A 72,089-nucleotide genomic window follows, 5' to 3' on the forward strand; every position below is an offset into this window, starting at 1 on the left:
TGATCATGGTTAGTAACAAATGATATAACTTGCTATAATCTATTTGCTAACACTGCTATTAAAATCTTTGTATCAACACTAACCTATACAATTGAACGATAATTAGCACATTGTATGTGATTTTTACTTGCTTTTGGTATAACTATAAAATAAGTCTGTTTAAACACTGGTGATAATATTCCCTTATCAAATATCTCTCATTTTGGCACCAGAAGATCTATGAATGTTTTATACCACTTGATAGGGAAGCCATCTAAACCTGTTTTTATTTTTTTACAAGTTGGCATTACAAAAAAATATTTGTTTAGTCTCTAACTCAGATAGTGAAGCAAATAAAAGTTGGTTTTGTGTAATTTAAATGTGGCAAATTGATATTATTTTAAAAGACCTCATATAGCCTCATTTGATATAACATTTGGCTTATTATATAATTCTAAAAATTCACAATTTACATCCATTGAATGTAATGCCTGATTCTTGAACTTATGCAATAGCAATAGCAGTAGACTTATATACCGCTTCATAGGGCTTTCAGCCCTCTCTAAGCGGTTTACAGAGAGTCAGCATATTGCCCCCAACAATCTGGGTCCTCATTTTACCCACCTCGGAAGGATGGAAGGCTGAGTCAACCCTGAGCCGGTGAGATTTGAACCGCTGAACTGCTGATCTAGCAGTAGCCTGCAGTGCTACATTTAACCACTGCGCCACCTCGGCTCTTATTATGACTATTACAGCATCCCTAACTCATGTGATAAAAATTCGAGCTAGAATGCATGCCCCCCTCCATCCCCCAGCTAATCTTTGTCGTCTTCACCTGCCTTCCCTCCCCTAGGGTCACTATCCTAGCCATGCAGAGAAAGTATCACATCTCTAGGCTTCTTGCTTTGGGACTGCTTGCACCTCCTCTGTACCATCCTCCAGCCCTAGTGCACGTGTTGACTCTCATTGGCCATCCACCCATCCATTTACTTGCCTGCCAGCCTGCTTGTGAGCCACTTGGAAGTTGAAAGTGACTACTAGTTTTCCCACTGATTTTGGTTGTTGGAAGGCAGCAGGAAGTTGCAAGGAGGGGCTCGCTTAATGACATGCAATCCTGACTTAGTGATGGCAGCGGGAACTGCAGGGATTACTATCGCTCCATGACGTGGTCACGTGATGTTATGCTTTACTATTGCATTGCCTAGCACTGAAAATACCAGTCCCACTTACCACTGTTAACTGAGAACTACCTATAGATGTTCTTGTTTGTTGGTTGGTTGAATGGTTGGTACTATTGTTTTCTTTCTTCTCCCAAAGCAAAACATCTTAAATCAAACATCAAAAGCAAAGTCTCTGTTCTGTCTCTATGGAATGATAAATGGTGGGTCAGTTTCTACTTATTTCCTGGCAAATTGGGATTCTTTAGGGAAAAGTGGAGATATCAATATTTTTGGCCATGTTCCTAAGTATGTTAATATTATATTTCTCTGACAGGACTATGATTTATAGTTTTATGAAATATCATAAACCATTTAGAAATCATGTATGGTTGAAAACTTCAGGTTGAAAACACCATGAAGTTTTCATAAGATTAGGGAACTCCTGAGAGATGGATAGGTCATAAGAACCATGCGCTAAATAATAAAAATAAGGCTATATAAAGAAATATTACAAACTAAGGTGTGAACATCCAACTCTCCACCCCATTATATTTTTAGGAGGAGGACTGGTTTTCCTGCCGTAAGTATTGCTGAGCAGAATGGGAGAGGATGACAGCAAATCTTGCAATTGCTTTATGAATTTCTGCATTTAATTGTGTGAGTTGAGCAACCCTGTTTTACCTCATTACTGAGGCATAGTAAGAGCAGGTTATTAAAGTAGGGAGGGGTTTACATTCTTATACTTTGTCTTGACTCAAGGACAGGAGGAAATCCCATTAATATACTGTAAGATAGAGCCTGAAATTTAACCCTACCATGCCTCAGCACAGTGTGCATATTGTCTATAAATAATAGGAAGAAGCACAGTCTACCAAATAAAAGCATCAGAGCTGAATAGCTTTACTAGACCCATGCATGTGTCCAAGTTCAAAACCAACCCTGGATATTCCATATATGTTTCGCCTCATATAGCTGAATGAAAACTATGTGACTTGGAGTGAATCAGTTAAGCCAGGATCTATTTGAAACACTTCCGTTCCATGGCCACCATGTCTGGGCTGTTACTTCTTCTCACATGAATTGAATTTCACCTCTCCTGCTTGCTTCCAAAAACAGTGAGTGCTTTCAATGAATAGCTATCACAAGAAAAACACAAACACTATATATATATAGATATATATATCAGGTAAAAATAGTTGGCATGAACATCTCTTTTGCTTATTCTTATGAGCTGACCTAAACCCAATTCAAAATCTGCAAGAACAGAAATTATGCATACAAACACACATGTTGATCCATGTTCCATTAGTCTTGAGGCACCTCATCTATTTTATTCTTTCAATAAATCATCTTTCAAGCCAGTATTCAAAGCAGTTAATGCTTAGCAACTTAAATGATTCTAGAGAAGATTCCTCTTAAACTAGAGGGAGAAACCTCAGTCAATAAAAATAATAATTAAAGTATCACCATCATCTGGTTGTCATCTAGATTTTTGTAGCCCAAATCTGGCAGCAATAATAGAAATCTTTGCCCCATTAATGAGGAATTCAACAGCCCCTTTAAAGTGTTCCCAGCAGAGTTCTAATGGCAGCTCAATGCTTTCTGAATTATGTAAACATAGTATGCAACTGCTGACACCACCAAATTGAATTAATTTTAGAAAAAAAATAAAGTCTGCCCGACTTAGGTTCACAATATATTTCCTGGAACATTTACATAATCATTTCTACTGTCAAAGAACCAAAACTTCTTTTCCAAGATAATATAGTATTGTTAATTTTTTATGCTTTTTGGTATAAAAGTTGCCTTCAAATGTAATTCCCTTTGGAATTCAATGCACTCATAAGAAAGCTAGGACTTGACTTGAATATATAACATTCCTTACTGCAGCCAAACCAACCTGAATGAGATGAAAAGCAATTTCTACCAAGACAGACACCAATTGTACAGTATATAGTGATAATACAAGGTTAAATTGACAGGCTTTTTTTCCCGTTCAACTCTTTTGTCACAAAGGATTACCAGTACCTGTCCCTTTCTTAGGCTTATCTTTTATGGTTATCATCAGTCTTTTTTTCTTTTCTTATTCTCAGACTTTCCTTTTTCCTCCTAGTTAAGGTCAACCCTGCCCTCTGGTGGCAAAACCCTTTTTATGATACTGAACTTTATGACCAAAGACTATCACTGCAGATGTATAAACAAATTATGAGCCAGGTGGGAGAGATGTAAGTGCCAATAAGTTACTTAGACCTAATCGGATACGACCTATGGGATTCCTGCTGATAACATTTACAAGTGGGATATGATTAGTCAAATGCCCAAACATGGTGTGACTAAATCTACAACCCTTAGGGAATGGAAATACTTCAAATACTTTGCTACTTTTTAGATATTACAACTCTGCCCATTAAATTTGTCTATGGTAATTAGATCTTAGTAATCTTTTTAAATTTATTAAAACTTTTGGATGCTTTATAAAGATAATAACCTTGACATTCTGAAACCAAAAGAAACAATGACTCACAATGCAATTCTGTTTCCAAACTTACAGTTATTTTATTATTAATATTCATTTATTTCTATCTATGTATCTATATACAATGTCTGTCTGTCTTATCTATCTGTCTATCAAATTTATTTATTTAAACTTTAAAAGTCAATTTTCTAGGGGCAAAAGATTTGTGTTTGAAACAGATTCCTCATTTTTGTGAATGTTGTCCATTGAGTCACAATTACAAAGCACATGGCTGCCTTGATTTTTGCCAAGTCCTGAAAATTCACTAGTAATATAAGAAGGAATTTCTGTAGTTGCTTAGAAAAATAGGCAAATGTGCATACAAAAGAAACTTACCAGGTTTATCAGAAAATGTTATAGCCTACTATAACATTGTGAATCAGCTTCCTTGAATAAAGAGATCCTCCTCCTGCTGCTGCTTCTGAACAGAGTACAATTACATAAAAGTTTTTGCCCAGATATCTAAGGCAGAATTCTTTTTTCCATTAGTTCTGTCACAGCCATACATCCTTTCAGAAATGTGACTGGAAAGACTAATTAACAGAATGTTATCCAGAGATTTGGATAGATCTTTGCAATTACATTTCCTTACTACTATACAATATTTCATCAGTGTTATTCAACAATGCAATGATAATATTCCTTTAAAGGGACAAGCTGCAATTTAGGTTGCAATATCTTGGGAATATACTGTATATGAGAAACAAATTACAGTAGAAAGGGCATATATACCTTTTTTGATGAAAATTATCAGTACTTTTGATCAGTGACATCATCAAAGTAAATAAACCCACGTGTTGATTATGTCACCAGATCATGCCCCTAAGCAGAAGTGACATGCACAGCCCCCATCCTCCGGATATGACGTGCATAGTCCTCCTCCCTGGCTGGGATGTGCATAATTGACCCCATGTGGTGCAGGATTCACAAGGTTATAAACCCTAGCCGGATATGTTGTATTGGCCTAAGCCCATCATAACTATGAGTAGCCCTAACAGATAAGGTGTTGTGCAAGGTCCTAGCCCTGTTTTTTCAGATAAGACATGTTGAACCTAACCCATCAAGAAAGATGCCAAGCCTCTAGGATTAGCTTAACCCTAGACTAATTCTATGGACGTTCAAGGGGGAGGGGGGGTTGTGAAATAAAAAAATGTTTTTTATTTCTAATCATTCTCCTAGGGCCTGCATTTAACCCCACTTTCCCTCCCCCCAAAAAGGTATTTATTTCTAGGCAATGATGGTTTTAATTTTTGTGAAGACAGGGCCTGCATTTAACCCACCTTTTTTTTCTAAAAGGAATTTATTTCTAGGCGGATTTTAAAACATTTCCTTGAAGACTGGGAGAAAAAACACAGCCCTTTTAAACCCTGCAGCTGGTTTTTACCTTTGTAAAATCTAAAGACACATATTTTGCCAATTGCACCCTCAAATACTCATGTAACCGTTTGAAGACCACCTACAGGAAAGGACAAGGAATATTAACAGGAATTAAAATGTTCACAAGAGGCAAGCCGCCAGGCTGCATGCAGGGGTTAAGCCTTGTTCAGGCATGTCTGGAAATGCCCAGGCATGTCATCCCCACCCATCTCCACCCCCTGTGATTCTGCGCATGTGCAAGAGGCTTGTCCGGGATATGCCCGGGTATGCCTTACCCACCCACCCACCCACCCACCCCCTATGATTCTACGTATGCACAAGAGGCATGCCAGGGACATGCCTGGGCATGTCATATCTCCCGTGATTTGGGGCATGCACAAGGCACAAGGACTTGTCATTACAAGAGCTGGGAACTTTGTGCAGGTAGCCCCCTTAATTCCAGCAGTCTCTTGAAGATGGCAACCTCAGATGGAGATTTGTTTGATATAAATTTGACCCCCAAACCTCCCAAGCGTGGGCGTAGAATGAGAAAAAGACCTGAGCTACAGGCTTCATTGAAGAGAATGAACTTATAAAGCCTTGTTATTGCAGGTTCTGCAAAATATCAAATGGTAAGTAAATATAAAAATAAAGAAAACAGTATTTGATTAGTTGAAACAGACAATCTAATTCTACCTTATTTCCTGCTTTTAGAAACGGTGGAGCATCAAAATGTCAGCATGCCACAGGTTCTGAAAGTATCTGTTATTAAAATAATACATCATTGTTTAATGGGTTGCTTAAAATCAGAAGATAATGTCAACTAACAGTGAAACAGATCTTATTAGCAGCTTATGTATTAGACTTTCTATGCCGCATGTTCTCTGGATCATCATCAGTATTTTTGACAAAGTGAATAAATTATATTTCACCCAGGATTCCCTTGGTGAGCTCAAGACATTCACACAGTGTATTGAGAAGAGCAGTAAACCGCTGTCATTAATGTCAAAGATTGAAGCTGAATTGCCATTGGATCTGAAGAGGTTCATATGCCAGAATGTAACAGAAATTAATTACAAGCAAATGTTAAAGCTATGAAATTTATAATAAAATGTGTTTTACAGATCACATGTAATATGTATTATGTTTTTTTTCTTTTACTGACCCTCCTGTTTAACCTTGTCAGTTGTTAAACACAGAGATACAGTTTAATCAATGCTCATGTGATATTATTCATTTAGGATTTCCTGATGCTGGTGGTGGACCTGGCAAGTGTTTGCAAAAGGTGTGAAGAACTCACCAACTCTGATGTGATTAATTTGTGACATTGTCTACTATTCAAATGCATCTTTCCAGGTAGACAGGATGGACAGTTTTGCAAAAGGTGTGAAGAACTCCCCTTTTCTGATGTGATTAATTTGTGACATCACCAGCATGTATAAAAGTAGGGCCCATACTTGGCTAGTCATGTTTGCTGGTTTCAGGCATAGCCATACCTCCGGAGCCATTTGATCTGCTAAGAAGAACCCTATTCACAGTGGAAGCTACTATTGTAAGTAATTTTATACCTAATTTTGAAACACTTAGATGCAAAATGGTTTTTATAGTGTTCCTGTCTGCTTGCTTGCTTGCTTGATAATTTTCTTTCACTAGAATGAATTGAGAGACTCAGAATGTTTGGCTATTTTTTTGAAATACTGACCCCTCTTAGATGTAAAATGTGTTTATAACATTCTTGCTTGTTTGCTTGTTTGTTTGACTGTTTTTTTCACTAGAATTGACAGACTCAGAATTTTTGAGGGCATATGAAGGTATTTATCTTTCATACTTTCATACATTTAGATTCTTATAAACATTTCTGCAACAATTCTGACCATTAGGGTTTTCTTTTCCTTCAGAATGGGAGGAGAATCAGCCATTCATGGAGCTCACTATTCCTGCAGAACACCAGAGGCCCCAGCATGACATGACCCCTCAGCCTTCCACAAGCCACACAACACGAATGATGTTAGGAGGTATAATATCTAGATTTTATCCAACTACAAAACTATTAGTATTATTTTTTTAGAAATTATAGGTGTGTGTGTGTGTGTGTGTGTGTGTTGGTATTACTTTATTAGGAATGTTGGATAACTTTTTGTTTGTTTGTTTAACCAGAGCCAGCCTGCAAAAAAGCAAAAATGCATGGCCATGGACTTCCTGCATCCCCAGCAGACAGTGTTAGTTGTGTCTATGATTGCCTCTCAACCAGAAGAAGATATATGTCATTGTATGCCCCCACTACAATCCCTAGCTCTGCAAACTCTCAGAATATGAACAAAGTTTATCTGGATATGGTGCAGGCATGGGAGAAACCTATCCAAAATTTCAGAGCTGTGGAATATTATCATCGATACAGATTTGTTAATCTTGACCGAATCCAGTCTTTTGTAGTTGCTATAGAGGCTATTCATAATATCTTACAGATTCTTTTGAATAATGTAGCTATGAACATAGGCCCAAATGATTTTGTTCAACTCCGGTTGGATGCAGAGGAGTTAAACCATCCCCTCTTTTCTCTTAGGAGGTGTGTGAATGATTTAAATGCTGATGATTTTCTGACCAGTTTGAAAATCTGCTTCAAAGTAAGGCAGAGATATTGTGTGTGTGTGTGTGGGGGGGGGTAATTTACAATTAGTGGTTACCATCGTGAAGAACAAGGAGGGGGAAGGACTTAGGAAGTTAAACACTGTGCTGCTCACCAGAGTACTCGAGGAAAAAAGACAACACCTAGTAGATTTCAATGTGGAAGGTGAATTTCTTTGTTTTGCTACCTGTTTGCTCTGTCTGATTGGTGCAGATGTTAGAAATCAAGAAATTATTACCAGGGCCAGGAAACTTTATAGCAGACTGGGTATTTCCACAGAAAACAGGATTGACTTTTCTCAGATACACATCTTTGAAGAATATTTATGGGTCACTATAAATATTTTGTTTTATATGCAGTTTTTGCATATGAAACAGTTTTTTGTCACAGGTCGCCCACAGCAAGAAAAAATAGTGTCTGTTACAAAACAAGCATTACTATGGCATCAAAAATATCAAGGACTTCCTGGGTGAACACTATTTCTGTAAATTTTGCTACATGCTCTACCACCACAAATTTAGTCATGGCTGTCAATATATCTGCAGAGCCTGCCTAAAGCAAGAATGCCAGTAGGTTGAGGTGGAGAAGATGCACTGCTGTAGGTGCAAAGCGTCTTGTCGTTCTAAGGAATGTGTTGAAAGACACACACAACTTGCTATGGAGGGGAAAGAATATTGTGAAATGTGTGGGGTTTACGTTCCCCCCCCCAAAAAAAGTGCAAGGAAGTCAAGTGTGGGCAGTGCTCTGAGAAGGTTGAAAGCTTGTAAGGGCATTTATGCTTTCTAAAATCGTTGGAATGACCATGAAAATTGGTGAAAGATACATCATTTATGATTTTGAATGCTGCCAAGAGACAGGCACCCATATACCTAATTATACATGTGCCAGGGATATGTTGAAGGATGGGGACAATAAAGATGTTGTGAGGTGGGATTGTTATGGTGTTAGATGCCTGGAGCAGTTTGTAAAGAAATTTATAAATCATAAGTTTAAAGGATGTACTTTTATCGCTCACAACTCCAAAGGTTATGACGAGTACCTAGTACTGAGGCAGCTGATCAGTGAAAAGGTTAGGGTTCAACTTATAAGTCAGGGGGGGAAACTTCTGTGTATTACCCTTCCAGATTATAAGATTTGGTTTATTGATAGCTTCTCATTTTTACCACTTAAATTAAGCAAATTACCCAAAGTTATAGGGTTTCAAGGCTGCAAAGGATATTTCCCCCACTTGTTCAATACAATGGCCAATCAAGACTTCATGGGACTACTCCCTGAAACCAAGTATTACAGCCCAGAAACCATGATGCCCGGGGAGAGAGAAGACTTCCTGAAATGGCACACTGCTAATAGAGGTACTGTATGTAAACTAAAGAAGGCTCTGGCTTACTATTGCAGACAGGATATAGATATATTAAGAGAGGCTGTATTCGATTTAGGGATCAGGTGATGAAAATGACTGAGCGTGAGTGTCACAGTGGGGTCAGGGGAGATATTGAGGAGATTCGATGCATTGACCCCTTCCAATATATCAGATTGGCATCTGTCTGCATGGCGCAGTACCTGTTCATGTATTTGAAAAGCAATACCATTGCTTTAGATCCTTTGGACAATTATCATAAGACACAGAAAAGGTATTAAGCTCCAACGATTCAATGGTTGTTGCATATACAGCACACTGAGAAGCTCAATATTCAACATTGTCTGAAGGGCGGCGAAAAGCAAGTAGGCAAATATTTTTGGAGTGGTTTTGCTGTCATAAATGGAACCTCAACGGCTTTTGAATTTCACGGGTGTTTTTTTCATGGGTGCCCTGTCTGCTACTCTGAAAAAGACTTCAACAAATTACTTGATTCAACATATGGTAGCCTGCACAGCCGTACTAGGATTAAAGAAGAGTACCTAAGGGCACAGGGTTATGCTGTGCGTTGCATCTGGGAACATGAATGGCGGGCCATGGTGGAGGATGACACCTCTTTGAAGCAGTTTCTAGTTTGAAGCAGTTTCTTTGAATCCTCAATATGCTTTTTTTGGTGGTAGAACAAATGCTACATGCCTGTACTACAAACCAAAACCTGGTGAACAAATCTTATACTATGATTTCACCAGTTTGTATCCTTTTGTCAATAAGACCAAGGAGTACCCAATTAGGCACCCTAAAATTATCTATCAAAACTTTGGGGACATAAAACAATATTTTGGGTTAGCCAAAGTGAAAGTATACCCGCCAAGGAATCTCAATTTCCCAGTCCTATCTCACAAATCAGAGGGCAAATTAATGTTTAGTTTGTGCGCAACCTGCACAGAAAAATTGCAAACCTTCCCCTGTAAACACAGTGGTGAGGAAAGAGCTCTGACTGGGACATGGTGTACTGTTGAATTGAATGTAGCCTTAGAAAAAGGTTACAGAATTGTTGAAATCTACGAGAGCTGGCATTTTGAAAGAACAAATGAGCTATTTTCAGGATATATGAACAAGCATCTCAGACAGAAACAGGAGGCCAGTGGTTACCCTGAATGGTGCAAATAGATTAGGATAAAAAGCAATATATTCAGGATTACAAAAAGATGGAAGGTGTCCGCTTACAACATGACCACATTGAAGTAAATCCTGCTAAAAGACAGATTGCCAAACTCTTTTTAAATTTGTTGTGGGGCAAGTTTGGCCAGAGCACCAATCATCTGACCACATCCGTGGTGACAAACCCTGAGGATTTATTCAAATATCTTTTTGTACCCTATTAGGTTTCTTCATGTGAGTTTGTGGATACAGAGACAGCCGTTGTGATGTGGAAAACAGCCAAGAACCACCCCACCAAATCCACATGCACTAATGTATTCATTGCCAGCTTTACAATCGTTTAAGCGGTTGTAATTATACAGGCTACTGGAGGGGCTGGGTGATAGGTGCCTGTACCATGACACTGATTCAGTCATCTTTGTAAATAGAGAGGGGGCGTGGATACCCCCTTTGGGTGATTATTTAGGAAAACTGACAAGCGAAATTCCATCAAACACTACGATAACAGAGTTTGTTGCGGCTGGCCCCAAAACATATGCTTATGCTTTGTCCAACGGTGAAGCGGTGGTAAAGGTGAAGGGAATCACGCTAAATTGTGGTAATAGCAGTAAAGTTAATTTTGACAGCTTGAAAGATTTGGTAGATGATTATTATCTGTCTGATGCAGAGGGAAAAGTGAGAGCAGGATAGAACAGTTGGGGATTGTTAGGGTTAAGAAACAGTGAACTCTGGCATACATACCAATACTTTCAAAATCATTTAATCAAAAGAGTGTTATTGCAAAAATGGCTCAAAATCAAAAAAATCCACTATATGAAAATCCCGAATTCGCTATCACCGACAGAAAGGACGACTCACCCAAATTTTATAGATTTGAACAAAATGCTAAGATACGGAGACTTACGGTAATTGATAGGCAGGGAAAGTTAAAAACAATTGAAGAATTGGCAGAACAGAACATGAAAGTTGACTGGCTAACTTACCTCCAAATCAAAACTAAATACAATAATGATACTAAATTATATGACATCGAAACAGAACCACATGAATTGGATAAAATTATTCAAAGCTCAGATAGAAAGATGATAGGGAGAATATATATATTTCTCCTGAAGTATAAAATGGAAAAGGAAATTGTGAAAGAACAAATGATAAAATGGGCGCAGAACTTTGGCTATAATATTGAATTAGACAAATGGGAAAAATTTTGGGGAACAAATTTAAAAATGACACTATCAGTTGCATACAAGGAAAACCAGTACAAAATGTTTTACAGATGGCACCTGGCACCAACAAGGTTAGCTAAAATCTTAACCTCCCCAAAATGTTGGAAATGCAAATCAATACACGGAACATATTACCATTTATGGTGGGCCTGTGAGGAGGCTAAAATTTTTTGGAAAAGGATCAAAAATTGGCTGGAGGCAATAGCGGGTTAAAATAGAATGGAAACCGGAAGTTTTTTTAATTAGAAATAATGTCTGCGAAATACAAAAAAGAAATCCAGTATTTAATACTACATATAATTACGGCCGCAAGGATTGCCTTTTCCCAGAAATGGAAAAACAAATTAATTCCAAGCGAAGATGAAACAATAAGAAAGATTATGGATTGTGCTGAAATGGACGAATTAACTAAAGAAATCCAGAGAAAAGAAGAATCAGAATTCTACCAGATATGGGATAAATGGTATAGGTGGATGGAGGAAAGAAACAAGAATCAATGAAGGAATATAACAAAACTCAAAAATAATAGTTATGAATAAAATAAGAGGGTTAAGAATGGTGAAATCCAAATGAAATATAATAGAAGGGGAAATAATATAAGGTGAGCGGTATCTATTGATAATTGCTATTAGAAAGAACAGGAAGCTCCTGTTCGTATTGTATTGTATAAATGTGGTGTACATCTAAGTTTTGTGTGTGTGTGTTTTACATGTTTGTTAATTTAAAAAAATTTTTAAAAAAAGAAACAGTGGACTCTAGAAATGCGGGTCCTCCGAAAAACTCTAGTGTATAATAAAGTAGTGTATAATAAAAGGTTATTAAAGAGTGAGGATTACTGTATGCTGCCTTACGGTTATTAAGGATTATGGAAAATATTTCACAATTTATATACCCTTTCTCCTGTATTATAAGTGGACCATCCAATTCTGGGAAATATTTTTTTATCAAACAAATGTTAGAACATGGCGATGTGGCATTGTCTCAAAGGCCTCAAAATATTGTATGGTTTTATAGCTGTTGGCAACCTCTGTACAAAGAACTGCTTAATAAATTCCCTTATGTTAAGTTTATGGAAGGACTTCCATCTTCTTTTGAAGATGATTTGTTTCCGCCAAATCAAATCACTCTAGCCGTGATAGATGATCTCATGGCATGTGCTGGTGACAGCGACCAAATAGAGAAGGTTTTTAAACAGTACGTTCATCACAGAAACCTGAGCATTGTTCTCATACTACAAAACCTGTTTTTTCAAGGTAAGAAAATGAGAACAATAGCTCTGAATTCCAAATATTTGGTTTTATTCAGAAACCCCCGTGATCAGATGCGAATTGTCACACTGGCCAGGCAGATGTCTCCCACTAACACAAATTATTTTTTAGAAGTGTTCCAAGATGCCACTCACAAACCACACGGTTACCTATTGGTAGATTTGGCAGCCACCACTCTAGAATCCTATAGGTTGAGAACAAGCCTCTTCCCCCGATTGGCCTACTGTTTATACAATGAAAAAGAAGTGTAAAAAGTTGTAGCCCGGTTACCTTAGCACTAGTTCATTTAAGAATGTCAGAGAGGGTACGTAGAAATTGGGAGCTTTTAAAAATCTTAGTAAAGACCAGACCAAGACAGAGAAAAGCCATCTTATGCAATGCTAATAATGACCTGGTGGGGGCAATAGCAGAAATATCACTGAATACCCTAAAAGGAAACCTTCCTCTGAAACTTTCACAATTCCGGTCTCTAAAGAGAAAGAAAGGTATCATTAAAAAGTTGACCAGAATACCAGAATAGCCGCCACAGGACGCAGCGATGGATGAGATCCTAAGCAGTGTGAGCATCCATTATAGGAAAAATGCAGAACTTTTGCAGAACAAAATGAAACAGCACCAGGACGTCTCTACCTGGGATGATCGTGGTACCTTTTTATACAAAGGTGTCCCTATTCCTGGTACTAATATTTTAGACTTGGTGAAAAGCGCCTCGCAACACCAAGCCCCTTCTGAGAAGCGGAAACCTAAAGGATGGGATGATTTTATGAATGTTATGGCTGAGGTGAATGTTCCGACTTTTGTGTTGGGGTCTACAGCCATTAAAGAGAAAATAGAAAAGTTGAAAGATACTCTGGTTGTTAAGGATGAAACTGCTGCTAGCCCCAACTCTGTTACGACAGCACCTTTTGGGACTCAGAAGCCTCTGTTTACAGGCACTCCCTCTAGTCCTTGGACATTAAATCCTAGAAGTAGGCTAAGATTTGGTAACTGGCTCAATTTTGTAAAATGAATAAAAACACAGTGATACAAGTAAAAACATTTAAGTCTTTTTCTTTATTTTACAGTAAGGCAGGCATGCCTGCATGCACTGATGATGGTTATAGGTTCCAAGCCCCCTCCCCACCTTTGTAAGTTTTTACAAACAGCTTTGATCATTTTTAATATCGGCATTGAAGTACATCTTTTAAATATTTTCATAGGTCACTCCTTTAGTATGGTTCAGTAGAAAAAACGCAAGGTGTTGTCCACAGGTCACGGCACTGGGGTGTTGCAGTTGGCATTGGTGAAATGTGTATTTCTCAGCTTGCTGCTCTAAAAACATCACTATGGAGCCAGGAAAGTCAGGGCTATCTGGAGGCCTTCCATAAGAATCAAAAAATTCGCCATATCCGGGAGATGGGAAATAGAGGGCCAGCCAGTATTCGCCAGGAAGCGTGTGAGAATGAGTATTTACGATTAATCCAAAAGGTCTTTTGGAGATTTATCTTTGGGATAACAGGTCACAAGGGTAGACCCCTAGAAAGGCAGTATTTCCAGAGAACAAGTGGAGGAGCTGCTGTGTGTCCATACTCACATATAATCAAAAAGCACATTCCTTGTGTGACTTATTTTAATAAGGTTTTCAAAGATTGCATAGATAATCATGTTGACGGTGTTGGGGAGGGGCTGTGCAAATCTAATTTTGGCTCTCAGGTTACCATTCCTGATCAAAGAATAATGCTCAGAGCACCCCTGATTAGGACTCAAGTCAAAACAATACAAAGTATACCCTCAGTTAAACTCTTCCCGGCTGATTAACATCGGCCTGTCTTTCATGCCTTTGCCTGTTGCTAGCACCATCTGCATGTACTCTCTCATGAAAAGACCATGCTCATAAGTTGAGTTGAGTTGAGGTGAGTTGATTATATTTCTATGCCACCCTATTCCCTGGAGGGGACTCAGGGAGGCTCACAACCAAGTCGGGGGGCGGGGTACAAATAAGAAAAAAGAACATGAACAAAACAATACTACAATTTAAAACACTCAACAACCATACCATTCGAGAGGGACAAAAAACTCATTAGCCCCAGGCCTGTCAGAACAGCCAGGTTTTAAGGGCTTTGCGGAAGGCCTGGAGGGTGGCGAGGGTCCGAATCTCCACGGGGAGCTCGTTCCAGAAGGCCCTCCTCTGAGTGGTCGCCAGTCGGCATTGGCCAGTAGATGGAATTCGGAGGAGGCCTAATCTGTGGGATTTAATCGGTCTATTGGAGGTAATTGGCAGTAGGCGGTCTCTCAAGTACCCAGGTCCAATACCATGAAGGGTTTTATAAGTGACGACTAGCGCCTTGAAGCTCGCGGAGGATAGGTGTAACGTGGGTGTACCGAGGTACACCCACGATCGCTCGCGCGGCTGCATTCTGGACCAGCTGAAGTCTCCGAATGCTCTTCAAGGGCTGCCCCATGTAGAGCACGTTGCAGTAGTCCAGTCTTGAGGTCACAAGGGCATGAGTGACTGTTGTGAAAGCCTCCCGGTTCAGGTAGGGACGCAATTGGTGCACCCGGCGAACCTGGGCAAATGCCCCCCTGGTCACAGCTGACAAATGATGTTCAAAAGTCAGCTGTGGGTCCAGGAGGACTCCCAATTTGCGAACCCTGTCTGAGGGGCGTACTGTTTGACCCCCCCAGCCTGAGAGATGGAATACTTGGCCAATTAGTGGGAGGGAAACACACCAGCCACTCGGTCTTATCCGGATTGAGTGCAAGCTTGTTAACCCCCATCCAGACCCTAACAGCCTTGAGGCACTGACACATCACGTCAACCACTTCGCTGAGTTGGCACGGGGTGGACAGATACAATTGCGTATCGTCCGCATACTGATGATATTTTATCCCGTGCCCTCGAATGATCTCACCCAGCGGCTTCATGTAGATATTAAACAGGAGGGGGGGCAGGACCGAACCCTATGGCACCCCATAATTCAGGGGCCTAGGGGTCGATCTCTGCCCTCCGACCAACACCAACTGCGACCTGTCTGAGAGGTAAGAGGAGAACGACCGTAGGACGGTACCTCCCACCCCCACCTCTCGCAGTCGTCGCAGAAGGATACCATGGTCGATGGTATCGAAGGCCGCTGAGAGATCAAGGAGCACTAAGACGGAGGCATGACCCCCGTCCCTGGCTCCCCAGAGATCATCGATCAGCGCGACCAAAGCGGTTTCCGTGCTGTAGCCAGGCCTAAATCCCGACTGAAAGGGATCTAGATAATAGGTTTCCTCCAAGGACCGCCAGAGCTGAGAGGCCACCACCTTCTCAACAACCTTCTCCACAAAGGGGAGGTTGGAGACTGGACAGTAGTTACTTAAAATGGCTGGATCCAAAGATGACTTCTTCAGGAGGCGTCTCACCACCACCGCCTTTAAAGCAGGGGGAAAGAACCCCTCCCGAAGAGAGGCGATAACAACCGCCTGGATCCAGCCCCGTGTCACCTCCCTGCTGTTAGCCACCAGCCAGGAGGGGCACGGGTCCAGCACACATGTGGAGGCACTCACAGCTCCCATCGCCTTGTCCACTTCCTCAGGGGTAACAAGTTGAAAATCAATCCAGAGATGTCGCTCCAGATTCTCCCCTGGTGCCTTGGCTGGCTCTGCGCAATTGGAGTCCAGGTCCGCCCGAAGCCGAGCAACTTTATCTGCGAGAAATTGGACGTATTCCTCAGCTCTCCCTTGCAAAGGATTGCTCGTATCCCTCCTGTTCAGGAGGGAATGGGTTATCCTGAACAAGGCGGCTGGGCGCGACTCAGCGGAAGCTATCAGAGTGGCAATGTGTGTTCTTTTTGACGTCCTGATTGCCCGAAGGTAGACTTTGATGCAGGATCTTAATAGTGCTCAGTCTGACTCGGACTTACTGGATCTCCATCATTGCTCTAGGCGTCTCTTTTGGCGCTTCATCTCCCGGAGTTCCTCAGTAAACCAAGGAGCCCTCTTGGATCCACTGCCTCGGATCGGCCATAAAGGCGCAATCCGGTTAAGAGGCTCTGATGCTGCCGAATTCCAAGCAGCAACCAGAGTCTCCGCCGGACTGCGGGCGAGGGTATCAGGGACAATGCCAAGCGCCATCTGAAAGCCCAAACGGTCCATAAGGCGCCTGGGGTGGAACCACCTAATCGGTTCCTCCTCCCTACAGTGGGGGTGTAGTCTCCGAAAGTCAAGCCTCAGTAGGTAGTGGTCCGACCATGACAGAGGTAAGATCTCGCTACCCCTCAAACCAAGATCACAACTCCACTGCTCCGAGAGGAATACGAGGTCGAGCGTGTGACCCGCTGAGTGAGTCGGGCCCCGGATTACTTGGGCCAAGCCCATGGCTGTCATGGAAGCCATGAACTCCTGCGCTCCATCAGAGTGCTCACCGAGCGAAGGCAGATTGAAGTCCCCCAGAACCATAAGCCTGGGGAACCCAATTGCCAGCTTGGCTACTGACTCGAGGAGTGAGGGGAGGGCTGTTGCAACGCTGTTGGGAGGCAGGTACGTTAACAGCAAGCCCACTTGACCCTTGAGGTCCAACTTCACCAGCAAGGACTCACACCCGACAAGCTCCGGAGCAGGGATCCTACGAGGAACTAGACTCTCGAATAACAATAGCCACACCCCCACCCCTTCTCTGGGATCGCGGCTGATGTAGCACCTGAAAACCCTCTGGGCACATTTCAGTGAGGGGGACTCCTCCCTCCAGGCCCAGCCAGGTTTCAGTAATACATGCCAGGTCTGCCCCCTCGTCTAAAATTAGGTCCCCAATGAGGGGAGCCTTGTGCACCACAGACCTGGCATTTAGCAACCGCAGCCTGAGCCCAGGGCCCTGACTACTCACGCCATCTGGCCTTGGAGTGGGACTAATAGGGCCGGAAGGGGGGGATCTCTGTGACGTAGCGAACCCTCCTTCCCCGGTAATGGCCAGCCCTAAAGTCCCCGCCATATCTCTGCCCCTCCCGGTTAGGACCGTAATGCTCTGTCCCACTCCCGTGCCCATGGGCCCCTCACCCTCCTCCATAGCCGCCATGTTCCCCGACAGGCCCTTCGAATCATACATACTAAGGACGGGATCCAACCTGGGTCCCCCTAACACTTCTGCAAAGCACTCAGTGTAGGAGGTACCCAGTTACAGTCCCAGCCTTCACACCATACCCAATCAAACAACCAGGCAATCCCCACAACAATTTAAAAAACACAAAATACAACATAAAAATACATAATCAGGCTGAAGAGGCTTTGTGGGGATCTGTTCGCCATCACAATGCAGGGCGCAAAAATTGACATTGCAGTGTTGAAAATTGAATGGGTTTCTTTCATAATCCCCACTAAAAGATGCATTGTCCACAAACGCAATCACTAATTGTTTAGGCAACTGCCCCAGAAATAGATTTTCCTGATTACACAGAAGACTACCTGTGGGGATGCTGTAAACCTTCATCACCACTCAATCAATGGGGTATTTGGCATTGGAGGTGAGCAAAGCTTCTGCATGGCCAAGGCACACTCCCGGGGCTACTTTTACACCCTTTACAAAGAGAGAAGCTGCCAGGAGTTGCACTTTGTAATTATCATTGCCATCCTTCATCATGCAAAATTCATTTCTGCTTCTTGTGAGTTTGACTTTCACATCAATGCCGTTAATTAGCAATCTGTCTTGAAAAAAAAGATCGCTATGCAGAGGCCCAAGCAGGTCCCATTTACGACTATCAGCTGTATGTCTTGCTCTCGCTTTGAAACCAGAGTTCCCAGCCGCTGTCAGTAAGATATTTTCCATGAGGCCCAAGTCATCTTTGTAAAAAACCTCAGAAGTAAATTGGGTATCCAGCACATCACCACCAAAGTTGAGAATCAGTTCAATTATGGCCCGATAAGAATAGCAATGATGGCTCTGTGTAATGAGCTGATCTCCCAAGGTAACATCCAGCTAGTTAAACAGAGATGCTATGGGGTAATTGGTCAGGGCCATCCTTGCCCCATCATCAATATCTGACCTGTCAGCCTTTACAATCTTACAACTCACATACAGCAGGGTGTTGTTTAAATCCCTGTAATGTTCACCATGCCCCATGATGAAAAACTCCAGGGGGGCATTGGGCATTAGTGCTGATAAAGAAGGGATCTCGACATAGGTACTGTTTTCAATACTGGCCTGTGTAGGTGCCAGTTGAAAAAGATCCCAGTTCAGATTTAACACATTCCTTTGAAGCAGAATGAATAAATGACATATTGTCTTAGAATATGTCTTCCTTGTCACAGGGTTTCCTCTTCTGCGCAAGTCTCCCCTTTTTATGATGGGACTTTTTCACAAGTCTTCTCTTTTTAAACGGAATAGTCAGGCTCAATGTGTAATTCTTCCTGGCTATGACCAGCCCTGATCCATCCTGCCCACTCTCAACAACACAGGATACAAGACGCCCCTCAACATCTCTGGCAATGTTTTTGGCAGATTTCACATGCAGTTTAATGATTTCTAATCCTCACCTCAAAAAAGGCATTGCTTTTCGAAAAAGTCCACGGAACAACCCTCCTAAACCAGTCTCGTACATAATGGGGGCTCCTCGGAAGCCTGGAAGGCCTCCCCCAGCTTGTGCCCTGTAGTAAGCCACGTAGTCTTGAGGTCTCCCGTGCTCCTTGTTTACAACCATCCTTCACTTTTCTGAGGCCTAAAATGAAGCTTGACAATCACCTTCCCGTGATAAAAATGCATATTTTTGTCCTGGTCGGTTTTGATTTCTATAGTAAGGTATCGATGTGATGTTTGCTGACTGGCACATAATGTGGCTGGCCAGAGGTCATTGTTATGAAATCATTATCTTGCCCCTGCACAGGCACACAGTGTAGTAATGGCACATAGAAGTCACCTACTATCTGGAGCTCTACAATGTCTGTGTAAACATATAAGGTGCTGAATCCAGGGAACATACCTAACAGTTCTCCGCTAACTAGAATGGTATGAGGTTCATCTCCTTTAAGATTAATTTTTCGACCCACTGAATCATAATGTAGGGTTGTCTTAGGTCCGTCCTTGACATTTGATATAAGCTTGTTCATATTTTCTAAGAGTTGTCAGACGCTATTATAGTATCCACTTCTCAAAGAAAAATGTCATTTCTTTCTCTCGTTAGCAATTTCAAAATATCCAGAAGTTAATGTGTGCCAACTATGTGGATACTGTATCTCTGCTAGACCTACTTCCCATGACCCTGGAAGATCCAATGATCTCGCTAATTGAATAGTAAAATTAGAATTTTTGTTTTGGGGAAAAATTGCTGCTGATGCATTGCTGGGAAGGGTGATGTAAAATTCCGCCATATTAAAGAGGTTGGACTTCAGTAGCCTTAACCCAACTGTTGAACTTTTCTGACCATCCAGTCCATTTGACTAGAAATTCTCTGTGTCTCCCCTGCCTTCTTTTTTGAATAATTTTCTCTATTCTGTATATGTGCTGTTGGTCAGCAGGAAACTTTTGGAGCTCCTCAAAGTAAAAAAAAAAAAAAAAAACCCTTTACAGGGTCAACTGTGTAATCATTTAATCTATACACCATTCTTTCCCCACTTGTCCCCCAGTTCTTTGACGATGAATATCTCATCCGTATAGGTTTGGTGATAGCCCTTTTCAAACTTTGCCTTCAGTCTAGATACCCTGACATGATCTCCCACCTTAAGACATTTTTCCTTTCTTTTACTTTTTAAACCTACCCCATTAAGCCTCATCTACACATCCCTTTCATTAGACAAATTTACAGTGTAAGGAGCAGTCCCAATGCTACGATGGTAAGTGCTATTGTACCCCTGAAGAGTATCTGCCAAAATGTCCACATACCGATGGGTATTTCTAGCTGTGAAATATCTCAAGTTTGTTTTTTAGGGTTCTATTAAACCTCTCTATAACTGCTGTTTTAGTTTCACTATGAGTGACAAAATGATGAATGCCATAACGTGCTAAAAGTTTCTTCAGCTGGGTATTCCAAAACTCTTTATCTGCATCTGTCTGTATTTTTTGGGGTGCGCATCCTGTTTCAAAGATATTCTGGAAGGCTGATGTTGCTTCCCCCCCTGATTTACCAGATAAAGGGAAGGCCCAGGTATATTTAGATAACACATTGATAACTGCCGAGATGTACTTTTTTCCATGGTTCTCTTTAGAAATTTTGGAGACATCTATGAGGTCGGCCTGCCATTGATGATCTAAGCCAGACACTACTGTTTTATTTCTAGGAAAATTAATTCTTGCAGGCTTATGAAGCGTATAAGCATCTTGCCCTGACAGCCATGTCTTGACTTGCTTCATGGTCAGCTTTTTATCATGTTTTCTAGCTTCCTGAAAAGGGGTATTTACTCCTCCATAACTCCCTAAATATCCTGGTGTATAATAAACATGGTTTAGAAGTTTTTCATGCATCATTATACTGAAAGAATGCTGACAAATGGGTCAAGCGTTGACATTAACACAATCTTTTATTGGTTATACAGAGTTCAGAGGGGCATGGCACATCCATCAGAAAAATATCCCTCATCACTACTATCAGGAGCAGAATATAGAGGGGCATAACGTGCTATTTTACAATTCCTTGACTCGTCTGTATTCCACATATCATGGCCAGAGCCGCATGCAAACCAGTCTTTACACAAATTGCAGCTCTTTAGCTCACTGGATGGATAGTGTAGTCTCTGGGATAGCTCAGAATCCCAGTTATAGTCTAGATCAGAAAAATCTGCAGAAGCTTTGTGACCACAGCAATTAGCACTGGAATATAAAATCGGAGTGTCTTGAAGTGTTTGCTGACTAGGTGTTATTATTTTGGAGTCTGCAAAATGTAAAGCACATCTTGTTGGTGAGATATCCACTCCAGTGTCATTTACAATATCATAAATTAAAAATATTTACTTACCATTGCTGGGAGGTAAGGAAGCATAATTCGCTGTTTCACATACTGTCCGGTAAATACTCTGCACCTCATCATTAAAATTACAACACACTATGCTGCAATCATGCAAAACGGGTCTGAATAAAAAAATTCTTTATCATAATCCTTGCAACAGGGTTTGTTGCATTCTGGCTGCTGGGATCTTGTGTCAGAGCATGTGATGCTGGCTTTTGCTGTTGCTTTAAAAACATCTTTGGAATCAGAGGTTTCCATCTCCAAGAGACTGCTGGAATTAAGGGGGCTACCTGCACAAAGTTCCCAGCTCTTGTAATGACAAGTCCTTATGCCTTGCGCATGCCCAGAATCACGGGGGGTATGACATGCCCAGGCATTTCCCTGGCATGCCTCTTGCGCATGTGCAGAATCACAGGGGGTGGGGATGGGTGGGGATGACATGCCTGGGCATTTCCCAGACATGCCTGAACAAGGCTTAACCCCTGCATGCAGCCTGGCAGATTGCCTCTTGTGAACATTTTAATTCCTGTTAATATTCCTTGTCTTTTCCTATAGGTGGTCTTCAAACGGTTACATGAGTATTTGAGGGTGCAATTGGCAAAATATGTGTCTTTAGATTTTACAAAGATAAAAACCAGCTGCAGGGTTTAAAAGAGCTGTACCCCCCCCCCCAGTCTTCGAGGAAATGTTTTTAAATCCACCTAGAAATAAATTCCTTTTAGAAAAAAAAGGTGGGTTAAATGCAGTCCCTGTCTCCACAAAAATTAAAACCATCATTGCCTAGAAATAAATAACTTTTAGGGGAAAAAACTGGGGTAAAATGCAGGCCCTAGGAGAATGATTAGAAATAAAAAAACATTTTTTTTATTTCACAACCCCCCCTCCCTCTTGAACGTCCATAGTAGTAGTCTAGGGTTAAGGTAATCATGTACCCAGAGGCTTGGCATTTTTCTTGATGGGGCTAGGTTCAACACGTCTTATCTGAAAAAACAGGGCTAGAACCTTGCACACCTTATCTGTTAGGGCTACTCATGCTTATCATGATGGGCTTAAGCCAATACAACATATCCGGTTAGGGTTATGACCTTGTGAATCCTACACCACGGGGGTCAATTATGCACATCCCAGCCAGGGAGGAGGGCTATGCAAGTCCTATCCGGAGGGTGCGGGTTGTGCATGTCACTTCTGCTTAGGGGCATGATCTGGTGACATAATCAGCATGTGTTTGTTTATGCAGCACAGAACATCAAGGATGTAAATACTGATTATATGTATGATATTGAAAATAAAAATAAATAAGAAGGTTTATTGCAAGGAATAAACTTTGCCAGATTCAGAATCCAAGTTGACAACTTAAAAAAAAAACATTAATTCGTAATAAATTTCATCTGCAGAGGAGGTCACAAAACAAATAGAAAAGTAGCATCGCAAAGACCAAAATAGAGGAAAGAATTAGCGACAAATGAAATAGGAGTAACAGAGTTGCACAACAACAAAGCATCTACCTATAGATTGAAGCTGAAACTCAGGAAAAAAAATAATTATATCTCAGAAAGTCTGTGAAAATGAAAGGAAGGAATAGGATAAAAACAAGAGAAAAATGTTCTATAACATAACAGCAAAATCTTGATCCAGATTTCATGCTTAGAAGTTCCTTATCTTCTAAAGTAAAACATACTTTTTGTTGTTTGTGTTTTTTAACCAGCAGGTTGAAGGCCAGCAAGTGGGTAGTTTCATTAAATGTAACTTGCTTCAATGTAAGTCTTAAATATCTTTTCAATGGCACAAATATAGGCAGCTGTTCTCTGGTCCAAGCCTAGATTATACTTTGTGGCTACAGTCATGATTTGCTGGAAAATAACATATAAACATAAGCAATGTAGAGCTAGTATCTTTACATAATCCAGGACTCTAAACCATTGAAATCCTGAGTTTTTTCCTTCTACCTTTCCAAGTCAATGTGTACCTTGTAAGGAGCCTGATCTACAGTTGCAAGAAAAAGTATGTGAACCCCTTGGGATTATGTGGAGTTTTGAATGAATTGGTCATAAAATGTGCTCTGAACTTCATCTAAGTCACGACAATAGAAAAACACAGTCTGCTGAAAATAATACTACACAAACATTAGATGTTGCCATGGTTTAATTGCACATAACATGTAAACATTCACAGTGCAGGGAGGAAAAAGTATGTGAACCCTTGGACTTAATAACTGGTTGACCCTCCTTTGGCAGCAATAACCTCAACCAACTTTCTTGTAGTTGCAGATCAGACCTGCACAACGATCTGGAGTAATTGTGGACCACTCCACTTCACAAAACTGTTTCAGTGTAGCAATATTCTTGGGATGTCTGGTGTGAATTGCTCTCTTAAGGTCATGCCACAGCATTTCAATCGGGTTGAGGTCACGACTCTGACTGGCCACTCCAGATGACGTATTCTATGCTGTTGAAGCCATTTTTGTGTTGACTTACTTATATGCTTTGGGTCATTGTCCTGTTGCATCACCCATCCCCTGTGGAGCTTCAGTTGGCAGACAGATGGTCGTACGTTTTCCTGCAAAATGTCTTGATAAACTCTGGAATTCATTTTCCCATCAATGACAACAATCCGTCCAGGCCCTGAGGCAGCAAAGCAGCCCCAAACCATGATGCTCCCTCCGCCATGTTTTACAGTGGGGATGAGGTTTTGATGTTGGTGTGCTGTGCCTTTTTCCCCCCACACATAGTATTGTGTGTTTTTCCCAAACAACTCAATTTTGGTTTCATCTGTCCACAGTATATTTTGCCAGTAGTGCTGTGGAACATCCAGGTGCTCTTCTGCAAACTTCAAACGTGCTGCAATATTTTTTTTTGGACAGCAATAGCTTCCTCCGTGGTGTCCTCCCATGTACTCCATTCTTGTTTAATGTTTTCCTTATTGTAGATGTGTCAACAAAAATGTTAGCATGTGCCAGAGATTTCTATAGGTCTTTAGATGACACTCTAGGATTCTTCTTTACCTCATGAAGCATTCTGCGCTGTGCTTTTGCAGTCATTTTTACAGGACGACCACACCTAGGGAGAGTAGCAAGTGTGCCAAACTTTCTCCATTTGTAGACAGTCTGTCTTACCGTGGACACATGAACATCAAGGCTTTTGGAGATACTTTTGTAACCCTTTCCAGCTTCATGCAAGTCAACAATTCTTGATCATAGGTCTTCTGAGAGCTCTTTTCTGCGAGGCATGGTTCACATCAGACAGTGCTTCTTGAAACCAGTAAACCCACAACAGGTGTGTGTTTTTAAAGGGCAGAACAGCTGTCAGCAACACATCCAATATCATCACACTGATTGGAGTCAAGGTTGGCTCACTCCTGGCTCCAATTAGCTCTTGGAGACGTCATTAGGCTAGGGGCTCACATACTTTTTCCTCCCTGCACTGTGAATGTTTACATGTTATGTGCAATTAAACCATGGCAACATATAATGTTTGTGTAGTATTATTTTCAGCAGACTGTGTTTGTCTATTGTTGTGACTTAGATGAAGTTCAGAGCACATTTTATGACCAATTCATGCAAAACTCCATGTAATCCCAAGGGGTTCACATACTTTTTCTTGCAACTGTATGTTGATTCTCCAATTCTTGGCATTTGGAGTGGACATTCAACCCTCTATTCTTATATTGATAAGAACTAACATCCTGAATGACCCACTTCAACATGAGGTGGGTTGCTGCTAGTTTGGCCCAGATTGGACGAACTGGTTGTGGGAGGCTCCGCCCACCCACCCAGACGCATGCGGGTGCAAGAGCAAACTGATAGTAAAATAAATTGCAACCCACCACTGGTGTCTTCTCTTGATAACACGTAGTATAGAAGTGATACATAGACAAAAGAGTGGATTCAATCAAATACCATTTTCATTCAATCAAATAGTATACCATTTCACCCATCCCCAGTATCTCTTCTTCGGCCATTTCATTGTCTGAAACCAAACCCTAAAAAGTAATTATTGAATAAAAATGGTACCACTGTAATAGTGACAATTATTTCAGTAATGCAGCAATGGATATTACAGACACACAAGCATAAAGTAAAAAGTCTATAGTATGAAAAACAAAATGATTTTTTTAAAGACAGTGATAAATACAACCCGGAAATACCTACCCCAGCTGAACGTTCCATGGTGAAAGCTAGTCCAGAATGAACAATATCCTTCTCTGAGGCACCCTTGAAAAAAATACAAACTTAAGAAAAATACTGTATATCATTCTATTTTCCTATCAATATTTAGATTATTTATCACAGTGTATTGCTTCCAACCTATCTCAGGTCATTGATGTGAGAACAAAATCAGTCTATGGATGCTGACTTGCCATCCTGAGACTTAACAAAAACCTTTCTTATTGAATTGGCAGGCTGTTTCAGAGACCTTCTTCTAGATCAGTGGCCCCCAACCTTTTGGACACCAGGAACCACTTCTGTGGAGTTTTTTTCTATGGACTAGAGGGGTGTGGTTTTGTGTGCTGCCTGCATCCCGTGGATGGGGCTTCACTTGTTTGCGTGACCCTGTTGCTGGCATGTCACGGACCAGCGGTTGGGGAATCCCTGTTCTAGATAATGCTGTCTTGGGCAAGGGCCACCCAGTTGAATTACCTGTGGTAATTAGGCCTTCTTTTATGCCTGTTAAGAAAGTGGATAAAGAGCTTTCTAGGATGTCATCCACCTACAAATTGGATTCTTGCCTCTCCTGGCTTCTTTGGATATTGGAATGGGATGGGGTGAGGAGTGGGTTTATACACCAGATCCAGGAGATGGCAAATGGTTTCGTATATGAAGATTCAATGCCCTCATTACCAGAAAGAGATGTTTGTTCCTTCCATTCTTGGTTCTATAGGTTTTAGATAACCACCTAACATTTCCTTTTTGGTGAAAGTTGTGAGGAATGAAAATTCCCATGTGTCTTCATGAGAAATACAGTGCCCTAGGCATTTTTTGTTTAAGAGAATGCTCCAAAAGGGAAGGGAAGGGGAGTTAAATATATAACTTACTGCTATTCTAGCTTGAAATTCTGGTGTGGGTATAATAGGGATACTTCCACAGCTTTTTCCAAATTTTCTCTCCAGGCTTTGTTGCACTGACATCAGCAGATGATAATTAGAATCACGCTCATATTTGAAAGTAAGACGCCCATAGCTGATATGGTTGAGATTCTTCAGCCATTCAAAAAAGGAAACTGTCACACCACCTGCATTTATGTATAAATCCTGCCATGAAGAAACAAATAGTTTCGGTCACTTGATGAATTCTCTGTAAGAGAACTCTGAGAATGTTACAAATTCATATAAAGAAACAACACACAAATTTAAAAATAACAAACACATTGTTGCTTGATTTCTACTTACTGACAATGAAAATGAGCTCAGGCACCTGTATTACAACACATTGATTATCTTGTAATGCGGAAGATAAAGAATACCCAACTTTGCTGCAACACAGAAATTTACTTCCTGTGCTGTGGATGAATGATAATACAGACTTCAAAAGCCAAGATATTTGCCCATTCCCCTTTTATATTAGCAACAGTGATTCAAAATACTGAACAATTTGAGATTATCATAATATTAGGAAGTCAGCCATTCAGAGTCTCTAAATAAGTAAACAATTATCACTAGATGATTTTTAAAGGGGGAGGGGGAGAAATAATAGGAGGCAAATGAAGTAGTGTAATATCATAGTCACAGGGGAAAAAAACTAATGCCAAATGTCACTGGGTAGCCAAAAACCAGTCACAGATTTCTTGTTTTATTCATACTTGTACCAAATGGTAGGTTTCAAGTTCTGTAAACTTCTGAATATACACTGGTCCTTAGAACAGAAATTACTTCCTGGATTGACCAACTGAAAATATTTTAGGTCAAATGAATTATGGAAAGCCCCTACAACATGTTGTTTAGTAATGTCTGGTCAAATACAAATACAGACATTTTCAGCAACACATTTTAGGACAATACAATGAAAACATCTTGCCCACAACATAGCAAGGGGATTGTGCTATTCTATCTCTATCTCCACTTTAAATAGATGCATTTGATCTTTTTTTCCCTTATTAAACAACCATTGCACACTGAGGCAAAGTTTTCAATGAACTCTTTCTTAGGACCCCAATAACTCTTTCTTAGTTATCTTCACATATTACATCATTGTAAATGTACCTCTGTAGTCACCTCTGCTATTTTCTCATCTGTTCAGATTGAAGAACAATTTGTTTGACATTTCTTTACTCTAAATAATTTGTACTGTCTATGAACATGGACATTATGCTGTTCTTTTAAACACAGATTCTTTTAAACACAGAACTTGGGGCCCCAAATACAGCACTAGTGTCTTTCTTATCATTTATAAGAGTCCTACTTGAATAATTGAATTGTTTATGGGGGGGAAGGGAATTTGCTGCAAAGCAAAACACAGTTTCCATTTACTTTTCATGCCTAAGAGGAACAGACTCCATGAGCTTACTTCAAAAGTAAAAATGATGTAATGCAGACCCAAAATTGAATTTTAAAGTATACACACCTTAGTAAAAAATAAAAATAAGCAGAGATTATGTAGAAAATCATAAAAGAAAAGAATAGAGGAGTTCCCAGCAGACATTTTATAAGAATATGCTTAACATTTTCTCAAAATTTTCATATATATATTCTCAGCTAAAAAAAGTTGCTGGTTCTTGATGCATGCCTACTTCCAATTCATATCCTTGGAAGACTTTACTTTATTGCACAGTGAGGATTATACTTACTCCTGTATTTGGCCAGCTATGGTGAAACTCAATAATGAACCTGACAACCTCAATATTAGCGAATTACTGTGGAGTCCCAGTGAAAGATTTGGTAAAAAATTTTGAAGTTCATATAACATCTAACTTTTTACATAATTTTTTCACTAAAAATCTCTCTGAGAAACACCATTACTATTAATCCAGTCTGGGTTAGGACAAGTGGATAAAACTTCCATCAAAGGCTAATTCAGAAATTCATTTATTTAAAGAAAGTATTCAGAACTACAGTAATAAAAGGAGCAATACAATGTATTACCTAAGTCCTGACACTAGAGGATTTAAATGCATATATTCTTTATTTCAGTCCAATGGACTACAAATATTTATATTCTACAGGACAATATTATGACATTTTGGACACGGTTTTAATTTTACAGTTCACATTAAGGCTACAACACAAAAATAAATGTAATAAAATAAAGTCATATTCTTATATTTTAACCTCATTTTGCTACCAATTCAAAATTAGGAATTAATATACAAACAAAGGTAACATTCAAAAATCCATACAAAAAAATGCAAGTTGCCTTGTGTATTCAACTTTTGTTAGATTGCTCTGGATATTTTTAATGTACTGCAAAATTCAGTTATGTTTAACTGCATTCCAAGAGGATTGTCCAGTTTTCCAAGGTGCTACAAGGTGGACAATGCTCAACAACCGTCTATAAGCTAGAAGCTCAAATAGCAGAGCATGGGCATTAATGGAGCCATCAGGTCTGCAGACATACCGGTAGTACAAGGATTTTTCTCTGCAAAAAGATATCATGAGCATCTGGAGTTGTAGGGCCATTAGCACCTTCAGCAATAATCTGTGAGGCATGACAAAGATAAAAGAATAAACCAGAATTATCACAGCTGAAACACAAAGTTTAATTATATGTGATATGAAGTAGTGCTTTGTCTTATTTAAATCTCCTGCCAATTAGTTTGGTTGGCTGATTCTACTTTATATTTTGAGATGAGAAAAATGTCTCTCTATTTTTTCTTAGTCATGAGTGATTTTACACACTTTGATATCTTTCTTCATTTACTTTTTTTTCTAAGCAAAAATGTCTGTCTGTTACATTAAAGGAGAATATTTGTAGCTCAGGATTAAAATTAAAGACCTCCTCATTTCTGTAACATTCTAATTTTCTCTCATTATGCAAGTCATAACGAGTTACCTCATGCATTTTTACAAGAGTTAAACACAATCCTCAACATATGACAGGTCACTTAGCAACTGTTCGAGTTACAATGGAGCCTTCCAAAAGCTATCCAGTTTCAAAGTTACTGCCACTGCAGCATTCGTGCCATCATTTGCCTTTACATTTAACTACAGGGACACTGCAGCACCCCACCCCATCTATCTTCCCCTCACTCCTCCCCAATCTTAACCCCACAGGCCGACTTCCTATCCCACCTGGCACATACCCTTTTCCCCATCCCCATATTTTGGAAGACATCTGGAGTAACAGATATCTCTTATCTTAGGCAAGGATGGTAGGTCGCTGCACCACAGTGTCCCTGGCGACATGGCTCCATCCCGGAAGTGGGTGGCAACAGCTACAATGAAATAGCAACTGAACCATCCCTGCCAATGGCTTTCCTCCCACTGGTGGCTTTCCCTATTGCAGCAGTGCTTGCCCCAGCCTTTGCCCATCCCCCATTGCCAGGATTGGATTTATCCCCCCCCAGCCCCTTGCCCCACTGGAGCACCAATCTTACCAGTCTACAGTTGCCAGAATTTGGCCTACTGCCCAATGTGCTATCAATTAGAAAAAGGAAAAAAATCCACTGGAGACAACATGATGGTGGGGAAGAACTTTAAAGGAGGAGAGGAGGGAGTCACGCATGTTTCAAACGTTGCAAGAAGGAAGGAGAATTCCAAACTTCTTTCTCGCAATGTTTGAGGTACCTCTGTCTGTTTGTCTATTCTCGAAAGACGTCTCCTTCATCTCTTTAAAGTATTGGGCTTTAGGCGAGGGGCAGGAAATCAGGAGTCAGGATAGAGCTCAAAAGTACTTCGAGTTTATTCCATGCAATCTATACACACGAAGCTGATCTACTAGCTGTCAAGGCAAATTCATGCCAGGTAAGAGTCAATGGACTTCAAAGAGGGCTGAAATTAGGTCTCTTACAGGGGTGTAGTGATACCAAATTGATGTGTTTGATTCCTGCCCTAAGCCAGGTCAGTTCCTATATCGAGGTGGCAGTTGTGCATATGTACTCACACACACACATATATGTCAGAGGTGGGTTCCTACCAGTTTGCACCAGTTCGGGTTAACCGGTAGTGGAAATTGGGACTGGGTCCCCAAACTGGTAGAGGCAGCAGGCTGGCCACACACCCGAACTGGTTCCCTGGTCGCTGCTGCTGTTGCAGGCTTGTTTTTTACTAATTTTTTCATGTTCTGTACATGCGCAGAACAATTTGCAGTCAACCGCCCATACGCACGCAGTGCACATTTGGTGCACATGTGCAAAGCGAACCAGCAGCAACACTGGCAGCAACCCACCCCTGATATATGTGTCATACACTGCAAGGAGAAATCTGGACTGGTGTGGCTGGTGTGGCTGAAGCTTCCCATTCCAACCAGGCTATAGCTTCTTTTCCAGCCTCCTAGTGTTTGTGCTGCACTGCAGTACACTGTCCAACTCACACATGGCCTGCACCAGGCCTCCTCTACCATCCCCTACTCTTGAAGCAACCCTGCACTGGGACTCCATTCGCTTAATGACCCATATTATTGGTTAATGACAGGTTCAATTGGTAGCATAAGTTTTGGGGTCGTTGAGCAAGACAGTTTTGCTTAATGAATGATCACCATGACTTACAATTACAATTACAATGGAAAAGAGCCTCCACTCCTTCCAGTGCTTTAAAGGAGGAGAAAAGAGGATTGCACACACACAAATACAGAGCCAGTTTGGTCTACTTGTTAAGGCACCAGATTAGAAGGTCAGAGACTGTGAGTTTGAGACTGTCCTTAGCTATGAATGCCGGCTGGGTAACCTTGGGTGAGATACAAATAAATAAATTAAATTAAATATGAGGTGTCTCAAACACTGCTAGAAGACAGAAAGAGAACTTGAAATCATTTTCTCCCTTCTTGCAATGTTTGAAATGGTTGTGGTTGTAAGTTGAATGCAGCAACCAGAAGAATGCATGGTGCTCAATACACAGACAGCAAATATTTCCCTGAGGGCAAGTAAATGTCCTTAGTTTTATTTTAGACAGTTTATTACTAATCTGTAATAGAGAACTTACTATTTTTCATTTTTCTAGTCACTGCATATTGGAATTGTCTTTTTCACTGAGCAGTACATCAATAAAGGTAGTCCTCGATTTACAACAATTCATTTAGTGACCACTTAAAGTTACAATGGCACTGAAAAAAGTGACTTATGACTGTTTGTCGCACTTACAATCTTTGTAGCATTCCCAAGGTCACATGATTAAAATTCAGAAACTTGGCAACTGACTCATATTTATGACAGTTGCAGTGTCATAAACTTTTTTTGCGACCTTCTTACAAGCAGTCAATGGGGATATTAGATTCAATTAACAACCTTGTTGCTAATTTAATAATTGCAGTGATTTGCTTAACAACTGTGGCAAGGAAGGTTGTATAATAACAAATGTTTCACTTAGCAACAGAAATTTTGGGCTCAATTGTGATCATAAATTGAGGACTATCTGTATATATTTTTTAATCATCCAATTAATCAGGCCTCAGCTTTCTTTTTCTTACTAGAAACAAGACTGATGTTTATGAGATTTAAAAAAACTGTCTCTAAACAATACCTTTGCTTGGACACGATGAGCGTTTGCCTTTGTAAGCTGTTTCTCAATAGCAGCAGGAATAAGGATATCACAAGGTATCTCAAGGGCACTGCCCTCAAGTTTCTTAGCCTTTGGAAAACCAACAATGGTGCCATGTTCCTGGAATAAAAATATCAGTTAGCCAAGCCAAGAGAGAAAAAACAGAGAGAAAAAATGTTTTTCGCTAATATTTAGTGGTCCATCTGTGCTGGAAATAGGCTAGGGGTTATCTGCATTGGATTATTTTTAGAGAAAAAAAACTCACCAGTACCTCCATGTATAGGTAGTCCTCAATTTACGAAAATGAGATCAAAATTTATGTTGCTAAGTGAAACATTTGTTAAGTGAGTTGGCCCATTTTATGACCTTTCATTGCATTTGTTAAATTAATGACATGGTTGTTAAGTGAATCTTGATTCCCCATTGACTTTGCTTGTCAGAAGGTCAGAAAAGGACACTGCAACCATTATAAATGTGAACCAGTTGCCAAGCATCAAATTTTGATCATGTAACCTTAGGGAGGCTTCATTGGTTGTAAGTGGGGAAAATGGTCATAAGTCACTTTTTTCAATGCAATTTTAACTTTGAACAGTCACTAAATGACTGTTTTAAGTTGAGGACTACTTGTATTCAGCATACTTGTTTGTAGTGTTGTAGTTCATTGGAATCAATTCCATCGGTGTTACAGATGGCACCATCTACTTCTTCAACGCATATACAGCATGCTCCATTTCGCTGCAGGTATCGCATTGAATGAAAACCCACATTGCCAAATCCCTGTGAAAGCAAAATTGGGAAAACAGAGCAAATTTTCAGTCAGCAAAAAACAACCATTCACTATCTTGACTAAGAAGGAAGATCTGCTTCTGTTGTGAATGTTCCCTTGACAGCTAGCAGAACTCAGACATTCCCAATATATTCTGGTATCCTCTCCAACATTTGTAAACATCTCCAATCTATATCTTCATAGATAGAATGCCCTCTTCTCCCATTCTCTCATAGACTGGAAGTCAGTGGGATTTACTCTTGTCTCCTCCGCTGAGGCTTAAGTTGAAATAAAGGTAACATCTGTTCCAAAGGTGATATATTCTCTAGATAAATTATTACGGTAGCTTTTTCTTATTGTACTTAATTTAATTTCTTTTTAGGTCTCTTTATGATTTTTGCTTTTGTTGTCTGTTAACTCCATTACAGTATTTTACTATGGGAGATACTTCTAACTTTTCTCTGTAATTTCATATTTTCAGTTTTAAGTTCACTCATCACTAAATGTTTTCCAAATAAATACTTAAAATTAACAATAAATGTTTAGCTTTCCTCTTTTACATTATCATTTATTTACCTCTTGAAACACTGACCTATCTCCAAAAGAAGAGGGGCACATTTCTCTAGTCATACATTTAATGTTACAAGTTCTGGAGGTGACTCTACTGAACTTATTTCATTGTTACTCAACTTCTTGTTCTTTTACTTCCCCATAAAGACAGTGGGATCTGACACAACAGTGTTGGGAGTTGTAAAAAAGACACCAGGTAAACAGATAACTCTGGAAGATAAGTGTCAGTTGCAGTAACTACTAGGCATTAAGGCAGCACTGACTCTTGATGGCTGCCCAACTGGGGCCCATGCCCCACAGGGGGGCAATTTGATTTTTAATGGGGGCAATTTGAACCTTGTTTAAACCAAGTTAATGTTCTTTTAGGCTTCCTCTGGATGAGTACAGTTCACTTTTTGAGTAAAGTAAGAATTATATGTTGGGGGGGAGTGTCAGGATTTTAGAAATGCTTAGGTGGAGCATGGCCAAAAAAGGTTGAGAACCACTGCCCTAGACAAAGCCCTGCAGTTTTCTGGGCAGGATTTCAGGGGAAAAAACTGCTTGTCAGGCATTTAAGAATTGATTGCCCTATCAAAGGAAATGCATTAGATATTTATCCAGGCAGAATTAGTCAAGTTGAAGAATAACTACATCTTCAACAATCATGACAGGTTTTAAAATATGCTTTTTTTTTCCATTTTATTTTGCAATATGTTTTTATTATTCTATTTAGCTTTCCTAAAAATGTTCTTTGTTTTATTGACAGTGGGCATTACAAGTTCGATGGTTAACAAACAAAAAAGCCCAATGAACTGTTCCATGTGGCATCATTTCTCCCTGTCAATTTACAGAAAAGAAATTATCTACTGTAGGGCCTTAATTAACTTCAACCCAATCATGCCCTGTCAACATGAATCACAGTCCTCCATCCCCATTATATTGGCTTTATCTCGTTCCTGGTTTTTGACCACATCTGTATTGGCACAAAAGTATTTTCTCCATTTTCCAACAGCATATACCACAAGATAAACAAAATCTGTAATACTATGTCATTCATTGTTTTGGCACCAGTCAAGTTATACATGTAATTAGAGGTATGCTTTGGAAGTATTTCCTCTCTGTCACTAACCAATCTCCTTTTCCATTATTTCTCTCCATTAGGAGAGAAATTTGAGACAACCATGACCTGGATGTCTGAGAACCTCTATAGACATTTCTCCATCTGACATTTTTCCTTTCACCTCTGTTACTTCCTCAAGCCCTTCCATTTTCCATCCGAATTTCTTTCCAGGTTAAATGAAAGTAAAGCTCCCCACAATTTCACATAGGGAAGAGTAAGAGGCATTTTTCACTATTTTTAGAATACATCTTATCTTAAGGTGCAGCAATCCTGCTTTTTCTCAATTGACCCTAAAGCGAGAGAAAGTGCTTATTTGCCATTTTCCCCAACTTCTCCAGAATTCAGCAACTACCAAACCTAGTTAATTGTGCCATCATGGCAGAGGCTGTCTTCTCTTTTTTATTTTTTTCCCCTTTAAGTTTCTCTCTTTCATATTAATCTAGTTTGAGAGATGCCAAGTAAATGGGAAGAACAGAAAACCACTTCTGAAAAGATAGGTTTTTAAAATGAGATTCATCTTCTGTAGTGCCCTAATTAGTGGATGTTTTTCCTGCTTACTTGTGATAGCCAGAGGGGAAACCAATAATGCTGTCTATAAACTAGTAGCATGCTCAGAAATCAAGAAAAACTTTTCAGCCGACATAATAAAAGGACAGGAATTGGAAATAGGATTCAGTTAATTTTTTACTGCATTATTCTGTGCTGACTCAAAGATAGATGGTATTTTAATTCAGTAGTGGAGAAAAACTCTGAGAAATAAAAGCAAAGCTGACAGGCATAAGCAAAGTTTCTTCACTCTTCAGGGAACCTGGAATAGCAAACCACAAAGGTAGGATAAAAATCTATTAAATACATGTGGTCCTTGACTTATGACTACAATTGAATCCCACATTTCTGTTACTTAGTGAAACAATTTTTAAGTGAGTTTTGCCCCATTTTACGACTTTTCTTGCCACAGTTCTTGTGAATCATTGCAGTTGCTGACTTAGTAACACAATTGTTAAGTGAATCTGGCTTCCCCAATGACTTTGCTTGTAAGATGGTCACAAAAGGGAATCAACTGACTCTAGGATGCTACAACTGTCATAAATATGAATCAATTGCAAAGCGTCTGAATTTTGATCACATGATCTTGGGATGACACAATGGTCATAAGTGTGAAAAAGGTCATAAATCACTTGTTTCAGTGCTGTTGTAACTTGTGCCATTTCAGTGCCATTGTCTTGTTGAATGGTCATTAAGCGAACTGTTGTAAGTCAAGGACTACCTGTAAACTACCTGTAAACCTGTAACTAATAAATAAAATACATAAACTGTTGTTTCTTTACACTACTGCAGCATGTAGAACTTGTGTGGGAGGCTTCTACTAGTTAAAGAAAGTCTTTAATTCCTAGTGCTGAAATGATTATTTAAAAAAATCTAAATCTAAAAATGTTTTTTGTTGTTGTCACAAAACCAGGCCCTGTTGCCTTTTCCCCTATTTTATCTGTAGAGGAAGTATGTATGCTTAAATTAGTTGTAACATTTAAATGCTTAATGAACTTTGCACTCATTAAAACATTCATTGTTCAATGAACTTTTAAAAAATCCAATAGAAAACAGCAAAATACAAGGATGACACTCACTATAGAACTTTCCAACAATATATCAACAACTAAATCATATTATATGATGAATTCCAGTTTAGATTTAACCATCAAGAATGGAAAAAGTAAATTCAGGTGGGAAAGAACTCACATGTTTATGGAGATTCTCAGTCACCCAGGTCATGATTGTCCCAAAGCTGGTTTTTCAAGAGGCAACTGGTCTTTCTGGTTTTCCTTTGAAGACATTTTGCTTCTCATCCAAGAAGCTTCTTCAGTCAGAGTTGAAGAAGCTTCTTGGATGAGAAGTGAAACATCTTAAAAGAAAAACCAGAAAGTCCAGTTGCCTCTTGAAAAACCACCTTTGGGAAAGAACTCACAGTAACTCAGCTCTTCCACTTTTAGCAACTGCTTGTATACTAACTTATCTGTGCCCCTCCTTGATTTCTTTGACAAAAAGAAAATAACAATCCACAAAGACTCCCCATTTGTGGCCCTTCCTTCCAAGTTTAATTTTCTTGATAAGTTAATTATAGTAAGTGAAGTATTTATTGAGGTATTGTTCAGCAAACTTACAATAAAGGTGACTTAGAGATAGTTACTTATAGAACCTCAGCTTTGCCCTGCTTGCCAAGTTTTCCAACCTAAGGCAAAAATTGCTTTGGGAGAAAGACATTTTTCTTTTCTTTCGTAAGAAAGGTTGGCAAACTTTAGAAGAAATATATTAACAAGAGAGCCATTCTGAGAGCGAGCTGATACTCAAAAAAGGTACAACCCAAGTAAAACATTGCTTCCATTAAACATTTTGAGGATATTCTGCTCTAATATAAATTGACAATTATTTATTACCTCAGAGTCACAGTGCCTTGATTAAAAAGCTGGACTACTATTGAGAAAAATTCAAGTTAAAAGCAAAAGATGTTATGAAACTTATGGAATTTCATATTTTGATCAGCTACTCCCCTTTCAGCCTGCCTAACCTACTTCATAAGACCACACTGAGCATGAAGCAGAATTGAGGGCAAGGAAACATTTAAGCTCTTTGGAGAACAGGTAGGAGGGTTATAGGTGGGTATCTTATTATACCATATATTTTCATAGATCATGGCCTTTTTTTGTCAGGGACATAGCATAATCACCAAATCAAACAGATATTCTGAATACTCAGAATCTTCCTTTTCTTAAACAAGTGAGGCCCAAAATTCAAGTAATATAAAAGGCAGCAATAGACATATGATGGCACTGTTCATAATGCTAACACATCCTAAATCCAAACTAATTAATCCAATCAGTGCAGGCTGTGATTGCTCTCTAGCCATCAATGATAAAAAAGTATAACTAAAGTAATGTAAAAGTATATATGAGAAGAATTTTTCTTATTCTGTACAATGTAAGTACCCTGATAGAATATCACATAGGCTTTGTTTAGGGTTTATGATCTCTTTATGAGATCCCTAGTTGCTGGTCAGTAGCTGCATCATATTAGAAGTGAGATACCTACAAGCAGTACAGTAGAAAAGAAAATTATCTTTTCAGGATGAATTCTACTCTCTGATACTTTAGCTGAGAACTGTACGTGATGATAAATATCACTGCTGGTCCCCCCCCCCCCTTTCATAGTGAGCAATTCTGGATACCATTTAGAGTTAAACTTTTGATTTGGTCATACATTTCTAGATTAGCACTATAGTTTAAAAATTTCCTAATTTGATGATCTATAACAAAAAGATTGGAGTTAATATATTGAAGTTACCAACAAATTCAGCAAGTTTATAAATATGATGTTATATAATTGTACTATAAGAAAGGTAAAAAAAGAATGCAAATCACGGTTTTTGGAAGTCCTTTAACATCTTTATTAGTAATTACCTTTTGAGATGTCCATGTTTTTCTTTTAATGCAGTAAAGTTGGGGAAGGGGGGAGGCGAAGCACACCAACCCTACCCCCAGGTTAAACAGAAGTATATGTGCGCACATGCTGCCTATGCAATATGTTTTTCTGCTTTCCCTTCATAGTGTGAGCTAAATGTGCACCAATTTATATGGAGTAACGTAGTCTACATAAGCTCCACTCTGAGTTACAAAACTGAACTGGAAAAGAAAAAGGGATTTAAAATTGAGGCATCAGAGGGATTCCAAACACTGTCTGACTGTTTCCCATTGAAAAATGTTGGAAGATTTTTTCCTTTTTCCCCCTTTTTTATTTTTTGCAGTTCCTATACATATTTTGACTATTTAATCTTTCTTTTGCTAATTTCTCCCATCATATCAAATTTGATTTCATTCTGTTGAAGTCTTTTTACATTTCAGTGGATTGAAAAGAACAAAAAATACCTGTCCCATGGTAGAGCTTCTAGCTTAGATGAATTGTGCTGTGAAATCTTTAGTTGATTACATTTTAAGAGCCAAATCTTGTTAGCTTACAGAATGATTTTACTAATCTATCTCTATCTAAAGACGGAGATGCACTATGATAGGAGTTGAGCAAATTGCCAGAAATAAGTCCTAAACAATTATATGGCCATATGGAAGCTTATAGCAGCTTAAAGCAGATGGTAACAATTTACTTCAACAGAAATTCAATAGAGGTGTGAATACTTTCTATTCTGAATGGCTCCATGAACAGGTATTTTTATAGGCTATGCTCAAACTGCAATGTGTTTCAGATGTTGTGGTCCATATATAGAAAAAATGAGACTACTTTATGTAGACGTTGTTCTGCTGGAAAGTAGATGACAAATAGGCAAAATATTAAAGGCATCAGCACTGCTGGCTGAGAAAAAAGAAAAGGCCAAAGCTGACATGCACTACGTCTCTCTCTTTCCAAAGAACAGCCAGGGCAGCATATCTCACTAATCTGACTATCCATAATCTGTCCAGTGCTCTTGAAAATTTTCATAAATGACCTAGATGAGGGGATAGAATAGAGGTTCAGCAAATTTACAGATGATGCAAAGCTAGAAAAAGCTGCTAACATCTCAGATGACAACTTCAAGGTTCAAAATGCTAATATTAAACTTGAACTCTGGCCTCTATTTTTCAAAAATGTCATTCAAGCACAAGAAATAAAGGGTTGTGCACTTAGATAAAAAGAACCAGATGCATAGGTGCAAAACAGCAGGAATCTAGTAGCACTTTGCATTCTTAGAATTGCTATTTGTAATATAAATACAATAGCATAGTTGGAAGGGACCTTGGAGATCTTCTAGTCCAACCCCCTGCCTAGGCAGGAAACCCTATACCATTTCAGACAGATGGCTATCCAATATCTTCTTAAAGACTTCCAGTGTTGGGGCATTCACAACTTCTGGAGGCACTTTTTCCACCTTTCCTCTTTCAAAGTACAAGATAAATGGTACATGGCTCAATAGTCATAATTGTGAGGCAGAGCATAGATTTAGTATGAGCCAACAGTGTGCTGCAGTTGCCAAAAGAGCCAATGCAAACTTGGAATGCATCAATAAAGTTATAAAATACTGAGATCAGAAAATAATTGAGTATTTCTAATTTATCCTTGAGAGGTCAGACTGAACCAGACAATACTTTACAAGAAAGAAGTTGAAGAAAGAATTCACAGAACAGTGGCTAAGATGATGAAGGGATTGGTTTATGATGGCAGTCTGGGCAGTCACAGTTGCTATCATTATGTGGCAGCATCCCACAATTTATGATTAATATTGGAGATTCCAATTGCCAACTTACCAAATTGTGATCACATGACTGTAGGGAGGCTGTGATAGTTGTAATTATAAAACCTATTGTAAGTATCTCTTATTCAGTGCCTTTATAAAATTTAATCACTGAATAAGTGTGATTACTACTTGTACAGATTAGATTCAATAAGTCTGCCTAACCTTAGATATTCTCAGTGTCTTCCCTCTCTCCCTCTCCTTTTTTAATGTCCCAAACCTTTGGCACGTCCCTCCAACACTCTCCACTTCCAAATATCCCAGGTCTGTCCTTCCTTCCTTCCCTCTTCCCTTCCTTCTTCCCTCCCGCCTTCCCTCCCTCCATAACAGATCAATTACTCTCAGTCTCACTGTTTTCTTTTCAAATATACCCTGTTTCTCTGAAAATAAGACCTCCCCAGATAATAAAACCTCCCCAAAATATTGCAACACAGCAGCAGCCATGAGGTGACCACGCTCACCACCTCCTGCACTTCAAAAATAATAGGCCCTCCCTCAAAATAAGGCCAAGTGCTTATTTGGCGGGGGTATCAAAAGAAAATAAGACCCTGTCTTATTTTCAGGGAAACATGATAGGTAGGCAAATAAATCAGTCAGTCAATCAATCAATCAATCAATCAATCAATCAATCCACTCCTCTCTTGGATATGGAAGCCAATTGGGTGGCCTTGTGACAGTCATTTTCTCTCTGAGCCCTAACTTCTATCCAACAACTTGCACCTGATAAGCATGATAAATAATGGCCCACAACTTTCAATGAAGAGATGTTCAGCCGGTAAATTTAGGATAATAGCACCATGTCATGCATGCATGTGTATGCACATATAATGAATCTCATCAAAAAATGCTTGTGACCATAATAAGTGATATATATGATACTGTACATAATATGTAGCTATATATAAACAAATTATCTAGAATCTGAAAAAAAATCAAACTCCATTTTTTACAAGACTGTTTAATAAATACAGTCAAATATCCCAGCTCAATTTGAGTCCAATTAGCCTATGTTATTACTTTTGAAATGCAGTATCAGCCCCAATTTGGAAGGATGGACTTGCAAACAGTAACCTGTAAGAATGAGATTATATCTATGCCACTGAACCTAAATACTATATTTACCTGCAAAACAAATGTTTTACCAGGGAAACCAGTTTTAAGGCCAATAAGATCCATATATGTTGAATTGTTGATATAGTTTTCAATTCCATATAGAATTCCACGGCCTGCGGCTGATATGCGCCCATGGATTCCTCCCTGACTTATGGGCTTCCCAGTCACACAGGCATATGAGTTGATATCCTGCAAACATCAATATGAAACAGTATATAACTATGCCAACTAAATATTTATTTTCCCAAGACCAGAAGGCTGAGAACTGTGTCATTTCCTCAAATATGTGTAGTTATCACTTAAAAAGAGAATAAACTTGAAATAATGTAATACAGCCAAACCTACAGCTTCCCTTTAAACCAAATCTTCAGAGAAGTAAGCAAGCTGCAAGGTTATTTAGACCACAAGCTTTTTGCACAAAGAATTAATTTACCTTGTGTCCAAGTGTACAGGCATATGTATCAGCAATCCAGGACATCTCCCTTTCTCCTGTGTTTATATCAGGAGCAGCTACATCAATTCCAGGACCTGCTCATATTAAAAAAAAGGTACAGCAATCAATTTTTTTTTGACTGGTCTCTTCTAGCACAAATCACAAATGTTGCCAGAATTCATCAATCGTGTGTATGTGTGTGTACAAACAAATGTATAAAATTGAACATATGTTTAATTTATGCATTTTCTATGCAATCCTATGTATGTTTATTCAATACTGTAGTACTAAGTTCAGTAAATAATGGATGGCAGTTTTATTACTTTTAATAAAGGTTGGAAAATGAGAATTGAACATATGAAATGGACTAACAAAATTTGTATAAAATAGTCTAAATTGTATTATCTGCATAAATCTAATCTGAGCATGTTAGAAGACCCACTCAAATGAATATATTTCTAAGCAAAAGGCTATAAGATTGCATACTTGTTAACTGAGAAGAATTAGAGATAAATAGAATACTTAAAATACATCCTTAGCCAACTAAAATGTTATTCAGTCACATTTCAACTTTGTTCAGTAAATGTTATACCCCAACTGACATTTATATTTTTAGTTATTAGGCAGTGCAGTGTTGCAATAAAACAGAACTAGTAGGCACAGATCTTGATCCCAAATCCTAAGACCTAGAAATGCCATAGTAGCAAAATTGTTTCTTTATTTTAAAAAAAGTACTCCAAATATGCTCATCACAGTGATAATCATTATGGAACCAAAAATAAAGAGAGGTGCAATTGAAAGTACACTCTGCACCAGAATAGAAAGAAGAAGAAAAATTGTAAGCAGAAAAAGGTTGAATGACTGGAAAAAATAGACCCCATTAAAAACAAGATATGGCTGTATTTTCATGTTACTCTCTGAAAATGTTTAAAGAGAGGAGGTAAGATAATCAAGAAAACTAAGCAATAAAGTTTTTTTTTCTTTTTATGACTCTGTAATCCCTTTATTCAGGGTGAGTCAGGGCGACTGAGTAGAGCTGAGTATTTACTAGCCAAATGCTGTTCCTGGTGCCTATTCAGAATGCATACACATTTTCTCTTTCCTTCCTGATAGAGAAACATCTGCCCCTGCTATGACTGAACTCTCAACCTTCTTCCAAATGGGAGGCGAGTGTCTTCACCTCTAGGCCACCATGCTGCTCTTGGGGGCATTAAGACTCTTTAAATTAGGCAATAATGCTGGAAAATACCATATTTTCCTTAATAATGAAAAATAGATATTAACAAGGAGTAGAATTCTGCAAAATTTGATTCTTTTTCTATCCTTGTCAAAATAATATGATACAGTGCTAATTAAAGAATAAAATTATCAGATTTTAATGTCAATTCAAGCCAGTCTAGTTACCATATAATCCATAAAGAGATGGCAAGCATTATTCTAGCCCATATTTTTATAACTATATAAAACTCAGTCAGATGATGCTGGGTCCTCTCATTCAATATAATAAGACATAATGCTGCCGGCCTGTGGCCTGCAGTTTGGCAATTCAAATCTCATCAGGCTCAAGGTTAACTCAGTCTTCCATCCTCCTGAGGAGGGCAAAATGAGGACCCAAATTGTTGGGGACAATATGCTGACTGCTTAGAGAGGGCTGTAAAGCACTGTAAAGCAGTATATAAGTCTAAGTGCTATTGCTATAATAAGAGGACAATAGATTGGAGAATGATCTCTTAACCTCTTATAATATTTGGGCAGCTTGTGAAACAATGACTTTTTTTTTCAAAAATGAACTCACCTATAAAACCTTTCTTGGCCAATTCCAATGTGAACTTTCTTGTTATTTGCTCCAGTTCATTTTTCTGTATAAGTATATCAACATTCAGTTATTATTATAGGCTCTATCAGGGATGCCAAAAGGATAATTGTGACTAAAACCTATGACATCTACATTACAATTTTTTTTTTCAGGAATAAACTGAATCCTACAAGACAAACATCTTTCAACATCAGTACTTTGCCTTAATAGGCAATTATTTAAAAATTCTTTTTATATATCGTAAAAAACTAATATAAATTCAGCTTAAATGATCGGGGGCAGGGTGAATACAGTAATGTGTTGGTTTCTGTTTTTCCTTCAGGGTCATTCCAGTTAGTATTGGTTGGGAAAGAGAGGTCCCACTCCTGGCCTCTACTATCTGGGTTGCCACATGGTTTAATATTTTCTCCAAGGTGCTCATTCACAGCCATGGGATGAGGTAATCATATATCTCTACCCCTGGAGATTTAAGTGATGCCATTAATATCTCGGTTTCTGGGGCCATTTGGGTCTGGATGAGAAACAACAGGTTTCAGCTGAATCCTGGTAAGACTGAGTGGCTTTGGGTAGTGGGGCTCATTGATTACAGAACTTCATCATCTTTGGGGCTGGATGGGATTGCACTACCCTCCCCCAAACAATCATCATCCTAGGCTAACAACTCTGGCTCAAGGAGCAGGTGGCAGTTAGGGATAGGAGGGCCATTGCACAGCTTCATCTGATGTGCTAGTTGTAGCCATTCCTGGATTGGTAAATCCTATTTACATCATTCATGCCCTGGTCACCTCCAGACTACTTCAATGCATTTCATATATGGCTGCCCTTGAAGCGTATCCATAAGCTTCAGTGGTACAAAATGCCATGCCATGGGCAGTAATGTGCACTTCTAGACCAGCATGTGTTACAACTCTGTCTGCGAGCTGCATTGGTTGCCAGTTTGCTTCTGGGTCCAATTCAAGGTACTGGTTTTATACTTTATTTCATGACTTGGGACTGGATTATCTAAGGGACCATTTCTTCACGGTTACATCAGCCCACCCCACTAGATCTGGCAGACTACGTAGGCATATTGTCAGGACTGAAGCTTCAAGGTCCAGCTCACATGACTCCATTGTAGAGGTGAACATTTTTGCTTTATTATTATTTTGTTAATAATAATTTATTAATAAGGGTTTTTATAGTGTACATATTTTTGTCTTTATTTATTGTTCATAATAATTCCTGTTTGCCATCCAGCATCACCTTTGGTGTTGATAAATAAGGTTCTAAAGGATTCAAGTTTTCTTATTTTATACCGAATAATTAAGATTTGGTCTTCCCCTTTCATTTTTACAGTGATTCACTATGCATTGTCTGATATGACATTGATTCAAATTCTATAACACACTAATTCATTCTCAAAATTAGAGTATGTCATGAGACTTTGGGACGAGGGCATGGCAAATTCATATCCTGCTGGTAGCAGGTCTACATTTACAAGGAAATTTGTGGCTGGACTGGCAAAAATTCTCAGAAGCTGAGAGATCATTGAGATAACCCACATAGCCCCCGACAGCTGCTCTTTTTGAGCAGACTGCAAGAACTGTTGTTTTGCAAATCACTTTTCAATTGAGTTCTGGGAATTGAGGGATACCATCAAGCTCATACTCATGAAGCAGACTTTTAAGGACACAAAACTCAATTAAGCTTTATTTGATTAAGGCTGAAATAGAAAATTAGATACAACTGGTTTCTCTTTCTGGACTTTTGCTGACAAAGAATGAATAACAAGGCTTTTGAATTTTGTTTTCTAGTTAAGAAATAAGTCATGGGGTGAAGATAGAATATCTTGTGTTAAAGAGTTGGCGATAAACTATTGAAATTGTTTTTATTTGCAGGGATGAAGAGGTGACTTGCTTCTTTTTCTCCTTTTTTCCTTTTTTACATTTTTCTTTATTGCCTTTTTCTTACTCTATGTCTTTGTAGTTTGTATAAGTTGTTATTCTTAATAAAGTTATTTGAATTTTTTTTAAAGTGCAAGTCAGTATGCCTTGTAAGTAGAGGAAGAACCTATACTTACTGAATAATTCTTTGGCTCAATAGCCACACCAGCCTTTGACCCGCCAAAAGGAACATCTGAAATACACCATTACCAACAAATTAGCATCTTATATTTTCATTCCTTATCCAGCCACAAAAATCTAATACGAATACAACTTTTAAGAACTGTTGCGAGAGTATTGCCTTATAATTCAAAAGTTTTTCTTTTCTTAGAAAAAAGCAAGTAAAACATTTAAACATGTTGAATACATTCATAATAAATATCTGAACATTTGACCTATTCAACAAACTTTTTTACATAAATACTTAACTTGAGGTGTAATTTAATTTTCTCTGAAGTCAAGCAAACATTATATTCACATAAAATACTGATAAAAATGTATTTTGAAGCCTTTTACTTTCTTCTAGGATAGTAGTTTATAATAATATAAACTGCAGCTCTGGAACTTTTTCGTAGTTTCTCACCCAAATACTAAACAGATTTGACTCTACTTAAGTATTCTGAGATCCATAGTCAGTTAAATGTTGCTCCCTAGTTGGCATATTGTAAATATAGATAGTCCTCAATTTACAACCACAACTGAACCCAAAATTTCTGTTGCTAGGTGAGATAGTTGTTAAGTGAATTTCCCCCCCTTTTCTTGCAAGAATTGTTAAGTAAATCACTGCAGTAGTTAAGTTAAAGGAATCTGGCTTCCCCATTGACTTTGCTTGTCAGAAAGTTAGAAAAGATTATCACAGGAACCTGAGACACTGCAATCGTCCTAAATACGAATCAGTTGCCAAACATCTGAATTTTGATCATGTGACACTAGGGATCTGTAATGGTCGTGAAGTGTGAAAAACTGTTGTCAGTCACTTTTTCAGTGCCGTTGTAACTTTAAATGTCACTAAATGAAGTGTTGTAATTTGAGGACCACCTTTATAGTAACAATACATTAATGTATATTGACAAAAAGAATAACAAAATATGTTCAATGCTATTAACTCGATAACATTTTTATTGTAGGAGGACAAAACAGATTCTCCAAAATATTTAGCTAGCATTAGCATATGGGAATGCAATTGTTTCTATTCGACCACAAATCTTTGTGAAGGTCCCCACTGCAAGTGTTAAATATCTGTCTCAAATGTAGTGAATTTTGAACATACTGACTTCCAAGTCTGCTCTTCCTATCCTTAATATTTACTCATACAGTGCTAACTTACCTACTACTGCACACTTATATGTCATCAAAGCTGCCAAAGCTTTTACTTCATCAGAATTAACTGATTTGCTATATCGAAATCCTGGAGAAAGAAAAAACAAATATATATCAATGTATATTGAACATCTATATCCATTGCAAACACACTTTATTATTTTTGTGAGCTCTAGTAATAAATGTTTGAAAATGCTACAGACTTTGTATCAAAGACTCTTTGATGAGGTTTTTACATGGATCCTTTATTTGTGCCAGCCTCAATCATACAAAGTTCCCTGTTTAGAGTTGTGTTAGTATGATGCATTTTGTTTTCTTAATTTCCATATTTTGTTAATGAGAGGAAAAGTTACATATTGGTAGATAATTGTGGAAAAGAGGGAAGATGAACTCAGCTTGAATTACACTTTGATATGTATCTATAGAAAACTCTCTTAGTCAACTGTGAAAAGTAAACTCACATCATGGTAAACACTTTACAAGCCAAACTATGATTGAGTCTAATTGTCATTGCTCCAGATTAAGATCAGTAGGAAAGAGTTATATATATTTTTCAACTTCCTCTAAATACCTAAGCGTTTTCCATGACTTCCAAATGTTTATATTTGAAAAAAACTGTCAGTGTTTCTAAAACAATTCATAATTTTAGGACCATATTCAAAATATATATTTCTAATATGTTTTTAAAACCCCTCTAGATAATATTAATAGTCAAAAAAAGAAGAAAAAAATCAATTGAGCAGATAGCAGTACCATTTTATTAAGCTAGATGGCAGCATTAATGAATGGAAAGCAGCAAAGTGCACACCATTTTTCAAAGTTCTATTTTTAATACCACAGAAAATCCATTGTTTGTATTTAGACCTACCAGATCTCAGCTGAAAAACTCTGGACCACTAATAGTAAAGAGTAATTCAACCATTTCTTTGCTGCTTACCAAATGATAGATAAAATCTTACTTGGAGTTACTCTGGATTTTTACAACCTACCATCTACCAACTGCAGGTTGCTAGAAAGCAGGCAGTTTACCACATGTGTTGTATACTGTTTAACTCTGAACACTAAGCTTCCTTAAACAGCAGGGATTGGTAACTACAAGTAGACAGATCTTAAAATAGCCAGATATCTACTTTTGTATCATCTTGCAACTATTTCCAACATGTTTATAAACCTTCTTTTCTTAGAACGCAGGTTCACTAGTCATGCAGTAGATTGTCAGGTGTTAAGCAATCTGTTTTTGCAGTCCCACTTTTGTTTGGATAGCCAGATGGCTATGTTTATTTTAACAAATTCTAAAGATGTGATCAATTAATATATTAAACACCAATTTATTTTGGGATTTGTTATCTGAAGTCTTTCATCTGCTCAAGCTGACAACTTAACTTTTAATGCATCTAATTCTATGCATAGATTTGCACAAGAATGAACCATAAACTAGTCCATTATTTTAAATATACTGTTGCCAACCCATAATGATTGTGTGGTGTAGAATACCATAGATAGACCAATATTGAAACCACAGTTCAGTCAATCAGATCGAAGTCCAATCAGCACAACCAATAACTGCAATCCTATGCATGTTTACCCAATAAGTGTTAATATCTTCAACATCAGTTATTGCTTTTGAATATCTACACTTGCTGTGAAAGGACAAATTAACGGTTTTTATTGTTCGCTTAAATTTACAGTACAGGAGAGGAGGCCTCTTCAGGCTCACCTCCTTTGCATGGCATATGGTGCTGGCTGTGTTGGGCACGGCAGCCCTTGATCAACTCCCAACAGCCACTGTCTTTACGAACGGGGAAGGCCACCTCCAGGACGTGGCCGCAGCTCCGGATTGCGTCCAGGACCCCGCGAACCCGCAGCACTCGCTCATTCTCGTCCTTGGGAGTGCGAAGCCGCTTTACGAGCTCATTTTCAACCACACGTGCCGCCCGGTCGAAGTAGCTTTCGACTATGCCTAGGAAGCCAAGTTCTCCCTCAGCCTCCTTTGCGTGATTCCAACGGCAGGGCACAAGCGGTTTCCTTACGGAGGGATCCTGTTCCCATGGAAACGAGGCCTGGTATTTCTGAAGCCCCGTCGAACGCGGGAGCCCTGCTCTGGGCTGCCACGAATAATCCCGCCCAAACGCCGTTTCTGGCAGCCGACCCCACGCCTTCAGCCACCACCACATTGGACGCGTGAAGAACGGAGGGCGCTGCCTTGTTTTAATTATTACTATTCGGGCAGAACGAGCGCGAATTTTACTCAGTTCTGCCACGCAGAACAAAAGGTGAGGCGAAGCGAAGGAGCTGAATTTGACAGGGATATCGAATTGTGAAATTTTGATTGGACAGGAGACCATCCAATGGGAAAAAAGGGAGGGAAAGACGCCTTTGATTGAGGAGATAAAAGCAAGAGAGGAGGAAGAATGTAAACTCTTTGTCTAACGGAGAACAGAAAGAGATAGAGAGTAGGTCTAGATCTTCAAAAGGAAAGAGCTGAGAAAATAAAAACGAATTGCACAATATCTATTAATATGTGGATGTTGTGGAACCCAGAATGTAGATGTAAAAAGATGTGGGATAGGCAGTAATAAGTAGTGTTGGAGTAAATTAAACCTAGCTGTCCTTTTTTTCTCTCTCATTTTCTTTTGCATGTTATTTCTTATACCTGTTCTATGATTTGCATCAAGTTGCTTACCTCAACGGAGACTAGCATATGTAGTATATATTTAACTTATACTTTTCACTTTCTATTTTACTTTCATAATGAGCTATTCTTAATCTTGTTTAGTTCCAGCTATCAAAACGTCTGTATAATCTAACTGTTTATTAGACATGTCTAACGGAGCCCTATTTGTCAGTCATTGAATCCAATGAGTACAATATATGTCCAATAACCACTCTAAATACTGGGCATGTTGCATCCAAGCAGTCCGTATCAAGGTATCTAAAACACAGCCTCTCATTAAAATTGCCTTATTTTTGGTAATTTGTACTATGTATAATGTCGGTTAAACAAATGATATAAAACATGTCATTTGTATCAATATATTTAAATAAGATCAACAGATACTATGCAAATTATGCCTCAATTATAAAATATAATTTATAATATATAATACAAATTATAAATTACATATTATAAATGATATAATTTTTATAATTATTCTGGCTACTGTTTGAGAATATATAATATTCTCAAATGAAAACTTTTCTCAGAAACTTTTCAAGTCAATTGATCCTAAAGATATCCTGTCACCTTGCCGGGGTAAATCACATTTTCCTTTTTTTAAAAAAAAAGGGGGGGGAAGTGAGAGTTTTCAGTCTGCATGATTTTAGGATTAATTGACAAAAACATTTACTCTCTTCACATTCTGATTGTGAAGAATTACCTATGTTCATTACTGCAGTTTTGTTTTATTTTTATTTTTAAAAATATGACTTTATATATTATTTCAGTGGCATGTCATATCATAAAACTACTAGTTTGGTAAGTTTTAATTTTATTAAAATCGATTTTATATCACCTATGCAGAAGGCTTAGAATAATTAAATAACAACATAAAACAACCCATACAAATTATCTTTTTAATATTACAAAACTATTATACAAATGAAAATAGGTCACCAAATGTTCATTAGCTACATACAAAATATTTGAAAAGTAAGACTTACAGTGTCTTCCTGAAGTAAAAAAAAAATGCAAAACTAAATTGTGTGTACTAATTTCAAATTTAAACACTAAACTAATTTCTTGTTATGTTTATTCAGATAAATAAGCATTAATGCAGCCATTGACAATATCTGACCTTCCAAGTAGATGGATAAAGCACTTTTTCCCATTTGTAACTGCAGTACTTATGGTGGGTGTTTATGTCCACTGATTTCTTGATGGATGAACAGCTTTCAGCAGTATTAACGCAAGCTTTGTTTGTTAGACAATGCACCCGCTCTGCAAGGCATTCTGTTCTCAACAAAGACTTCATCATTTATAGTCCATTGGTTGCACAGCTTGTCTTTCTCTTAGTGTTTTGCAAACATCTGTGGCCTGATATCAGTATGATGAAGAAAACTGTGAGAAGTAGAATAACTGGCAACCACGCAACCCAAGAAGGAAAGATTATTATTATGGTTCGTTGCACAGTCAACTTGTTATTCAGACTGGATTTAGCATTTTTATCCACCTATCGAGTCCTTCCCAAGAACCTAGCATAGCATAGGCAGATGTTGACATTTTATAGTGTTAAAATTATCAAGCTGTCCTGAGTAAAGCTGCCTTTTGCAATTGACTGAAGGTGAATTTATCAATGCCAAAGGTGTTCAAGTGGTACTCCAGTTATATTGGGATTATACCCAAGACGCCTACAACTATTAGTATTACATTTGCTTCCTTTTGTCACAGTCGTTCTATTTCTATTTGCAGGTGTTTCTATTTTGTTATCTTCTCCAGTTCTTTCTCTTCTCTTCTGTTGTCTCCAGGTACTGTCATGTCTACTATCCAGATTTTTTTTGGTCTGTCTTATCAAGTCTGGACTGTGGCATGGCATATGTTTATTTGAATTCTAAATTCCAAGAGCACGTTGGCTTACTTCATTGTGGTCCCATCAGTTCTTGCTTTCAGGCAAGTGGCATCTTGCAATTGATGCTACTTTGTAATGCCATCATTTGTAGTCAGTCTGATCTTCTTGCAGCCGCTAACCAAGTACTCTTCTGTTTCTTCAACTTATTTGCAGAGGCGGCATTTGCTGTTGTTGCTTTCTTCCCAATTGTGGCTTTGTATGCATTTATTTTTAATGTTTGGTCTTGTGCAGCAAGAGTTAGCACCTCTGTCTCTTGCCTGCTGTTAGCTGTTGCGAGGTTTGTTATTATCTGTTTTGTTGCTACTTTTTAATGTACTAGCAATATAATATTTTGTCTTCTCATATCTCTTTTCTATTCTAAGACAATATAAATATATTACAGGTATTAGTCTTTATTTCTCTTAATATTTTGGTATCTTTGTGATATGTTCATTTTGTAACACTGTCTTTAAACTATTGCCTAATTATTTGCTTGGCTATATCCAAACTCAAATTTCCCAGAAGTCAGGAGAGAAACCAATTATATGTATTTTGCTTTTAACATATGTTCACCAACAAGATCAATACTTTCTCTTTAATTAGAAATATCCATTAAGATGCAATGTTTGTTATTTATTCCAAAATGTATTGTCTTCAGGAAATAAATCAAAGTGTACTGGAATTGTCATTGTTCAGAGAATTCCTTGTCAAAGTTTGGAAAGCAGTAATTGCTTCTTGAGTGGATAAAATAGTCCTCATAGACAGGTGACAAACTTGAACAGAATGGGAACTCTCCTAATGTGCTATATTTTAAGGCTCATGTGATTAATTCTCAGTAAGGCTCTTCCTGTCAGATTATTATAAAGGGATTACAAAATAATCACACTTTTAAATGTATTCTTCTATTCTCTTCTGTGCATAGATGAAATTTTTTTTGCCAGATCCTAGACCCATTTTTCTGGAACAAACTATGCATATTCTGGCAATTAAGGATCAAAAGGTTGATGTAGTCAGGATTTGGAAAAAACAGATGAAAATAAAAAGAGCCAGAGGCAGAATATGCAGTCAAAACATTCCAGTGCTTTAACAAAAGGCAGAAAAACTAGGGAATTTTGTGTAAGACTCAATGAAATAAGTTGGCTAAATTAAAAAGAATCTAATTTGAGTATGGAATTTTTCTATGTCCTTATGTGCTGCTATGTTGACTGACACTGTCCTTATTGTCATAGGGTGGTGAGCCAAAATGTGTCTTACTGTATTTGGCTTCAGTTTTTTGTTTAGCAACTTGTGTAAATTACATCATTTTTCCCCAAATCATGGTTTATGCTCAGCCAATCTTATGAAGATGACATATGATTGAAGTAAAGCTTGTGTGAGAAAAAGTGAAATGCTTAGCAAATGTTTTGGCATTATGGATAGAGTAAAAAAGGATACAGTATGTAGTATCCCTCTTGGTGTTTTTATGCATTTATGGATAAAAGTGTAAGATATATTTATGGTAGATGAACAGGTAGAGAGATATTAATAGGGGACATGAATGAAGTTTTATGTGTAGTTGATGTGCTATTGACAGTGAAACCAAATTATTTGTAATGGGTGTTAATATAATGAATATTTATAATTGGTGTTAACAAAACCAAGGTATTGTTTTTGATAGGAGAAATAAAATGAATAGTTTTAAGTTATATATAAATGATCAAAAACTAGAGGAAACAGGTGAATGTATGGTAGAATGTTTATCAAAGATGGAGAAATGGATGGAGAATGTTTAGGATATATCAATGCTAACAGAAGGATAGTGGATGGCATGACTATTGAAAGGAATGAATAAATGTTAGTTAAAAAAAAGTAAACATACCATGTCAAAAAATGCTTCTGGCCAGTTTGTGAGAATTGGATATATCAAGAGAAATATATATAAAAAAAATTGAATGGAATGTGAATGGGATACTTAAGATATATGCATGGGTAAAATAAGAAAAAATACTCAAAAATAAATGGATGCTGAATGAAGGTGGATTGCATATAAAAATGACCAGTACGTTGAAGTGATTTGGTCAAGTAAAGAGAATGAATGAAAATTGAATAACAAAACAAATATAAGAAAGAAGAATGAATGAATGAATGAATGAATGAATGAATGACTAGATTGAGAAGAAAAGTAAAATGGAGAAAGTGTGGTTTGAATGGTGTTAGTGAGATCCTCAAAAAGATGGGTGAGAATATTAAAGAATGAAAGATAATCTATGGCAAGTATGGGTACAGCAGAAACAAGAATAGATTGCAAGGATTAAGTATGGAGAATGATATTAGTGTAAATTGCTACTCATGGTAATAGTTTCTTCTTTTGCCTTTATCTGCTTTTCATTTCTTTTGTTTACTATTCCTTACTAATTTTCTATGTTCTCTATAACACCACTTTTCTTGAAAGGGAAAAATATTCTGGGCATCTATGTATCTTTGTTATCTATGAATAAACTGTAATTCAGGTGATGATATCAAAGTAATTACAGCCTGGGGAATCCATAACATCTTGTGTTATGTGACTGTGAGACTGTGACTGTGAGTTTTGGTGACTAGCGAGCTGAGAGGGGCTAATTTTTAATTTAGTTTACTTTAAAGAAGGGGGCTGTCGGAAGCTGTCGGAGGCTGCATTGAATCCACAGATTGAAGGGCTGTGCTTGCTACTGCCCTAGACGCCCCCCCCCCTCGGATCTATCTCTGCTCGCTTTACTATCTGTTACCTATTTTACTATTTATCATCTGCTGCTTTATTATTTATCATCGTTGTAGCCCCCTCCGGACTTTGCTCCCTGCTCACTTAACCACTAGGAGGAGTAGACTGTGGCCAACTGGCAGGGAGCGATAGAGGATGGCGGCTACAGGGACAAGGATTGAGCCCCGAAAATACCAGCATTTTTCCCTCCATCTGCAAGAGCGGTGCAAGTCAGCCTCGAACTCTGGTTTCCTACATCGGGGCCCTTATATACCTTTGGGAAAGAGACTTTCGAATATACAGCCCGCTAACCTCCACCAGTGGGATAAGACTATACGGTTGCCGTTTATGAACTTTGGAGCTTCATTTTCAATCTTGTGTGTCTACAGCCACCTTATATACTACGTACTTTTGACTTGGTGGCTAAGGACATTTCCCCAGGACATAAGAAGGGAGAGGAGCAGACCATCGCTTCCTCCACTGTTTCCATACTACTATATATTATAACTGCGCAATTTTAAACAGAATGTTGAGTGTATGGGAGTTGACTGGAATTGAATGAATGGCCCACTTTTAGTAATTGTTACCTCTGTATTTTATATGTTTTAAATTTCTACGTGGGAACTGTTAGTGTGGATAAATGAGAATGTTTGACTCGGAGGACCTGCTGGGGAAGGCGGGAGGTACCGGGGTGGTTGGGGGGACCATGGACATGGGAGTGGGTCGGAGCATAGTGGTCGTGACAGGGAGAGGCAGATACGGCGGGGACCTTAGGGCTGGCCATTACCGGGGAAGGAGGGTTCGCTACATTACAGAGATCCCTCCTTCCGGCCCTGGGAGTCCCACTCCAAGACCAGATGGCGCGAGTAGTCAGGACCCTGGTCTCAGGCTGTTGTCGCTAAATGCCAGGTCTGTTGTTCACAAAGCTCCCCTCGTCCGGGACTTAATTGTTGACGAGAGGGCAGACCTGGCATGTATTACTGAAACCTGGCTGGGCACAGAAGGAGGAGTCCCCCTTGTAGAGATGTGCCCAGAGGGATTTCAGGTGCTTCATCAGCCGAGAGCCCAGGGAAGGGGTGGCGGTGTGGCCATCGTAATCCGGGAGTCTCTGTTACCTCGTAGGGTCCCTGCTCCGGAGCTTGTCGGGTGTGAGTCTCTGCTGATAAAGTTGGACCTCAAGGGTCAAGTGGGTTTGCTGCTAACGTACCTGCCTCCCAACTGCGTTGCAGCATCCCTCCCCTCGCTCCTCGAGTCAGTAGCCGAGCTGGCGGTTGAGTTCCCCAGGCTTATAGTTCTGGGGGATTTCAACTTGCCATCGCTCGGTGAACGCTCTGATGGGGCGCAGGAGTTCATGGCTTCCATGACAGCCATGGGCTTGACCCAAGTAATCCGGGGCCCAACCCATGCAGCGGGTCACATGCTCGACCTCGTATTTCTCTCGGAGCAGTGGATGTGTGATCTTGGTCTGAGGGGTAATGAGATCATACCCCTGTCGTGGTCAGACCATTGCCTACTGAGGCTTGACTTCCGGAGGCCAAACCCCCACCGTAGGGAGGAGGAACCGACCAGGTGGTTCCGCCCCAGGCGACTTATGGACCCTTTGAGGTTCCAGACGGAGCTTGGGGTTATTCCTGATACTCTCGCCCACAGTTCGGCGGAGACTCTGGCTGCCGCCTGGTACTCGGCGGCGTCGGAGTCTCTCGACCGGATTGCGCCACTACGGCCCCTCCGGGTCAGTGGATCCCGGAGGCCTCCTTGGTTCACCGAGGAGCTCCGGGAGAAGAAACGCCGGAGGAGATGCCTAGAGCACCTGTGGAGGTCCGATAGGTCCGAGGCAAACCGAGCACTCTTAACTACCTGCACCAAGGACTATGTCCGAGCATTAAGAACTGCAAAAAGATCACATATTTCTGCCTTGGTTGCGTCCGCCGAGTCGCGCCCAGCCGCCCTGTTTAGGATAACCCGCTCCCTCCTCAATAGGAGGGATGCGGGAGACCCCTTGCAGGGTAGGGCTGAGGATTATGCTCAATTCTTGGCGGACAAAGTAGCTCGGTTTCGATCGGACTTGGACTCCACCGCAGTAGACCCAGCTGAGACACAGGAGGATTATTTGCCACATCAGCTCTGGGTTGAGTTCCAGGAAGTTGCCTCTGGGGATGTGGACAAGGCCATTCGAGCTGTAAGTGCCTCCACTTGTATTCTGGACCCGTGTCCCTCCTGGCTGGTGGCTAACAGCAGGGAGGTAACACATGGCTGGATCCAGGCGGTTGTCACCGCCTCCCTTCGGGAGGGGCACTTCCCCGCCGTACTTAAAACGGCGGTGGTGAGACCCCTCCTGAAGAAGCCATCGTTAGATCCAGCCATCCTAAACAACTTTCGTCCTGTCTCCAACCTTCCCTTTATCGGGAAGGTTGTTGAGAAGGTGGTGGCCTTTCAGCTCCAACGGGCCTTGGAGGAAGCTAGCTATCTTGACCCCTTCCAGTCCGGCTTCAGACCTGGTTACAGCACAGAAACCGCTTTGGTCGCATTGACCGATGATCTCTGGAGGGCCAGAGATGGAGGCTATGCGTCCATCCTGGTTCTCCTTGACCTCTCAGCGGCTTTCGATACCATCGACCATGGTATCCTTCTGCGACGACTGCGGGAGGTGGGAGTGGGAGGCACAGTTCTGCGGTGGTTCTCCTCCTACCTCTCGGACAGGTCGCAGTCGGTGTTGGTCGGGGGGCAGAGATCGTCCCTGAGGCCCCTAACATGTGGGGTACCTCAGGGTTCGGTCCTATCCCCCCTACTATTTAACATATACATGAAACCGCTGGGTGAGATCATTCGGAGGCACGGGATAAAATACCACCAATATGCGGACGATACGCAATTGTATCTGTCCGCCCCGTGCCAACTCAATGAAGCGGTGGACGTGATGAACCAGGGTCTGGAGGCCGTTAAGAACTGGATGAGTGCTAACAAACTGGTACTCAACCCGGATAAGACCGAGTGGCTGTTGTGCTTCCCCCCCAATAATTTGGCTAATACACCAACGCTTAGGCTGGGGGGGTCAAATTTTATACCCCTCAGATAGGGTCCGCAACTTAGGAGTCCTCCTGGATCCACAGCTGACTTTTGATCACCAGCTGTCAGCTGTGACCAGGGGGGCATTTGCCCAGGTTCGCCTGGTCCGCCAGTTGCGGCCCTACCTAGACCGGGGGGCTCTCACAACAGTCACTCGAGCCCTTGTGATCTCTAGACTGGAATACTGCAATGGGCTCTACATGGGGTTGCCCTTGAAGTGCATCCGGCGACTACAGCTAGTCCAAAATGCAGCCGCGCGAGTGATAGTGGGCGCACCGCGGTTCGCCCATGTTACATCTGTCCTCCGCGAGCTGCACTGGCTACCTGTTGGTCTCCGGGTGCGCTTCAGGATATTGATGACCACCTTTAAAGCACTCCATGGTAGTGGATCTGGGTACTTGAGAGACCGCCTTCTGCCGATTACCTCCCTAAATCGACCAATCAGATCGCACAGACTGGGCCTCCTCCGAATTCCATCTGCCAGTCACTGCCGACTGGCGACCACACGGAGGAGGGCCTTTTCTGTTGCTGCCCCGACCCTGTGGAACGAGCTCCCCATGGAGATCCGTACCCTCACCACTATCCAGACCTTCCGTGCAGCCCTCAAGATCTGGCTCTCCCAGCAGGCCTGGGGATAGGCTTCCAATTACCCGCCCGAGTGTTTGATTGCTGAATGAAAGTTGTGTTTTATTATTTTTTCTTTTGTTCACATATTGTTTTGTTTTGACCTTGCACCCCCCCTCCCCTGTGGTTGTAAGCCGCCCTGAGTCCCCTTAGGGAAAAGGGCGGCATATAAATCCCAATAAACCTTCAAACCTTATTTATTTGGTTTGATTAGAGACTAGATCAGACTAGGGGTTCAGTATTTTTGCAAGCTTATAGCATCCTTAGAAGTGCCTAATATCATCTGGTGCTTTCTAATGTATTTAGGAACCATCCATCTTCTCATAGAGCAACATAAAGTGACATAGAACAGTTGGTTTAAACAGTTAAAGTAATGCTGGTATGGATAGAGTCAGGAAATCAAAGGAATACAGTAGAAGTGTTTATTTCTCTCTCATATACACTCTTAATGGCAAAACTTAATTTTAGCTTGCTTGTCATTAATTATAAGAAGAAATAAATACACATTCTTCTGGTAATTGGAAACATGCACACACATATATACACATGTGTGTGTATGTACAAAATTATGGTATCCTTCTTTCATTCAGCCATTCCTCCTTTTTGAAGTCAAGACTTTGCCATCTGTCAGCATCACATCTGTTTTAAAGCTTGGCCTTTCTGCATGGCTGGTTGTATGAATTGGCACAGCATTCTTGCAGATAAAGTAAGCAGCCATCTGTGAAAAGAAGGGGTAGAGAAACATAACTTCAGATAGCTTTATGCCTTTCTACAAGAGAAAGATCCCCACACCAACACTAAGCAAATTGTGCCTGGTATATGCATTCCATAAGTCACTTTTGCCGTGATCTCTTCCAATTCCTGTTTATTTCTTATCTCTCTTTTTAAAAGGTTTCCTCACATGTGTGTTCCAAATGCAGAAAGTACTTTCTAGAAAATGAGCATGTCTTGGACTGTTTGCCTGAGGGAAATCACAACTCTCTGTAGCAAGGAAATTTTCTTAGGAGTTCACAAATCATGTTTCGGCTTATGTCTTAGTATATTGTTGTATTTGTTTCCTTCACTCTGATTTTGTTTGTTTTATTCTTTTAAATACTGCTGGTTATTGAAAGAATAAATATGATTGATTGGACAACATAAGCAAACATTATTTCTACCAATGTCAAAATTGAATGTTTTTCCCTTCAACAAATGGCAATCTGCCGTTTACATATAATAAAAGGAAGGGTTTATAGCTCTTTAGAAGAACAGTTTTTTCCGAAAAATAAATGCTGCCTCCACTCCTCTAGGTAGCTATAGTATACACAATTGTCAAGCCCCTGTGCTTGATTTAAAATGCTAGGAAACACACACAAACATACACATCCCTAAAAAAATAACTTCAGATGTCAGTTTTTCCTTTCAATGCAGCACCTCCTCTGTACTATAACTATAATTTTCTTTTATATGTTTCTTATCTGCACTGGCTTTCATATAGAATAACAGAGTTGAAAGGGACCTTGAAGGTCTTCCAGTCCAATCCCCTGCACAAGCAGGACACACGATACCATTTCAGACAAGTGGCTGTCCAGTCTCTTTTTAAAAGCCTCCAGTGGTGAAGCAGCCACAACTTCTGAAGGCCAGCTGTGCCCCTAGTTTATTGTTCCCAGTGTAGGGAAATTTCTTCTTAGTTCTAGGTCCGTGATGGCGAGTCTATGGCACGCATGCCAGAGGTGGCATGCAGAGCCCTCACTGCTAGCACATGTGCCATCGCCCCAGGTCAGATCTCGGTGGCATTTTTTTCATAAGCTTCTGTTTCCCTGTAAATGACAAAACAGAAACTCATGAAAGAAAAAGATCTTACCTCTTGCTGTACTGCTGGTGTTGGTATGCCCCATCTTCTGCTGGTCTTTGGGGCTCTGCTGCGCATGCTCCTTTTAGACACTCCTTGAGCTGTCTGCAAGGAGTATAAATCCTTCCATTCCCCACCATCCAATCAGAGCTGAAGAAGCTTCTTGGATGAGAATCTAAATGTCTTCAAAGAAAAAAAAGCAGAAAGGTCAGTTGCCTCTTGAAAAAGCACCTTTAGGATTTCAAACCATTGCTTCTGATTTTTCCTTCTGGTGCTTTGGAAAATAAGTTGACTCCCTCTTCTTTGTGGCAGCCCCTCAAATATTGGAACACTGCTATCATGTCATCCTAGTCCTTCTTTTCACTAAACTAGACATACCCAATTTCTGCAACCATTCTTCATATATGTTAACCTCTAGCCCTCTAATCATTATTGTTGCTTTTCTCTACATTCTTTCCAATATCTTTTTTTATATTGTAGTGATCAAAATTGGATGCAGTATCCCAAGTGTGGTCTTACAAGGCGTTATAAAGTGGTAGTAACACTTCATGTGATCTTGATTCTATCCCTCTGTTAATGCAGCTTAATATTGCATTGGCTTTTTTTGGTGGCTGCAACAAACTGCTGGCTCATATTAAAGCTATAGTCCTTTTGCAGTGACTGATATTTCCTCTTTTTGTAGGAAGACAAAGAAAAGAAAGAATTAAGTAGCTCTATTTTCTTCCTACAGCCAAACATTTCTTTGCAATCATCTCCCATTAGTGGACCAACTTTTCTTTCAAAATTTTTGTGGTTTTTCTACGTTGAAAGAAACTTTTTTCATTATTTTTGGCATTTGTTACAAGTCTTATTTCACTCTGAGCCTTAGCTTCTCTGACAAACTTTCCATATTTGTCTATCTGCTAATTTTCTGCCTTAGTTATGTATCCGAGGCCGCCGTGGCACAGTGGATAGAGTGCTGTACTCTTCTGTTGATCACCGGCTGCCAGCAGTTTGGCAGATCGAATCTCACCAGGCTCAAGGTTGACTCAGCCTTCAATCCTTCTGAGGTGGGTATAATGAGGACCCAGATTGTTGGGGGCAATACATGACTCTTTAAACAGCTTAGACAGGCCTGTAAAGCACAGTGAAGTGGTATATAATTCTAAGTGCTAGTGCTATCCCTTTTTCCATTTTTTTATACTTAATGGTTAAAGCCTGTAGGAAGCAATGTCTAAAAACAAGGATCAAGTTTGAAAAGCTGACATGATTAAACTAGTTAGTATTTCGATGTGAGAACACTGAGGTTGAAGACTCAATTGAGAAGAAAAAGAAGATGGCATCAAGTATTCACTGGGATTTATAATGCTCTAATAAAATTATAAAAGCATAGATGAGTATATAACATTGTAAAATCATCAGCCTGTCCCAGTATCCACAGCCCAACAATAATCTTAGGTATTAAAAGCTCTACAGTAAAGCATTCCATTGAAGACTATCAGGGCATCATTCAGTATCAGGAAAGTTACTTCAGGATGAAACATAAACCAACATGATTTTCTCTGGCTTTCCCTTCTTATATCATACATATAAGAGAGCATTTTAGCATGGGACTAATGGTTCATCCTACCATCATCTCCCCCCACCCCTCTTGCCCCCTTCCATGCCAGTCCACAGAGCTGGAAAGGTTGGAGATCACTGAGCTATTTGAACCACAAAAACAAAAGAAGGTATTATAAATATCTTTCAATTCAAAGCATGAATAGAAACAAGTTTGTCTGTATCTACATATACAGTATTGCGCGCATGCGCACGTGCACACACACACATAACCAAGAACTAATGAGATAGAGCATAATAGCAGCAGATGAAAGACTTATACAAATAAAAAGCTTTCCACATGGCACTGAAAAGATACCAAAGATAATGTCAGAGAAGTCTCTCAGGGCACTCCATCAACAGTGTGCTTGCTATCCTCTAAATAATTGTAGAATGTACATCTTTCCTGGTCTCACGCAGAACAGAGGAGAATTTCAAAAGGAAACAGTTTTTCTTTCTCTACAAAGCACACCCAAAATAGCTTACATCAAAATCAAAACCACATAGAATGAGCATGAAATGCAATGAAAGTAGGGCTCGATAAAACAGTGAAGGAATGTTAAGCATGTGGCACAATACTATCCATTAAATTTAATTGTGGAAGATGCAGAATGATTCTTTCTACTGAGCCAGTCTGCTTTGATTATTCTCTGCATTGTGGAAATTAGCTTATCTTGTCAAATTTGAATGCTGTTATCATATAAGGACTCCTAATAGCTAACAACTATCAAACTCAGTACAGAAATCATAAAATAAAGAGTTGATAATAAGAGTCCAAATTACAATTCAAAGCAGCAAGATAAAACTGTATTGAATCAGCTATGCTTTTTTACATCTTTGTTTTGGAAGAAATATCCAAATCCAGTTCCAAGCTGGGAATAAAATGGAGACTGTTTGGAAAGAAAGATTCTGTTTTTTGGTAAACAGAACCAACACACACACAGTGTGTGGTCCTGGGACAGCTGACAAAATGAAGTTGAGAATAGGGTAGGTTTTTATACCTTTTTATTTCTATGGTGTCAGGTAGGGGTCATGGCTGGATCCATAGTCAACAGGGGAAATGCAAATCCTAGATGTTTTCCTGAGCTAATTTTGTCTTGCCTAATTGCTTATCTGAAGTTTGTCCCTGACCCAGTCTTTCTGCATGGAGCAAGGAGACGGGCTGGTTTCTGCCTCCCTTAAGATTTTTCCCCATTTCTCCTTTAGGGGAAATATTCTATCCTGCCTTTTTAATATTCCCCAAAATATTTCGTTCTCTAGAGGGTGTGTATGTGCTGACTTTCTCTCTCTCTGTATATGTGTGTGTGTGTGTGAGAGAGAGAGAGAGGGGGGGGGAGGGAGGGAGAGAGACAGAGAACATTTTTACACAGCTCAATGACTTTTTTTACCCTTGGATTTCACTGCTATGTTTGAATGTTTGGGGTTGGAACCCCAGCAGTTGTGAGTAAATTAGAACAAGACATATGGAAAAAATCTGTACAACCGTTGCACTGTGTGTGATCTTGGGCATATATCTGCAAACTATGAGGGGGGTGGGAGTGGGGGCATATGTTTCCCTACTTCTTTCAGGGTGTGTGAACGGAGAGAGCTTGAGGTGGGGTAGGGGATGCAATTCTGTCTAAACTACAGCCTTCTTTGACACAGACTTCGGGAGCATACGTTTCCAGGCAATCAGTAACATCTTACTCATCCCTTTCTCCTATTGTTATCCTGCCAATCTAACTTCTGTTCCCTGGAAAGGAGGATGGACCAGCTGCTAATATAGGCCCCATGCTGGTTCAGTGAGGAAAAACACCTTCAATTAAAGCTGCTTTGCCTCATACGGTACTGAAGGACACCTCAGTACAGAAAATTACTATTAGGGTTTTGGCTGGGTCAAAAGAGTATGCTTCAAGGAGAGATTATTTGACTGGGGAAAAATGGAAAAGAAACAAATGTGAAAGAATCCATAATCGCAATCCCTTGGCTTCCAGATATAGGGACTGACATCATAAAGGCATATGAGAGATATTTGTCAGGTGAGCCAAGAGTTTCCTGAAATATATTTATTTCTGAGTAAACAATGATAGAAAGATTGTGACCAAACAAAAAAAATTGTTAAATAGTGGTATTATTGAACAGTATTATTTATTTGGGTAGCTTCTGGTTAGATTTAATTTCCAGCTAATTACTAAAAAGCAATACTTCAACAGCAGTACCAAAGTAAAGTAAGCTTGTTTGCTCTAGATTATATCAATCTATAGGTGAAGAAGTACTTACATGATTAAATATTCTTCTCTTTCTCTCCCTCCCTTCCTTTCTCCCTGTCTTTCTCTGTCTGGAAATCAGGACGAAAACAGCTAATCTAATTTCCATCTTCATTTTTCTTACTCTCAAGAATAATATACACATGCCATCATTTGGTCTGCAGTGGCACAAATTGCTGGCATGAGCAGTTAGAGCAAAAGACAAATATGAAAGCCGCTGATAATGAATGCAGGCAGTTCAGCTTTCCTCCTCTGGATTGTGCGTGTGATTAGCTTGTTAGTTCATAATTTTTACCATTTAAACATGGTCAGTTGGGGGTCAATCACAAAAAAACAAGATGACCACTGTCCAGAAAAGCATGCACTTCACGTGCTTCAAGGTTTGCTTTCAATGAATGTATGCTTACACAGATCAAAATATTTGGGATTGGAAGCTGCTCAAGTTTACCTGAACACTCATTCAAAATTAATTTTGAAATGGCGTCACATTTAACAGGTTTCATAATTTGTAGAAGGGTCTAAAAAGGTTGGTTTCTTCTTTAGCAGTTTCTCCTTATGCCTCTGCATTCTTCATTGCCATTAACTGTACAATGGATGTACTTCCCTGCAGGAATGATGAAGATGATGAAGATGATGGGCTGAGAGCTTTATCCCCACCCTTCCCCCCATCTCTCATCTGATGCTTTTTCCAACTCCAGGAGGTATGTGACAGTTTACTATTGCACCACCATGTTGTGTAACACATAGTTGTCATGGAGACCGTAGGATCAAGGCAACTGTTGCTCCCTTATCCCAACTCAAATGAGTTTTGTTGAACTCATGAAATTCTTTTTGAGTAGAGCTTAAATGGCCAGGAGAGAAACTGAAGAGCAATGAATTTGGAATGGTTTATCATGTAATCATTGCTCCAATTAGTAAAATGACAACCAGGCACTATTTGATTTCTTGAGCTTGTTGACTATTGGAAAAAAATTTCCTTGTCATAAAAAACTGTATCCTTCCAACCCAATTTGCAAAGAGCAGTCTAGTTGAGCTATTTAGAAAACACCATTTGAAGGAACTGATTACAAGCCAAATCCAAATAGGCATACAAATAAACTTAGGTGGAGGTGGGTTGTTTCTATGGAAATAAATATTAAAGTGTATGCACTGTAACTTGGAATGTTGGAATGAGACAGCAGTGTTGTCTCATTGCATAAACTTGAGTTATGAATTCAAGCAGTTTGTTTACATTATATGCTATTATATTCTAAATAGTGAATAATGTACACTAACGGTGGTTTCGTGCCTATAGTTGCCATCAACTATATAGTTATCAGATATCAGGGACGTGCAGGCAGAGGAGGTAGGGGAGGCAGGGCCTCACCACTGTCATCATGAAAAGAAAAAAAATGTAAAAGGAAAAAGGCAAGGGCTGAGGTCAGGCTGAGCTAGTTGCTGCCAGAGTCACAATGGATGACTTTACTTAGTGCTTAATTATTTAAAAAAGCCTCTAAAAAAGTGCCCTCTACAGGAGGCGGCAGGAGAACGACGTGCCTCATCTAGTCTTTTTATGATCACTCGAGCAGAGTTAAGCAAGGGTTAAAAGCCAAAAAATTCCTGACGTAGATGAAGCACATCGTTCTCCTGCCTCCTCCTGTAGAGCGTGCATTTTGTGTGTGTTTGTGTGTGTGTGTTTGAGAGGGGGGGGAGAGGGAGGAAGGAGGAGAAGGGAGAAGAAAAAGAAAGAAGGAAACTTATTTAGCAAAGGAGAAAAACAAATGCTGTCGCTTTAAATCGGAACTGAGCATGCCTGGCTGTGGAATTCTGGGAGTTGAAGTCCACAAGTCTAAAAAAATTGCTGCCTCACCAGCCATAAACCTCACCGCACGTCACCGTCAGATATATAATGTGCTAGCTTTTTTCCAGTAACATCTCATATGCAGCAATTAAGAGCAAAAAGCAAAAGAACTGGAGCTGAAGCCAGCTCTGGATTAAAGTATGTGCCAACACATTGGCTATATACCAATCTTTATTTTGAACTTCTTCCATGTGAAAATGTACTCCATGGAATTGAGATTCCAACTTTTGCTTCTCATCTGACAGTAGTCTGTGTTACACCTATAAGTAAATAGGTTATGTCTAATGAGAATGCCCTTTATAATGTGCAATGTGAGGTTATCTCTAAGCATTATTCACCAAACATACGTACATACACTCCAAGGCATCTCTCTTTTTCTTTTTGGAAATATAGGGACAATACAAACTGTCTTAATGTATTCCAACAGTCCTGTTTTGATGATCTAGTTCTAGTTTTTATCACATGACTTCTTTATATCTTGGATTTGTAGCAGATTTCCAAAACTTATGTTTAATGCAAGAAAGTAGCAATGTTAAGTGAAAAGATTGTGCTAAATCACTACTAGGCAATCTGAGGTCCTTGGATTATAATGCAATAATATAGAATATTGTTTAAAATGTGATACTTCAAAAGCCTAGGCAACTTGTCCAGTAATTTCTAATTCAAGACTCTTTGGGAAAGGTTCTAATAACAATTTCCCTGTAAGTCATCTCTGAAGGATAAAATCTACGCATTAATTCTAGAGTATTTACTTTGTCTGCACTATGTCAAGTTCTTTCATGGACTTTTCAAAATATTTTTGAAAATGGATCCCAATAGCTGTTAAGAGACATATTACAATTGTCTGACCCTTCCCCCAAAATATCGTAATTGTCTGACCATAACATCTGTTATGGGACATATTGCAATATGTAATATTTATTGATCTCGACACTTCCTCTCCAGCCCATTATAGCTCTCAAATGCAATTATAAAATGAAAATGAAATTTTATCATTTTATTTGATATCTAGAAGCCATATCTTCAGAAAACTTACATTTAGCAAAAGAGCCTAGGTCCTTAATAATTTTTTAAGAAATATTAACAATAACAGACTCCTTTTATTTCATTCCTAATGAAGCAACTCTGCAAATTCTTAAATTATATATTTCCTATGAGTATCCTAAAAACCAATGTTTTCTGTCATTGGGAATTTATTTCTCCCAGAATGAACATACAAGTGTATCAGTCCTTTGCTTGTTGATTTGTTCATCTAGTACTTTATAATAATTCATTCTACAATCAAAAGAAAATTATTATTAGCCAAATTGAATTTATCTTACTGTGCTCTTGTTCACTGGATATATTGTTAGTATATGTACCACCTCCCTTTTGGTTCTGATATTTAGCATCACAGAAGCTTGAGCATGGAATTATAGGTAATTTTTTTCAGTCTCTACAAGGATCATATGATTGATCCTAATATTTTCTTGTTGAAAGGAATATCAAGCTAATTGAAATATAATGACTATGCACAGCTGTGATTTAAGGAGAACTAAGATGAAGGAGATTTTTAGGTAGTTTTAGTGTAGTCTTTGTTAGGTCACAATGACAAAATCATCTTTGCTGCTGTTGCCAGTTCTAGCACCATAACGGCAAAGGTTCTAATCTTGAGAGTGACTCAGCCATCTTGTGGAAAGATGTGGATTTTTGGCATCACTCCATGGCTTCTGATGCTGGCTATGAAAGTTGCGGAAGGAAGGAGATGGCTTCATTGTCTTGTTGCTAAGATCCATTCGTTAGTAGGGAGGAAAATTAAGAATTAGCAAGATAAAGTCTCACACAATGTAAGAACAGTAAATGTGATACACAATAGTGGAAGTAGTAGCAAATTTCTCTTTCCTTTCTCTATTTCACCCTCGTTGCTGGAAATAAATATGCTGTTTCTTGCTTTTGTTTTTTTATTACAGAAATTGGATTGTGGAATACACTGCCCCTAAGGCAAAAGTAAAGGAAAAGGTTCCCCCGCACAGGCATGCTAATCATTTCCGGCTCTAGGGTCAATGCCCATCTCTGTTTCTAAGCCGAAGAGCCAGCGCTGTCTGAAGACATCTCCATGGTCATGTGGCCAGCATGACTAAATGCCAAAGGCACACGGAGCACTGTTACCTTCCGACCAAAGTCGTCCCTATTTTACTACTTGCATTTTTTTATGTGCTTTAGAACTGCTAGGTTGGCAGAACTGAGACAAGTAACAGGAGCTCACTCCATTACATGGTTCTAGTGATTCAAACCTCTGAACTGCTGACCTGATTGACAAGCTCAGTGTCTTAGCCACTGAGTCACCATGTCCCTACACTGCCCCTATGGATGGCTAAAGACCATCCTTTGCTTGGAAAGATTTATGGAGAAGCTAGACAGCTATGCATTAAGTGTGGCAGTGGTAGTCTTTTAGTGTTGACCTGCATTGAATAGGAAATTGGAATTCTCTTCAGTTGGAGGAGATTTTTTAATTAGGGCTTACATCATGGTGACAAGGCAGCAAAATTACAGTATTGCTTTGCTTTTATTGTGTCTGCCAATAGCCACTTGGCACTCCTGTTTAAGGTGACCCAGTCATAACTGGGAGGGAGGGAGGGAGGGAGGGAGGGAGGGAGGGATTACAGAACTTTCTGCTGGTCATTGGACGGAATATTCTTGCTATTCGGTAGATAAAGTTGCTTAGATTCAGTCAGACCCAGACTGAACAGTTCGAAATTAGGTGCCCAAGGCACAGCCTTGTGAGGTAATTTGGAGCATTCTTTGACTATGAGACTCCTGAGGGACCGGACAAGCTTCTCCAGTCTGTGAATATGACTACCTATTTGTAAAATATAGGTCCATCCAGCATGTTAAAGTTACCAGGTCTACAGTTGGTTCTGTGTGATGTCTCTTTTCTGTGGGAGGGAGTGAAGAAGAAAGCTGTAGTTTGCCCTCAGCTTTGAAGAAGAAGATCATAGTCTATTCTATCCTGCCCTCAAGAAACTGTTGTTTGATCCAGCAATCCTTGTTAATTTCCATTAAGCCTCCAACCTTCCATTTCAAGAGAAGTTGGTGGAGAGGACAGTCAAGTTTCAGTTTCAGAGGACCCTGGAAGAAACAGATTATTCAAATGTATTTCAGTCAGATTTCAGACAGGGTCTGGTAGAGAGACAGCAGTAGTTGTGCTTGTTGATAACTGTGATGGAGCCAGGAGGGAGATGGGGTGTCTGTCTTAGTACTCCTTAACATAGTAGAACAGAGTTGGAAGGGACCTTTGACGTTTTCTAGTCTGACCCCCTGCTTAGGCAGGAACCCCTATCATTTCAGGCAAATCCTTGAATGCTTAGCAGCTTTCCGTACTGTCAGTCAACCTTGAATTGATTTTGGAGGTGGGAGTAGAGGCACTGTTTTGGGGAAAGTTTCCTTTCTCCATTGTTGCTTTCAATTGGTGTAGATGGGGAGGGGAATGAGAGGTGTCATTCCTGTCCATTTGAATTTCTATAAATTTTTAAAGCCCTGGTTCTTCCCCAGGCCTTGGGTTACGATGATATCTGAATCTCTCTGGTTTGGGGCTCAGTCATTTGTATTCTTTTTCTTTTATTTTCTTTTTGATTTTTTTAATACTAAGATGCCCAGAGTTTACAGGCAGTTTGCCATTAAAATAAATTTTATTTTTGTTATTGTTTTAATAAAATATTTCCCTTGAACTCTGCCTGGCATCAGGAAGGGCATCCTTCCAGTAAACACTCAATTCCATCCAGTCGTCCTGACTTTACCCCAAATTAAAGGATTAGAGGGTCATAAAAAAGGGATTACTGTTTCTCTTGAAGGGCAGAGTATCATAATTTCAAAGACAGAACACTTAATTTTAAGTTTTGTCATTGTATAAACTTTATGATTATGGATTTTCAAATTTTCATACGAATAAGGAACTAGGAATGGGGGAATAGGTAACTGACTTCAGCCTTGTTAGAGGAGACAGATTTTATCTGATTGGGATGGTGATAGCTAATTTGAGAGAGTGGCCATTTTTTGGAAGCTAAAAATTGAACTTTATTAAGCGTAAGCACCATACTTGCTTACAAACGTATAGCAGGATACATGCCTTTATACATGATCTAATTCCAAAAGCTATGGCCCATTGAGAGCAGAAGAAACTAAAAGATTCAGCTTTGTGAAAACTGTTAAGCTGCTGCTTACATGACAGCTTCCACTTTAATATTCCCACATATATCTCTCCTGAACAAATTAATGCTTCTTGTCACCTATAACCTACCTTGGCTTTTAAAGCATTAGAGTAGTGTGGCATTTAATAAACTTTATTTTTATTCTATTTCTATATTTAGCTCTCTTATCTCTCCTCCCTCTCCACATCCCAGCCTTCCTTCCTCCCTGTTTACTGGTAGGAGCATTTTCTGTCTTTGCATCTTCTGTGTTGCTTGGCAACCAGGTGCACAATCGATGCTGATTGGCTGAGGCAGATTCACCAGGCTCTGGAAGCATTGCACCTCCCTCCTCCCCTCTTCATATAGGGCCCCCTTATAATCTGCATAGAAGGGGGAGCGTGGGTGGGGGAGGGGGAGGGGGGAATTGTGAAAGACACTGTAACAGAACACTCAGCTAGGAGATACCGGAGCTTCTCAGAGTTGATTATTTGCTCAAGTCTGGCATATCCTTGGAAGCAATCACTAGCTCTGTCAAGTAAACTGTTCAGATCTCCCTTTGTTTCTCTATGATTGTGTAACATCAGCCTATCCCAGCCTATCTCCCCCATGCAGGATAAGCATTTATATCCCAACCTTCATTCTAACCCTAACCATCTTTAACAATTGTAGGTCTTTGTTGTTTGAAAATGAGAAGAATAAGTTTCTTTCTAGTTTTAGACTATCCTTCTATCCATAGAGCCATCAAAGCAACTATGAAATATCCTAAAACCAGTTTAAATGACAATTCATATTAACTCACCAGATTTTGAAAACCTTACATGAAATATGCATATCCTTCAAACATAATTCCCATCTTAAACTTATCTTTCAGAAGCTGGTTTGTCAGCCAGATAAATTCTCAGTATATTGATAAGCAGAAAGAGAGAGAGAAAATGTTTGAATCAGGTAAGTCAAATCAAATTTCTGTCACATGTGTACAAAGCTTGTGAGCTCATAAGTATAGGCTCCAATGTGCAAGAGTCACACTAGCCTAGCTGTGACAGTCCTACACATTTGGATTCTAGTTTAGATGTTTAGTTCAGTTCAAAAGTAACCATCCTTTTCATCTCTTAATTTTTTTCATCACCCAGCTACTCATTTGGTAATACTTTTCTACCATGTAATTTATCTATCAGCTATGGATCATGGAGAATGCCATGTTTCTATTGCAAGTAAAGTTGTTTGAGATAGGAACTGGACCCTATTATATTTGTAGTACTTTGCTATTAGTTAAGTGAGCTCCACTTAGACCTGTAGTGGTTGGAGTCCCATTTTTGGGTGCCAAATTGTTGGAAGAAATGTCCATCTGGGTTCAGTTCCAAGTGTGGGAAAAGACACTGGATTCATGGAAGTTGCTTGGAAAGGTTTATTGATGGTGGACAAGACCACATGGTTTGAGGTCCTGGGGGGGGGGGAAGGGACATGGGTGAGAGAGAGGGATTTATACCCTCTCCTGGGCTCCACCTTAGAGCTTCCTGTTCTTGTGTAAGAAATGTATTCTGATTGGTGGTCAGACTCCCAAGGGGCAGGGGTCTTAGCTAACTTTGTAGGCTGTCTGTCTCTCAGGCTTGGTTGAGTCTTGCTGGCCGATGTAATCTTCCCAGGCATGATGTGGTGAGATGGGTAGAGGGCTAATCCTATCATTTCCTGAGGGCCATGTCTTAATCCCATCACCCTGGAGGTGGGAGGCAGGGAGCTGCAGGAAGCTCCTTTGTCTTTAAAACATGTTTCTCCTTTTCTCATCCAGGGAACTATAATATTCTGCCTTTTTAGTATTTCCTAAAATATTTCATTTTTCTAGGAGAGGGATGGGTGCTAACTTCCTACAGTAGTTAAGCCTGGAACAACACAGTTATTCTCCCGAGGCTCACAGGGAGTGAGGGAGGATTTACTATGTCTGCAGTAGTGCTTCCTCCTAGAACTTTTACAGCAAAAGTCTTTTATTATATCTTTTGGGAGTATTTTCTCTGACTTTTTTTTGCCTCCATCTAGCTCCACTTTCCCTAATCCATTCTCCTCCCTATTGATGTATCCACGAGCAACAAAGGAAAAGTCAAGAGGTGAAGGGTTTTTTTGTAAGTATTTTTTTTCTTTCCTATGACAATTCCACCAGCCTTCCTTCCTTCCCCATTATTACAGGAGCTTTCAGAGCAGTTAACATAGCAGATGATACTCAACCAGTTCCTGCTGGTAGAACTAATCAATATCCTATTTGTGTGCCCCTATAAAAAAAATTACCAGAAAAAAGCCACAGCCCTAAGAAAGACCCCAGTATTTTCTTTTCTTTTAGATAGGGCAGAAAGGAGTGAGCCTCATCGCTCTGGTGAAGAGGCTCTCTTGCATTCATTGAATGAGCCAAGCAATTAGTTTCCCTGGAGATCAGAGTGACACTGAGAATAGTCATGGTGTATTGATACAGCAAGTCTACATCTCCCTCACAAAAAATGCAATCATGAAAACAAAAAAAACGGCAAGCATTACTAAAGCAATAAAGCAAATGCATTAGCTAGGCTGAGGGAGCAAGGTCTCCTTTTCATTTCCATTTTTTTTCCACCATTACTAATCTTATTCTCAAACCCCATCTAGAGATTTCTTCAGGATGATGAAATTGGTAGTTAAAACCAGAAACCTGGGGAAAGTATCTTGCAAAAATTCCCAGGTGGTATTCCTCCATCTCTGATCTGGACTCTTAAGAACATGAAGGACTGTTATTGTTGTTTTTAAAAAAATGGACCCCTTTAAAACCCTTTTTTCCACCCTTATTTATCTTCCTTTCTTCCAGTTAACGGAAACACCTTCCTTAGTTCCCAGCCACATGGATAAATTTCATCCAGATTCCTGCCTCCCTTTTTTAGGGAAGGTAGTGGAAAAGATGGCATCTTCGGGGGGTCCTGAATGAAATGGATTGTTGGAGCCCTTCCACTCAAGTTTCAGGATTGATTATGGGATGGAAACGGCATTGGTCACAC

The 72,089-nt window shown here is 39.5% G+C and overlaps 1 protein-coding gene and 1 long non-coding RNA gene across 2 annotated transcripts; one reads left to right on the forward strand and one right to left on the reverse strand.

The window, feature by feature from the left end:
- Nucleotides 1–22,828: 22,828 nt before the first annotated feature.
- On the reverse strand, nt 22,829–48,644 carry LOC106551782 (glutamate dehydrogenase, mitochondrial-like). Its single transcript, XM_087708222.1, has 12 exons — nt 48,188–48,644; nt 46,478–46,558; nt 45,288–45,343; nt 43,208–43,271; nt 41,413–41,507; nt 40,989–41,168; nt 32,799–32,936; nt 32,142–32,279; nt 29,083–29,163; nt 26,568–26,783; nt 25,684–25,746; nt 22,829–23,386 (listed from the first exon to the last, which is right to left on the reverse strand). The coding sequence occupies exons 1-12, from the start codon at nt 48,642–48,644 to the stop codon at nt 23,273–23,275; spliced, it is 1,683 nt and encodes a 560-aa protein (XP_087564348.1). The 3' UTR covers nt 22,829–23,272.
- A 15,052-nt stretch (nt 48,645–63,696) lies between these two features.
- Nucleotides 63,697–72,042, forward strand: LOC148048030 (uncharacterized). Its single transcript, XR_015695778.1, has 3 exons — nt 63,697–63,776; nt 71,113–71,195; nt 71,903–72,042. It is a non-coding gene; the product is annotated as an uncharacterized LOC148048030 (long non-coding RNA).
- The last annotated feature ends 47 nt before the right edge of the window (nt 72,043–72,089 follow it).

Source organism: Thamnophis sirtalis, unplaced genomic scaffold (assembly GCF_051295495.1).
Source record: "Thamnophis sirtalis isolate CommonGarterSnake01/CBP01778 unplaced genomic scaffold, rThaSir2_p1.2 scaffold_3, whole genome shotgun sequence".
NCBI classification, from domain to species: domain Eukaryota; kingdom Metazoa; phylum Chordata; class Lepidosauria; order Squamata; family Natricidae; genus Thamnophis; species Thamnophis sirtalis.

Coding starts and splice junctions, on each gene's coding strand:
- LOC106551782 (XM_087708222.1), bottom strand. CDS start 48,644: ATGTGGTGGTGGCTGAAGGCGTGGGGTCGGCTGCCAGAAACGGCGTTT. Junction 45,344..46,477: donor ATATAAGTGTGCAGTAGTAG/GTAAGTTAGCAC, acceptor GGTGTATTTCAG/ATGTTCCTTTTGGCGGGTCA. Junction 32,280..32,798: donor AACTACAACACTACAAACAA/GTATGCTGAATA, acceptor TTTTTATTCCAG/GAACATGGCACCATTGTTGG.